The sequence below is a fragment of the Bufo bufo genome, chromosome 4 (assembly GCF_905171765.1).
Source record: "Bufo bufo chromosome 4, aBufBuf1.1, whole genome shotgun sequence".
NCBI classification, from domain to species: Eukaryota; Metazoa; Chordata; class Amphibia; order Anura; family Bufonidae; genus Bufo; species Bufo bufo.
This window is the reverse complement of record NC_053392.1, coordinates 37,382,079-37,454,167: the sequence shown is the minus strand read 5'-3', so window position 1 is coordinate 37,454,167 and position 72,089 is coordinate 37,382,079.

Here is a 72,089-nt window from a genome sequence, read left to right as displayed (position 1 = left end):
ACCCTAACATCCAATGGCTGAAAATCAACCCCATGATGGATATAGACACTCACACCCCTCGAATATGAAGAGAGATATGAGTGGTATTTTCAAATTTCGCCCGTCGCCTTTTTAATTGGGGGAGCTTATCAACCGTTGAATGCGTCTCCAATAAGGCCACAATTGCCGGGAGGTGCCGAGCCATAACATCAAACACCACTGTCCTTTTAACTCTATCCCCCAACCCTCGCACATTCCAACACAGAACGCTAAGCTTCATTCTAGGCTGTCCAAATACCAGTTCCACAAACCGTCAGGAGGGGGAGAGGAGGCCCCCTAGGCCCAGCGACAGCAGCTAACCCGCCCCTATAAATACAAACTGAAAAGAATGGCATGGCATTAAACAAGCAGGAAGTGCTCAAACCCACACGCAGTTGTGCATATATATAGGGGAGCAAATCCTGCACTTGTGGCCCGTTGCTAATGACGATCCCCAGCAAAAATGCATACAGTGGAGGATGCCCGCAGCGAACCACAAGTGCCACAATAGACATCCTAAACAAGATAGCAATTATGTGGATGTAATAATCAATATAGCAATATAACAAATTAATAGCAAAGACAGGTGCACTCTGCAGTTTTACTAAACCCTCAAACTGATGTTAAAATTGAGAGATTAGCCAACATATCCTACTGTGTAGGACATGTCTGAGCCCGAGCACCGCGCCAAGGTTTCTCAAGTAGCTCGGGGACCTAACACTCACCTACCTGTGCCGTATGGGCAATACCAGGAGCCAGTGGGTCCCCGAGCTACTTGAGAAACCTTGGCGCGGTGCTCGGGCTCAGACATGTCCTACACCGTAGGATATGTTGGCTAATCTCTCAATTTTAACATCAGTTTGAGGGTTTAGTAAGACCGCAGAGTGCACCTGTCTTTGCTATTATTTTGTTATATTGCTATATTGATTATCACATCCACATAATTGCTATCTTGTGTAGGATGTCTATTGTGGTACTTGTGGTTCGCTGCGGGCATCCTCCACTGTATGCATTTTTGCTGGGGATCGTCATTAGCAACGGGCCACAAGTGCAGGATTTGCTCCCCTATATATATGCACAACTGCATGTGGGTTTGAGCACTTCCTGCTTGTTTAATGCCACGCCATTCTTTTCAGTTTGTATTTATAGAGATGCCTGGAGGTGTATAAACTCCAATTTAAATGTGCCTGCTTTCCATCTACAGGCTACATTTAGGTGCACCTGTGAGGCCTGGGCCTTATCAGCCAGTCTTGAGTGGGACTCGCAGACTCCTCCCTCCTCCCATTGCTAGCATGGTTACATGCTGGAGGTAACTGGTGAGTTGTTTGTGAGTCGGCCTCATGCTCCTGTAATTTGCCCACTGGCTCCTGGTCTTGCCCATACGGCACAGGTAGGTGAGTGTTAGGTCCCCGAGCTACTTAAGAAACCTTGGCGCAGTGCTCGGGCTCAGACATGTCCTATGCCGTAGGATATGTTGGCTAATCTCTCAATTTTAACATCAGTTTGAGGGTTTAGTAAGACCGCAAAGTGCACCTGTCTTTGCTATTATTTTGTTATATTGCTAAAACCCGCCCCCCACCCATAACCACTACCCCAACCCACCATATGGCTCATAGAGAATATTATCCCCATCAACTCTTCCACTACGCCAACCCCGCTCCTAATCAAACCCCGCTCCTCACCCCACACCACCATATAGCCAACATATAGAAATGTAAACATCGTCAAAACATGAAAGATCCCCACAGGGGCTACAAGCCGGCCAAATCTAGCCACTGTGCAGCCTTTGTAGGTGTAGAGAAAAATTGCACAACCTCATTATGGACCACCCTATGTTTGGCCGGATACAACATCGCATACTTTATGTGTGCAGAAATTAACCTTTTTTTGACGTCAGAGAAGGACCGCCTTTTAATTTGTGTCTCACTGCAAAAATCCGGGTATATTTTAATGTCGTTCCCATCGAACCCAACATTAAGTAGTTCTCTTTTACGTCTGAGTACCCAATCACGATCCTTGGAGCAAACCAATCTAGCTAGTAAAGCTCTAGGGAGTGCACCTGGGGGGGCTTCCTCAGAGGGATTCTATGCGCACGCTCTACACAAAACGTAGAGAGATAATAATCCGCGCCCAATGTTTGCACCAGCCACTTTTGCACAAAGTCCGCTGGGTTATCTTGTTCCACCCCCTCAGGCAACCCCACCAATCTTATATTGTTCCTCCGAGATCTGTCCTCCAAGTCTATCAATTTATTTTTCAACCCAAGATAGTCTTGATCCACACCCTCAAGACGTTTTTTTGTTAAGCCAACTCCTTTTTCACAGCCCCTGTCTCCAACTCTAGCTCTTTCACTTTTTCTCTCAGTTTTGTGAATTCATCCCTAATTATGGTGATATCCCCCTGTAACGCTGCCATTGTGGTTGTTAATTGAGAAACTGTACTAATCGTCATGTTCACTGCCCCCAAAATTTCAGCTAATTTATTATTGACCCTATCCAGGCCTTCACTATCAACATCCTTAGCTTCCATAGAAACAACCGTTGTGGCGGTAGGCTTATTTCGACCTATTTCAAGATGTTCTCCTGCTTTTTGGGATCCCCCCTAGTTTTGGGCGGTGGGGACCTCAAAAATGTATCTAATCGTGCTTGGGGGGCATTATGGCTGAGTATAATGCTACCGTGTATCAAAAAGCCTAACACAAAACCTAGAAAAAGAGACGGGGATTTTAACTCATACAAGGTAGATCAAAGACAGAAAGATATAGCCATAGTTTCAAGCATAGTAAAGAAGCCACATATTACAGAAATAATGGCGGGTGCACTGTGTTAGGAATTACATGCTGTTATAACAAAGATATAGACACTCCACTCAGTCCGGGTTAATCCAAGTTAGTCTCTGTTAATGCCTATAGTGTATTTGAGAAAATAGCAGAGACAGCCACACGACTTCAGGCCGTGGACAGCGGACCAAACTTCCCCCCCAGTCTTTCAGCCGTCCCTCAAAAGAGTCTCGCGGGCAGCAGGTCTGGATGTAGCGGGATACCGGGACGTCACCTGATCATCGGCGAACTGCCAAAGCAGTCCGTGCAGGCCGCCTAGAAGAGCAGAGGGCGGTGCAGCAGCTTCCTCCTATCATCCGGTGTCCCGCATATGGCTTTCCAGAGAGGCTAGCGATGCAGGGAGCAAGGAGCGAGGTACGGGGGGCGGGGCGCAGCACGTCCTATGTCATGCCGCTACGCTTACCAGTTTCTTGTTTGATATAAGCCCGGTCCGCTAACGGGATTATATAGGGTAAGAAACCAACCCGCGGTAGCTTATTACTAGGCCGAAACACGGACGTGGGGATTCGTGATCGAGATACAAGACAGCACAAGATTAAATTATATATTTAATCGCCGTAAGGGTTCACTAGAAACACAGAAAATATATACAGTGGTCTGAGGTTACAAATACAGATGACAGCCACTCATCTGCTGCCGGCTACATATTCCTCAAACCTTTCAATCCGTGCCAATAAGTTTTTCCACTCCATGATATTGGAAGCTCTTTTTGAGCCCCACTCTCTCGCTATAATCACTCTTGCCACCACCATTGCCTGCAGTGGGGGGAGTGGCGGGGGCGGGAGAGAGAGATGAGAATAATTGCTATTAGTGATGTGTACCGAGATGACCACCAAGGGGAGGGGGGGATGGGGGGGATTTATTTAATATGGGTGACAAAGATTCCGGACTAAACGTGAGGTGAAACCGAATTGGGAGCCTTGAAAATCTCCCAAAACAAAGCAGATTATTTACTATTGCTGTAATGTTTCTGATTATTGTACTTCACTATATTGACTGCTTTGGCAGATTGTATATTACGGAATCCGTTTTTTTTTGTACTGTTTAATTGTTATAAAAAATAAATAAAAATACAGATGACAGGGTACAACAGGGTTAAGGGTTAAGCAGAACAATTAGGCCCCTTTCACACGGGCGAGTTTTCCCGCGCTGGTGCAATGCGTGAGTTGAACGCATTGCACCCGCACTGAATCAGGACCCATTCATTTCTATGGGGCTGTTCACATGAGCGGTGATTTTCACGCATCACTTGTGCGTTGCATGAAAATCGCAGCAAGCTCTATTTTGTGCGTTTTTCACGCAACGCAGGCCCCATAGAAGTGAATGGAGCTGCGTGAAAATCGCAAGCATCCGCAAGCAAGTGCGGATGCGGTGCGATTTTCACGCACGGTTGCTAGGAAACGATCGGGATGGAGACCCGATCATTATTATTTCCCCTTATAACATGGTTATAAGGGAAAATAATAGCATTCTGAATACAGAATGCAAATTAAAATAGTGATGGAGGGGTTAAAAAATAATAAAAAATAATTTAACTCACCTTAATCCACTTGCTCGCACAGCCCGGCATCTCCTCTGTTTTCATCTTAGCTGTGTGCAGGAAAAGAACCTGTGGTGACGTCACTCCGGTCATCACAAGATCCATCACCATGGTAAAAGATCATGTGACGGACCATGTGATGACCGGAGTGACGTACACACAGCAAAAAAGAAGACAGAAGGAGATGCCGGCTGCGCGAGCAAGTGGATTAAGGTGAGTTTAAATTTTTTTTATTTTTTTTTAACCCCTCCAGCCTTATTTTACTATGCATTCTGTATTCAGAATGCTATTATTTTCCCTTATAACCATGTTATAAGGGAAAATAATACAATCTACAGAACACCAATCCCAAGCCCGAACTTCTGTGAAGAAGTTCGGGTTTGGGTACCAAACATGCGCGATTTTTCTCCCACGAGTGCAAAACACATTACAATGTTTTGCACTCGCGCGGAAAAATCGCGCATGTTCCCGCAACGCACCTGGACCTTTTCCCGCAACGCCCGTGTGAAAGAGGCCTTAGGCTCCATTCACACGTCCGTGGTGTGTTGCGGACCCGCAAATTGCAGATCCGCAACACACCCGCCCGGCACCCCTATAGAAATGCCTATTCTTGTCCGCAAGCTGCGGACAAGAATAGGACATGTTCAATCTTTTGCGGAGCTGCGGACCTGAAGATCGGGGCCGCGCTCCACAAATGCTAATGCTGACAGCACACTGTGTGCTGTCTGCATCCATTCCGTCCCCGCAAAATTCCGGAACGGATGCGGACTCATTTGCGGACGTGTGAATGGAGCCTAAGTCAGTTTACCAGGTATATGAGTCCTGTGGGTTGTGATGAGTTCTTAGCTGGAGTCATGTGGGGGTCAGTGATTTCAGCAAGTTGCAGGTCCCTCTAAACACATGGCACGATGTGACCCCCTTTCAGAAAAAGACCCGCCCACTTGCTGGCACAAGCCTTTTAACCTGTAGCCGGCCCCTCTCCTCCCGGCCTCTGGGAGGGGTCAACTCCCCCTCTGCTGGGCTGGCAGCACATGAGCCACAAAACTGATAAGGACTCATGGCTCCAGACCAGAATGTTGCAGGGAGGTGGTTCTTGGACAAATGGATCCACCTGGGTTCCGGCTACCAGTGGATTCCAAGCATGGTACCGTTATTTGGTTTCTGTGGGGAGCCATAGGGAGTCTGCTTTGTTAGTAAAATAATACTGTGAGTCCGTATGACATGCAGATGACAGGAGTTGCTCTTAGAATCACTGCACACTTCACTTATTTGGGCAGTCACGGGGCCAAAACCAACCAAATAAGGCTGCGTTCACACGGGCGAGATTTCCGCGCGGGTGCAATGCGGTAGGTGAACGTATTGCACCCGCACTGAATCCTGCACCATTCATTTCAATGGGTCTGTGTACATGAGCGTTTTTTTTCACGCATCACTTCTGCAATGCTTTAAAATCGCAGCATGTTCTATATTCTGCGTTTGTAACGCAGGACAGGCCCCATAGAAGTGAATGGGGCTGCGTGAAAAACGCATTGCATCTGCAAGCAAGTGCGGGTGCGATGCGTTTTTCACTGATGGTTGCTAAGAGATGTTGTTTGTAAACCTTCAGTTTTTTATCACGCGCGTGAAAAACGCATCAAAACGCATTGCACCCGCGCGGAAAAAACTGAACAACTAAACGCAATCGCAGACAAAACTGACTGAACTTGCTTGCAAAATAGTGCGAGTTTAACTGAACGCACCCTGAACGCATCCTGAGCCAATCCGTCACGCCCGTGTGAACCCAGCCTAACTCAAGCATGAACACAGCCTTAGGGTAATATCGCACTTGCGGCAGAGGATTCCGGCAGGCAGTTCCGTCGCTGAAACTGCCTGCCGGATCCGGTAATCCGGATGCAAACGGATGCATTTGTCAGACGGATCCGGATGCGGATACGCCCGACAAATGCATTGCAATACCGGTTCCGTCTTTCCGGTTGTCATCCAGAAAAACGGATCCAGTATTTATTTTTTTTCCAGATTTAAAGGTCTGTGCATGCGCGGACCAGAAGAACAGATCCATCAATGCAGAAATTTTAATGCTGGTTCCGGCACTAATACATTTCAATGGAAATTAATGCCGGATCCGTCATTCCGGCAAGTGTTCAGGATTTTTGGCCAGAGAGAAAACTGCAGCATGCTGCGGTTTTTTCTTCAGCCAAAAAACTTAAGAGGGACTGAACTGATGCATCCTGATTCATACTGAATGGAATGCTCTCCATTCAGAATGCATTAGGATAAAACTGATCAGTTTTTTCCGGTATTGAGCCCCTGTGACGGAACTCAATGCCGGAAAAGAAAAACACTAGTCAATGTTAGCGCCTAGAAGAAGCACACTCCTTTTACAGCCTCGTCAGCTAATTCCATATAGATGTCTACAGAACCAGTTCTATTAAATGTTTAAACAAGTAGAGCCCCCCGACACAGTGGAGAGGGTGTCAGTAGGAAGTTTGTTTTGACATCACTGATTATTTTGCCCTTCCTCTGATCCGTCAGAACAATAACCCCCAAAAAACGGTTCTTGTCCGTTCCGCATCCGCCTTTACATGGTCAGCATTTGGTCAGTAATCCATCAGTATTGCTAATGCCCCAAAAAAACAGGAGTGGATCCAAAACAGAGATGACACGTGAATGGAATATTTGCATGTCTTCTGTGTTTTGTACCCACTCCTGCTTTTGGCTACCAAATCAAAAGAGAATTCTGATGGGACCATACAGGCCTTACAGCTGCTACACAGACAGGATCCGTTGTGCGTCTCATTTTTCCTTCCTTCTGACAAATTAGAAGAAAGGTCAAATAAATGATGATGTCAGCCATGCCGAAAGGTAAAATAGTGGCCCAGTCATGAATTGGGGAGGGTGGGAAGAGCATGAGGAGATCACAGAGCGGCACAATTGTTAAAGATGTGTGAATTTTATTCTATATTTTGTATCTCTAGGACTGTAATGAGTTAACTTTTTATTTTTCAAGTTCCTCCCACCCCCCTCTTTGTCTCAAGACTGGAGAAGAGAGGGGGGGCAAAGAGCTTTGCTGTGAGAAGTGTCTAATTTCTCATCCTTGTACAGGTGTCCCAGCAAGGGAGGTATATAGAGTGTGAAGGAGTGCATAAGCCAATTATATGGCTCGATGATATGTATATATTATTCACTGCCTATAGAGAAGCACCTCTTTGAAGTGTCACATATGACGTATGCAGTATTATTGTTAGAATAGAAGCCATTACAAAATGGCGATGGTAACCAGATGTTTACATTAGTTCACATTCCAGAGTAGGGCGCAGTGCGCAGATGCCAGGGTGTTATCTTCTCTCTCTTATCTCTTCTTCCTTTTTGACCAATGAAACAATGTTTAAGCCTCAGTGAGGACTGCCCTCTTCTGAAGATGTATATACGCTTACCCCATGTAATAAAAGTGAGAGATTGCATTGACCCTCTATGTGTCAGCGTCTAGTCTCTCAGCCACGCGTGGATATTAACCCCTGGGTGGGTACATTGATTTGGAGCACCAGAGTGCATCTCAAATCTTAGAGCTTCTTTATCAAATGGCGACCACGAAGGGACTCTGAGCGAAAGTAGCATCCAACAGCTGACAAGACGGGCCCCTGAGCTTGACGAACGGCAGAGGGGAGAGGACTGCAACCTCAAAGAAAGGTGAGAAAACTTTTTATCTCATCTGCCTTTCTGCTATTTACTTTGTCATGCTCAGATAGCTCAGTCTGCTGTGAGGTGGTACCGATGTAAGTATAGTAGTCGGCTGTAATGCTGAAAGCTTGGAGTCTATAGAACCAATAGTCTGAAATTATAGATCACTCTGGTGTGTATATGTTTTGTGTGTGTCTGTGATTTATGTGAGGAGTGAGTTGAGCACAGACGGTAAAACCACAGACAAAGGGAGGGGACAGTAACCTCCTGGTTTGGAAGGGGGCGCTGTAGCACCGAGGTGTGGGACAAAGTAAACTCCAGTGTACTGTGGGAATCCAGCTTTTAAAGGGCTTCTGTCACCCCACTAAAGTCATATTTTTTTTTTGGGCTAGTTAAATTACTTATCCTGCGATATATGAAAATATAATGGTGTTACTTACTTTGATTCAGCAGTTTCTTCTAAAAACGAACTTTTATAATATGTAAATTAGGTCTCTACCAGCAAGTAGGGCGGCTACTTGCTGGTAGCAGCTGCAGAAAACCGCCCCCTCGTCGCGTTGATTGACAGGGCCAGCCGGGATCTCCTCCTCCGGCCAGCCCTGTCGGCATTTTAAAAATCGCGCGCCTGTGTTCATTCTGCGCAGGCGCTCTGAGATGAGGAGGCTCGCCTCCTCAGAACTCCCTCAGTGCGCCTGCGCCGATGACATCACCGAAATAGAAGACGTCATCGGCGCAGGCGCACTGAGGGAGTGCTGGTAGAGACCTAATTTACATATTATAAAAGTTTGTTTTTAGAAGAAACTGCTGAATCAAAGTAAGTAACACCATTATATTTTCATATATCGCAGGATAAGTAATTTAACTAGCCCAAAAAAAAATAATGACTTTAGTGGGGTGACAGAAGCCCTTTAACAAAATGACTGTATGATTATAACATGTATATTGTCTTACAGCGACAGACCATCAGCAATTCTGGGTGTGGTGTGGCTATCTGTTGCCAGGAAAGCTGTGTTTGTCTGTGCTGCAAGTTTTGGGATGAAAACAGTGTGGCTGGGTTGGAAGACATAAATGATTCAGTGGAATGTGAATGGGTGTGGCTTTGAGTTGTAGTTGAGGCGAATATGTGTGAAGACTGATGGATGTTTTTAGCAGAGCTGTGAATGCAATTCATATTTTATGTATGAGAGCGTGGTTATGAGCTGTTTGTGAAAATGAGTACATGAAAATATGAATGCGTATGGAGTACGGTATTTGTTTTTTAAATAATATGCGCATTGAGAATTTTATTTTCCTTAGAAGATTTTTTTTTTTTTTATTTGTGCCAACAGTGTTGATTGAGCTGTACATTTTTTTTAATTGAAGTCAATGAAAAGTTTCTTATGGGCCCTTTGTGTGTTCATGTCTGTATTGTCAGATCTGTTTGTTTCAATGTTTGAAGTTACGTGTTACATGTTAAGTGTTGTGCTAAACATCAGAGCTCTGTTCTAATGGACAGCTGGCACATTACTGACGGACAGGAGGACCACAGCGTCCGACTGAAAGGGGTGGACTTAGATGACTCAGAGCAGAGGGAGGAGGATAGGGGTGGACGTTACAGACAACGACAGCCCTTGTGACCATCCCCTAGTTATAAGACACTCCCATGGAAGATGAGAAGTCCTGTTTTGTTTTCCAGTCTATTAATTCCGCGATAGGGAAAGTTGGATACTTCTGTAAGCCAAAATGCAGAGTAACATCAAGCAGCATTGGGTGGTTCAGTGGTGCCAACCATAGGTAGTGTTCCTTTGGCATTGCTTCAGCCCTGATGTCAAACGCCTCATTGAAGTGAGGAAAAAGTAAGTCTGCCACCCTATGATGGGCCTGCAGAGTCTGTGGGACCCAGATCCCAGAAGACAGAGTGTTGTGCTGTGTGTGGTACTCCTCGTCCACACCACACGAGAGGATTGTATTCTATGTTGACCATGCTCGGATCACTGTCCGTCCCCACAGACACCCATGTTTTTTTATCATAAGGAGAACACAAAGACAGGTAAGGGGGAGTTAGATCAAGATTAGGAAACAGAAAATCCAGTATCGGCTCTACTTTTAAACATTTTTAGCAGATTCAGTCTGGCCCAATGATATCCCTCACTCTGGGTGATAAAGAAGTAGTCCCGTTTTTGATTGATACTGGAGCAGCCAAGACAGTTGTGCACAGCAAACATGGCCTCCCCTGATTTACTCTCCAAGGACACCAGTCTTTGGGTAGAAGTGGATGGGAAAGTAGTACGCTTCCTTTTCAACAGAAACCATCCATATTAGATTTGCCCCTAACCAAGATGCGCTTGCCCGTTTGCTGGTCAGTGGTAACGCACCTTGTTGCCTCCTGGGTGCAGATTTGCTTGCAAAAGTACATGCTAGTATCTCATATCAGGAGGACGGCACTGTGAAGCTTACAGGTGCCCTCAATGACCAGGAACTTTGTTTGTTGGCCCTTAGTGATAAAATTCCCTGGTCCATGTTTGTATCAGTACTCCCAGAAGCTGAGAAAAGCAAAACCACTCACCATTGGATGGTACATGACCTACATGCAGTTAATGAAGCCACAGTTTCTAACACCCACATCGTGCCCAATACACACACCTCAGGTTCCCATTACCGCCACTCACTCCACTGTGATTGATTTGTCCTTTAGTCCCTACCGCCTCACAGATGAGGTGGTAGATGCTTTTTATGCCTAGAACTGGCAATTTTTTTGTTCCCCCACACTGGGCCTATAAGATTATTACATTTAGATTGTATTGTTATGAAGTGAGTGGCCATGACTCAGCTGTCCTCATCCAACTGCATGGCCAGCAATAACGCCCCGTAGCATATTATTCAGTTAGACTTGATCCTGTGGCCAGAGGTGCCCCTTTCTGCATCAGAGCTGTAGTAGTTGTACTAGCTATGCTTGATGAAAGCTCTGAGATAGTTCTAAACCACAAAGTGATGGTGATATTACATCTATCCTGATGAACGTACAATCCAAATTATTGTTTTGTTGCCCGTTATTTGAGAATGCAGTGTTCCATTTTGTTGCCTGACAATGTTGCTCTCCAAAGGTGTAATACTTTGGACCCAGCCACCCTGTTGCCTCTGGATTTTCCCACAGCAGCTTCAGATGCAACATGGTTGTCTGGCAGATTATGTGATCAGTTTTGTACAAGCATTTGACTAAAGTACATTTTCGAGTTTTTGCTTCACTTCCAGGTTTTGATAAAGTACCAGGAACCCACCCACTTGTGTCTGGAGATTGGGTGGTAGAAAAAGACATGCTAGAAAAGTCCTAAAACCCTGGTTTGATGGTCCATTCCGAGTGTTGTTGACCACAAGCACAGTGAAGCTCAAAGAAAAGCATAATTGGATTGATTTCAAGGAAGTGTTTTCCCTTGTGTGACTGTTGATCATGACTCAAAATAATATGGAAATATTGTATGAAAACATCGATCCAGAAAATCAGGAGCATTGATGACCTCCAGTCCCCCCATATAATGTCAACGCCAGTTAGGGAAAGATCATCTGACTTCCCCGTGCTCAAATCCAGTGTCACGGGAGGCTGTTCGCTAGGTATGGCTTGTCGTGGAAGCTGGTGAAGAGGATGTCGGAGCATTTGGACAGATGTTTAGGTTTAGGGAGAGAATGAAATTCAAGGGGGGACAGTTAAAGATGTTTGAATTTTATTCTATATTTTGTATCTCTAGGACTGTAATGAGTTAACTTTTTCTTTTTCAAGTTCCTTCCACCCCCCTCTTTGTCTCAAGACTGGAGCAAAGAGCTTTGCTGTGAGAAGTGTCTGATTTCTCATCCTTGTACAGGTGTCCAAACAAGGGGGGTATATAGAGTGTGAAGGAGTGCATAAGCCAATTATATGGCTCGATGATATGTATATATTATTTACTGCCTATAGAGAAGCACCTCTTTGAAGTGTCACATATGACGTATGCAGTATTATTGTTAGAATAGAAGCCATTACAAAATGGCGATGGTAACCAGATGTTTACATTAGTTCACATTCCAGAGTAGGGCCCAGTGCGCAGATGCCAGGGTGTTATCTCCTCTCTCTTATCTCTTCTTCCTTTTTGACCAATGAAACAATGTTTAAGCCTCAGTGAGGACTGCCCTCTTCTGAAGATGTATATACGCTTACCCCATGTAATAAAAGTGAGAGATTGCATTGACCATCTATGTGTCAGCGTCTAGTCTCTCAGCCTCGCGTGGATATTAACCCCTGGGGGGGGGTACATTGATTTGGAGCATTAGAGTGCATCTCAAATGCTCTAATTTAGGGCTGCTTTATCACAATGATAGAGTCTAGAGGGAGCGGCAGCATCAGGAGGCCGCAGAGCAGCACAATGACGGAGTGTGGATGTGGCAGCAGCATGAAGAGACCACAGAGCGGCATAATGACAGACTTTGGGGGTGTCAGCAGCATGAGGAGACCACAAAGCGGCATAATGACAGAGTTTGGAGGTGTCAGCAGCATGAGGAGACCACAGAGAGGTGCAATGACAGAGTCTGAAAGTGGGAGCAGCATGAGGAGACCACAGAGTGGCACAATGACATAGTCTGGAGGTGGCAGTAGGAGGAGAAGACCATAGAGTGGCACAATGACAGAGTCTGCAGGTGTCAGCAGCATGAGGAGACCACAGAGCGGCACAATGATAGAATCTGGAGGTGGCGGAAGCATCAGGAGGCCGCAGAGTGGCACAATGACAGAGTTTGGATGTGGAAGCAGCATGAGGAGACCATAGAGTGGCACAATTACAGAGTGTGAAGGTGACAGCAGCATGAGGAGACCACAGAGTGGCACAATTACAGCGTTTAGAGTCTCTGCTTTGGAACTTGGAGCCCTGGTGTCATCCTTTGGGGGACATAGAAGTCACATACACCATTACAAGGCGATCTCGGCGGGGGAGGTACAAGTATAGGTGTTATATGCTTATCCTATACTTCCCTCCCCGGTAAAGTAAGTCCTTTACCAGTGCTTATTTTATGCTCATAAAGGTGATACACTGAGATTTGTTGATATACACCAAGTTGAGTATATTTAAATACAATCCATCTATCCTATAATGGATTTTTATATATGATTTTATACTACAATTACTAATTTATACTGTCTATTTGTTTGTCACTTAGAGACTTTTTATTTACTTCCTGGTACACTTTTACCTCACTACTCTATTAAGAGTTAATTATGTTCACCACTCTGGCATTGGACGATAATTGAATACTGCAGACTGGTGTCTGGCTCTCTGGCCCACTGGCACCCCTACTGTGCTCCCAGGATATACCTGGAACAGCACTGTATAACCGCCTTTCTTTCTTATCTCTTATCATTCCAGCAGTTGACTGATGTGCACTGATTTTCATAGTTTGGGGAGCTGCCTTATTCCCTTTGAGTCATCACATCTAGACCTTTCATTACCATTCATTGCAAATATCCATTGGCGCCTCATATCCTATTCCCTCCTTTGACATCCTACATCCCTGTTCACCCGACTCCTTTTTGTTTGTTTATTATATCTTTCATCTATCGGCCAGCTTATGTTTTGCAGATGCTCCCAAATTCCATAGCAGAACATGGTCACCAGGGCTCAGTTCTTGGTATCTTACCCGAAGATCAAATCTCCTTTTATTTCCTTCATTCACTTTGGCTGCATTCTCCTTAGCCAGCTGATAAGCACTCTTAAGAATTTCTTTCAAACGTGCCACATATTGGTAATGATTATGATGACTGGTACCATCGGTGGGGACCCCCAACAAGATGTCAATACGTAGCCTAGGCTCTCTTCCAAACATCAGAAAATATGGTGAATATCCTGTGCTCTCATGCCTTGTACTATTACAGGAATGCACCATAGCTTCCACTTTTCGACTCCAGGAATGCTTATCGTCAATTCGTAAAGTACCAAGCATATCAAGCAAAGTTCTGTTAAATCTTTTAGGAAGGGCATCTCCCTCTGGATGGTAAGGCGTCGTCCGTCTTTTGCGGATGTTCAACAACTGCAGCAACTCTTTGATCAGGTTACTCTCAAAATCCCGGCTTGATCAGAAAGCAACCGATGTGGTAGGCCAAAATGGATGAAATACTTTTCCCAAAGCACTCTTGCAACGGTAACTGCTTTTTGATCCTTAGTCGGGAAGGCTTCAGCATATCGTGTAAAGTGGTCAGTCACCACCAATACATTTACAAATCCTCTGGAATCGTTGTCAATACAGAGGAAGTCTATGCAGACAAGATCCATAGGTCCCGAACTCTTCAGGTGTCCCATAAAGGCTGCTCGAACAGGGATAGTCTTTCTCTGCAAACATCTGCAACAGCACTTACACAGGCGAGTCACAGAATCTCTAATTTTGGGCCAGTAGAATCGGTCTTGTATTAGGCCATAAGTCTTCTCAGGTCCCAGATGACCATGATAATCATGCAGACTTCGGAAAATAATTTTCTGAATGCAACTGTCACGGATGTAGTAGGGGAGAACACCAAAAGACAACAAGAAGGAAGGGAAAAGACACTAGACCTCACCGCTAGGAAAGGAAAAGGGTCACCACCTATAAAACCCTGTTCCTGGCCCTAACTCCTATCCGTATGGGCACCTCTCGATGGTAGATATGCCAATACACAGGAATCTAGAAAACCCTGGTGGCCCTCGAATGCCCTAATGGTAATGACAGGGCAGAGACTACCCGCTCCTTCCCTGGTGAAGGAACCAGCGTCTCGCTGAGGCCTAGTAAACAACAAAGGTGGGGGGAATACAAAACACAACAAACGGAACACTTAACTTCTGAGGCTGATGGATGATGAATGAACAGAACTTCAACTAGAACCACACTTCAGCTCTTCCAAAAACCAAATGAAGCTCTCCAGAGCAAGGAGTGATGGGTAAAGTCAGACTAAATAGGGGGAGGTAAAGGTCACATGATCCACTCCTGAACAGGAGGTGTGGACATACAAGCAACACACAGACCAAGTGAAACCAAAACCAAAAGAGGCTGTCAGATCACTAATGTGCAGATAATCTGTCAGACCTTCTAAAACCTGTCACCGGTGTGACAGTACCCCCCCCCCCCTTCTACGGGTGACCTCCGGGCACCCAGGACCGACCTTATCAGGATGAGCTTTGTGGAATGCTTTCACCAGAGAACTAGCATTAACATCGGTCGCTGGAACCCACATCCTCCCCTCTGGTCCGTACTCTCTCCAATTAATGAGATACTGGAGGGATCTCCGGAGAACTCGGGAGTCCACAATCCTACTGATCTGAAATTATAAATTGCCGTCCACCATTACAGGAGCGGGAGGCAAGGAGGACGGCTCAACAGGTTCAACACATTTCTTTAACAACGATTTATGAAAAACGTTATGGATTTTTAATGCCTGAGGAAGTTCAAGACGGAAGGCTACAGGGTTAACAATGGCAGTGATCTTATATGGACCAATAAATCTTGGTCCCAACTTCCAAGAAGGTACATTAAGTTTAATGTTTCTTGTAGACAGCCACACAGAATCACCCACTCTCAGGTCCGGACCACTCATACGTTTCCTGTCAGCCGCTTGCTTATACCTGTTGCCCATCTTTTCCAGGTTATTTTGGATTTTCCGCCAAATAGAAGACAAAGAAGAAGAAGATCGTTCCTCCTCAGGAATGCCAGAATAAGGCCTCATGCACACGACCATATTTTGTTTCCGTGTCCGTTCCATTTTTTTTGCGGATAGGATGCGGACCCATTCATTTCAATGGGTCCGCAAAATACGCGGACAGCACACCGTGTGCTGTCCGCATCAGTATGTCCGTTCCGTTGCTACGCAAAAAAAATTGTGCATGTCCTATTTTTTTCTAGTTTGCGGACAAGGATAGGCATTTTTACAATGGATCCGCCAAAAAAACGGATCCGCCCAAAAAACGGATACCTTACGGAAAGTCATCAGTTTTTTTTGCGGATCCGCAATTTGCGGACCACAAAACACATACGGTCGTGTGCATGTAGCCTTATGAGCACCAGAAAATGTACCAAACTGTGGATGGAACCCATATGCCCCAAAAAATGGCAACTTATCAGTGGATTCCTGTCTATGGTTATTTATAGCAAACTCAGCTAACGACAAAAATGAAGACCACTCTCCCTGATTATCTGAAACAAAACATCTCAAGTAAGTTTCCAGATTCTGATTAGTGCGCTCCGTCTGTCCGTTCGACTGAGTATGAAAAGCCGAAGAGAAGGACAATTGTACACCCAGACGAGTACAGAACGCTCTCCAGAATCTGGAAACAAACGGAGTCACTCTATCGGACAACACATCAGAGGGAATGCCATGTAGTTTCACGATGTTGTTGACAAATACTTGTGCAAGAGTTTTAGCATTCGGTAGACTAGGTCAGTGGTGGGCAAACTTTTTTGTCAACTGAGCCAAATATCGCCAAAACCACAATTGAAATTTCTTTTGAGAGCCACATTTTTAAAACCTAAAATATTGCGTCAACAGTACCAGTGAGGACTATTTGGGCTTATGCACATGACCGTGTGCCCGCCGTTGCCATATTGCAGGCCGCATACGGCGGGTCAGCAATACACGTGCACTGGCCGTGTGCAGCCCGCATCAAGGACCCATTCACTTCAGCATGCGCTACTTTTTTGCGGTGCGGGCAGTCGGATGCGGATCGCGAACCCCATTCAAGTGAATGGGTCCGCGATCTTCATGCAGCTGCCCCATGGTCTGTGTCCGTGCATTGCGGACCGCTATTTGCGGTCCGCAGCACAGGCACGGCGCCCTTACATTCGTGGTTATGAGCCCAGAGTGTGTTTTTGAATACTTTTATATGTACTTTCTTTTATTTGGATCTTGATTATTATTTCATTTTATCTTTATCATTTTTTACTTTTATTAAACTTTTCTGCAGATGTGGATGTAATGTGGATGACGCACTTATGGGGGATATCTGTGGATGACGCACTTATGGGGGATATCTGTGGATGACGCACTTATGGGGGATATCTGTGGATGACGTACTTATGGGGGATATCTGTGGATGACGCACTTATGGGGGATATCTGTGGATGACGCACTTATAGGGGATATCTGTGGATGACGCACTTATGGGGGATATCTGTGGATGACGTACTTATGGGGGATATCTGTGGATGACGCACTTATGGGGGATATCTGTGGATGACGCACTTATAGGGGATATCTGTGGATGACACATATATAGCATAAGATGCTATATCTGTGCCCTCCACAGATATCCCCCATAAGTGCCCTCCACAGATATCCCCCATAAGTGCCCTCCACAGATATCCCCCATAAGTGCCCTCCACAGATATCCCCCATAAGTTCCCTCCAGTAAGTAAAGTAATGTATTAGTGGGGGGAAGGGAGGAGGCAGGGACACTTGCGGCGGGGCCGGTGCAGTGCCCGGCGCTGTGCACACACCGGGAGCAGCTCCTACCTTTCTGCTGCAGGACATTTCGCTCCTCCTGAGCGGCGGCCTCTTCACCACTCCTCACATGGCCGGTGTTCTGCCGAAAGTCCGCCGCTGCCCGCCCTTCTGCTGCTGTGCGCAGCGTGACATCTCACCCTCCGTCATGCGCCTCCTGACCCGCATGCCTGCTTCATTCATAAAGTGGAAGGAGCAGACAGACGGGGCAGGAGGCGCATGACGGATATTTTGCAAGCAGCTTGAGCGGCGCGATATGGCTGCGCGGCCGCCCACCCGCCAGCCTGAACCAAAGAGCCGCATTCAAGGATCAAAAGAGCCGCTTGTGGCTCGCAAGCCGCACTTTGCCGACCACTGGACTAGGTAATGCAATAAAGTGTGCCATTTTACTAAAACGATCGACAACCACCAGAATCACAGTCTTTCCCAAAGAATTCAGAAAATCCGTGATAAAATCCATGGAAAAATGGGTCCAAGGTCTGGGCGGGATGGGCAATGGATCAACAACCACCAGAATCACAGTCTTTCCCAAAGAATTCAGAAAATCTGTGATAAAATCCATGGAAAAATGGGTCCAAGGTCTGGGCGGGATGGGTAATGGAAGCAGAGATCCGGAAGGCTGAGTATGTGTCACCTTAGCACGTGCACAGGTACCACAGGCTGACACATAGTCCTCAATACACTTACGCAACCCCGGCCACCAGAATCTGCGAGAGATGAGATCGACAGTCGATCTACTCCCAGGGTGCCCAGCAAGCACCGTACAGTGATGTTCCTTGAACACCTTGTGACGTAATTCGGAGGGAACAAACAACTTCCCCTGAGGACAAGAGTCCAGAGCATACTCCTGTGCCTCCAACATCCTGGCCTCAAGATCAGGATAAAGAGCGGATATAACCACCCCTTCAGATAAAATGGGACTAGGGTCATTAGACTCACCCCCCCAGGAAAGCTACGTGACAAAGCATTCACCTTGACGTTCTTAACCCCAGGGCGGTAAGTGACGATGAAGTTAAATCTGATTAAAAACAATGACTATCTGGCCTGCCTTGGGTTCAGTCGCTTAGCAGACTCCAAGTAGGCCAGATTCTTGTGATCCGTAATTACTGCAATAGGATGAATTGCTCCTTCCAACCAATGCCGCCATTCCTCGAACGCCAACTTAATGGCCAGCAATTCCCTATTCCCCACATCATAATTCTTTTCAGCAGTTGAAAGTTTTTTTGAGAAAAATGCACATGGGCGCCATTTACTGGGTGAAGGACCCTGCGACAATATTGCTCCTACCCCTACCTCAGACTCGTCAACCTCAACAATAAATACTGAGACACGTCCGGTTGCACCAGAATAGGGGCAGAAGCAAAACATTCTTTCACAGCAGAAAAGGCCTGTAATGCCGCATCAGACCAGATAGAAATATCAGCACCCTTCCTAGTCATGTCTGTTAAAGGTTTAACCACCGATGAATAGTTCAAGATAAATTTACGGTAGTAGTTGGTAAACCCCAAAAACCGCATAAGCGCTTTCAGATTTTTGGGTCGATCCCAGTCCAACACGGCACAGACCTTCTCGGGATCCATCCGAAAACCTGAGGATGAGAGCAGGTAACCCAGAAATTGCACTTCCTGTACAGCAAATACACACTTTTCCATCTTAGCATACAACTTATTCTCTTTTAGGATCTGTAACACCTGTCTCACATGATCCTGATGAGTCTCAATATTAGGCGAATAAATTAGTATGTCATCAAGGTATACAACGACAAACCTTCCCACCAGATGATGAAAGATGTCATTGACAAAGTGTTGAAAAACCGCAGAAGCATTGGTTAACCCAAAGGGCATGACCAGGTTTTCAAAATGACCCTCAGCGGTATTCAATGCGGTCTTCCACTCATCCCCCTCCTTGATCCTTACCAGATTATATGCCCCCCTCAGATCCAATTTAGAGAACACCTTGGCACCGACAATCTGACTAAACAAATCCGGAATCAAAGGAAGGGGGTAAGGATCACGGACGGTAATACGATTGAGCTTACGGACATCCAGACATGGTCTCAGGGTACCATCCATTTTCTTTACAAAGAAAAATCCAGAAGCCACTGGGGACTCTGATGGTCTAATATGTCCCTTTGCCAAACTCTCAGTGATATACTCTCGCATAGCCTTTCTTTCGGGTTCCGAAAGATTATACTACCGAGATTTGGGCAATTTAGCTCCGGGAATAAGATTGACAGGACAGTCATACACCCGGTGCGGAGGCAACTCCTGATTACGTCTTTTAGAAAACACATCAGAAAATTCAGAAATGAACGATGGTACAGTTTTAGTGGTAACCATAGAGAACGATGCATTAAGACAGTTGTCCATGCAAAAATCACTCCAATCGAGAATCTGTCTCGTTTGCCAATCGATGTTAGGCTAGTTTCACACTTGCGGCAGGACGGATCCGACATGCTGTTCACCATGTCGGATCCGTCCTGCGGCTGTTTCGCCGTGCCCCCGCTCCGTCCCCATTGACTATAATGGGGACGGGGGCGGAGCTCCGGCGCAGCACGGCGGTGCACGGAGAAAGCCGCCGGACTAAAAAACCTGACATGCAGTAATTTTAGTCCGGCGGCCTTAAGCCGTGCACCGCCGTGCTGCGCCGGAGCTCCGCCCCGTCCCCATTATAGTCAATGGGGACGGAGCGGCGGCCCGGGGGCACGGCGAAACAGCCGCAGGACGGATCCGACATGGTGAACAGCATGTCGGATCCGTCCTGCCGCAAGTGTGAAAGTACCCTTAGGGTTTTGTTTGCTTAACCATGGTAAGCCCAACACCAACGGAGCAGGAAGACCCTCCAACACATAACAGGAGATAGATTCCTGATGCAAATCACCCACTCTTAAATGTATGTCATTCACTACCTGCGACAGGCATTTTTGGGCGAGAGGTGCTGAGTCAATTGCAAAGACAGAAATACTATTCTCTAATGCATTAGTAGTCAACCCGTGAATGCGTACAAACTGTCCATCAATCAAGTTAACTCCTGCCCCACTGTCGATAAATGCTTCGATTTTCACAGTTTTGGGCTCTAGCGCCACCTCGGCAGACAGGAGAAAACAGGTACTACCAGTAAAAGACAAAAGTACGTTTTCTTGTTCCCCACCCACACTACCAATAGTAATTTGGGGATTAAACTTTTTTTTCTTTTTGTTTACACCTTGATGCTGTAAGTACGGACAAATATTCACAAAATGTCCCTTCTTGCCACAATAAAAGCAGACTTCTTCTTTAACATGACCCAAGCTTTTGCCAGGAGTAGCTCCTCCTAACTGCATAGGCTCATCACAAGGCGCAACCACCAGTGTCTCTCCACTATAAGTGTCAAAGGAAACAGTACCCTTATTGGACAGTACGTCCTGAAGGTGAGGACCCCTAGATCTCTCCCTCAGGCGTCTATCATGACGTACAGCAAGGGACATAGCTGCTTCCAATGACTCAGGATTTTCATGAAAAGCCAATGCGTCCTGCAGTCTCTCAGAGAGACCCTGGCAGAATTGGCTACAGAGAGCAGAATCGTTCCACTCTGTATCCGTAGCCCATCTCCTAAATTCAGAGCAATAGTTCTCCGCAGAACGTTCTCCCTGCCGCAAACCCCGGAACTTGGTCTCGGCCTGAGAGATCCGATCCGGGTCATCATAGATAAGACCCAAGGCTCTAAAGAATTAATCTACTGACCGGAGGGACGGTGATCCGGTCGGCAGAGAAAAAGCCCAAGATTGGGCGTCCTCTTTAAGCAATAAAATAATCATACCCACACGTTGACACTCATCACCAGAAGAGTATGGACGCAGCCTAAAGTATAATTTACATGACTCCCTGAACTGGATGAAATTGTCACTACCCCCGGAAAACCTGTCCGGGAGAGCTACCTTCGGTTCAGGGCAGGCCTGGAACCCACCACTGGAACCAGTAGCCTGTGGACTCTGAATCTGCAAAACCATCGCACGGAGGTCTGCTACCTGTTCGACCAGTGCAGTCATAGCATCCATAGCTGCACAGATCAGAACAAAAAATGGCGGTATTAGCTCTGGATAATGTCACGGATGTAGTAGGGAAGAACACCAAAAGACAACAAGAAGGAAGGGAAAAGACACTAGGGAAGGAAATGGGTCACCACCTATAAAACCCTGTTCCTGGCCCTAACTCCTATCCGTATGGGCACCTCTCGATGGTAGAGATGCCCATATACAGGAACCTAGAAAACCCTGGTGGCCCTCGGATGCCCTAATGCCACACTCTAGCTCTTCCAAAAACCAAATGAAGCTCTCCAGAGCAAGGAGTGATGGGTAAAGTCAGACTAAATAGTGGAAGGTAAAGGTCACATGATCCATACCTGAACAGGAGGTGTGGACATACAAGCAACACACAGACAAAGTGAAACCAAAACCAAAAGAGGCTGTCAGATCACTAATGTGCAGATAATCTTTCAGACCTTCTAAAACCTGTCACCGGTGTGACAGCAACTCGGGATAAATAACTGGCGCCTTCCAGGATGATCATGATACAACACCACATGATAAAGTAGGTCTATTTCAAACTTCTCCTAATCTAGTAGAAATTCACTGCACTCAGATGGTAGAGATGTCTTTAACATTTCTCTATCTTGAGAACTCACTGCTTGATAAAGAGGTTCAATTAAATGATCAGTCTTTTGACTCCAGATCATTCGCTTTAAAGATATAGAGCAACTCTCAAAGGATCCTAAAGCAGGGTATGCAAACATGTCTGGTACAGCTTCGGGACCTCCTCCAAAAGAGTCAATAAGTCGAGTTTCAGAAAAGGCTACTCGGTCTTCAACTACAGCAGCCATGGCACACAAAGCTCCTACTCCCGGACTTGGTACTTCTTCCCATTCATCTACTGCTCCTGGACTAGGCAAGCCAGGCTTGATAGAGCATCTGCTCCAATGCTCTTAGGCCCTGGTTTATACTTGAGTGTGAATTGGTAGTTGGTTAAAGCTGCCAACCAGTGATGTCCTGTAGCATCAAGTTGTCAAGACGTAGGTCAGTAGATTGTTATCTGTTCTTACTTCAAACAAGTAGTCCTGTAATTTATCAACAATAGCCCACTTGAGCGCCAAAAACTTTAATTTATGCACTGGATAATTTTTCTCGCTGGGGGAAAGACTTCGACTTATGAAAGCTATGGGATGTAACCCAGCTGGGTATTCTTAGTGCAGCACGCCACCTAATCCTTCAAGACTGGCATCTACATGTAGTACATATGGCTTCTGTGCATCAGCATAGGCCAGAACAGAAGCTTCTATCAATTTCTTCTTCAACAACTTAAAGGCTATTTCAAAAGCCAAAGTTCGCCTATTTCCAAAAAGGCTTTTAGAGGAACCTTTCTTCTTTCCCAGATCTCCTACATCACTTTCCAACAGGTCGAGGAGGGCTCGAGCAATTTTTGAATATCCTTCCACAAATCGTCGATAGAATCCGCAGAACCCCAAGAAGGATTGCAATTCCGTAATATTTTGTGGTCGGGGCCAATTCATCACAGCTTCAATCTTATCAGGATCAGTAGCAACTCCTTCAGCAGAAACAATATGACCTACATAGGTGACCGAGGATCTACAAAACTTGCTTTTGTCAACCGAAAACTTCAGCCCATCTTCTTTTAAGCGTTGAAGTACTCATGAGTCGTTCTTCATGTTCTTCCAACGTCTTTCCAAACACAATAATGTTGTCAAGATATATAAGACATTCCCGAGGCACTAAATCACCTAACACTCTTTCCATCAACCTATGGATTGTTGCTGGCACGCCTCTTATACCTTGCGGCATGCGAGTGAACTGATAGAAACCCAAGTGAGATACTGTATGAAGTCTGTCTTTTCCTGACCCTCAGATGCCATTGGAACTTGATAGTATCCAGATCTTAGGTCCAACACTGTGATTCAACAGTTCCCATTTAGAGCTGACAAAGCTTCTTCAATTCTCGGCAGTGTAAACAAATCAGGTAGGGTTCTTGGGTTTAGAGTTCTGTAATTCACACATAGGCGAATTGCTCCAGATTTTTTTCTTACCACCACAATAGATGTGGCATAGGGACTTTCACTATCCACGATGATCCCTTGATCTTTAATTTGCTGTAGAGTTTGTCTTAACTAATCAACATCCTTTGGAGCAACTCTCCGTGGTTGCTGCCGAAAGGGAGTTGAATCAGTCAATCGGAAAGTGTGTTGAGCACTCTTAGCACAACCTACATCTGCATCATCCATGGAGAATACTTCTGATAATTCTGACAACTTCTGTGTCAATCGCTGATTCCACGCCTCTGATAAATGTGGATTACTCAAATCAAGATTGAGATTAGGGATTGCATCTCTGATTTGAATCCTGCACACTTCAGTGTATGGATTTACTCCAAGCACAGGGTAGCAGCGGTCCACATTCTGGTATGGTCCAATCACAATCGGGTGCGGTGAACAATTCCTCACTGTCACTCACGTGGATAACTCCGCTTTATTCTTCCAGTCCTTTCTCTCTGGGATCACCATACAGCCATTCTGGTTAATCATTTCTTCAGGGGTTTCCATAAGGACATAACTCCCCCCTTCAAACAAGTCGAGAGCAATGCTGGAGGCAACTCTCAGAACTCTCTCTCCGCCGGCAGGAACTTCTACGTTTCTCTCACCAATATGATATACTGTTCCATGTCGATAGCCAGCAGACAGAGTGTCAAAGAGTTCTCCGAGATCAGAGGATATATTTAACCGGCTGAACTGCAGGGTTCCAATCTCCTCCAAGAAACTTCTGAAAAGCATGATGCACTGCGGAACATTTAGTGCCAAGTATCACAGGAGCTGCACTGGAATGCCCTGTGTCCGGACAGACAAGGGCTGTAATCTTCATAGGAGCGACACTCTGATCTTCTAGTTCAGGAATAGCTAAAACTACTTGTAAGCTCTCATCCACAAGATATGTTTCTGAATTAAGACCCCATAATTCCATTCGTCCCGTAGATTGAAGAGGTATATCCCCCAGATACTTTTGATAGAACGAACGGTAGATCAGGGTCACTTGAGATCTTGTATCAAACAGGGTAGAAGTGGCATGACCATGGACGGTGACTTTGACAACGGACTTGGAGCCCACGATAGCGACTCTGGCCTTTGACTATGCCTCTTTTCCTCAATGTCCTCCTGACACTGTTTGGCAGAATGGCCCGTCTGACCACACCTATAACATGCTCTAGCATCCTTCCTCCACCGAGTGGCAGTAGGTGAAGCCGCAGATTGGCTGGGTTCAGGACGCTCCACTGGTTTGTTCTTGTTTGAACTAGAAGGAACATATTCTTTAGGGAGGCTTTTCGCTTTCTTAGGGGTGCAAAAATTAATGTCAGCTTCTTGTTTCTTCACTAACGGGAGAACTTTGTCAGATAGTCGGACCTTGAGCACTTGGGCAAGAGGATGATGAGGTTGTAACCCTCTCACCAACTGACTGGTTCTCATGGTATCTACCTCTGAAATAGATATGGCTGTGTGGTACACCAGACGTGAAAGGAGTAGCTATAAACAGTTAATAAAAGTAGAGACATTTTCTCCTTCCTTTTGACGAGTCATCCGATAATCAGCAACCATCTGTGCAATGTCATAGTATGGCTCAAAGTGATCATGCAGGACCTGTATATAATCCAATATAGACAGATCAATTCTGCAGCAGGAGACCGCATACTTTCACTCATACGCTGCCTCTTGCCTTCGTCAGAGCAAGACCATTCCTTCAGGCATTGGAGAGTATGATCTTTCCATATTTTAAAGTTTTCCGCCCCTTGTGGCACCGGAACATTACCAGAGAATACCTTTAGTTTCTTGTAGTGAGTGGCCCGCAGGCCCTGAGCTAACATTTCAGTCAACTTGGCTAAAGTGTTAATTGCACTGTCACTAGGTGAGCTGCCAGCACTAGCCATACTGGGGGGAAATGTCTGACCGGGGTTCTTCCTTTACTTGAACCAGTGGGGGAACAGGAGGTGAGTAATCCCATGTAGCAGCTAATGGAAGGTGCCCCTCTAAACCATATTGCTTCTCCATATCAATGACTATTCCCACTTCTTTATCTCAGAAATGCCTCCAAATGTAGCCCTATTTGGGGGGGTATGAGTAATATCCCTCCCACCACAGACTCAGGCGCTGACCTGTGTGTATAATGGGACCTAGAGCCTTCACTGAATGGAAGAGTGGGAACATAAGTAAAGTATATCAGTGCCTCCACCCAGGTTAGAGCCTCTGTATTACAGTATTACAGGGAGGATCTCTTACTGGGACTTACATATGAAGTATAATTAACAACCTTAACAAAGATTACTGTACTAATCTCACAGTCTGAAGAATATATATAGATACCACATAAGGTTATAACAGTAACTTTATAAGGGTAAGAATGACAATAGTACATACATGCAGTATCTGAGAACACAGCAGTATTGCAATAACCAGAGATCCTGCAACAATCTTAAGTTATATACCTCGGTATATCTATATAGAAAGAATCCTGTGCACGATACCTACAGACAACAGAAGAGATAGTCCAGGTGCAGGGGCCCCTGTGGAAGACTAGAGATCAAGGACTCTTTCAGATGACAGACAGCCGATCAAAATAAGACGATGACGATGATGAAAGTATTTCTTCCAGGCAGCAACCAGGGCAGCAGCAACAGTAGTAGATGTAGGCCTGACTACCCTAACACTGAGTCCTTAATCTGCCAACTAATCTACCAGTGCAACTGGGCCTCTAACTATCTAGTTGGCCGTCAGAAGCCTAACCTATCACTACCCTGAATTATATACTGATCCCTAACTACAATTACTAGCTAGATTCTGTGAATATATATAGGTAACACAGAGCAGAACTACTGGCTCTGTGTCAGGGAGACAGAAAGAAGCAGGTGGCAATCTATTCTTACACATTCCAGCCTCACTTGCTGATCTTAAGGATATAGATACTCAAAGCCCTGCTTATCTATTCCTCCTAGTTATAAAGATTACACATGCTACTGGCCTTAGACTTCTGGAGACATAAGATGTCTCCTTCCTGCAGCTCTGTCCCTTATGGCTCTGACTCACTGTGTTTACAAATCCAACCTTGCACTGAATCTCTGGGGTTTCTGAAGCAAAGCAGCAGGGGCAAAGAGGCCAAACACACTACTGTACATCTCATCAGAAATAGCAGTTCCCTACACATTGGTGGGTGGAAATCCTGGCTGATCCTTGCCTGATTCATCTTGACATAGGTCAGTCTCTCTACATTTTTGGTGGACAGGCGAGTTCTCCTTGGGGTTAGTATGGCCCCCGCCACACTAAACACCCGCTCTGATGCCACACTACTGGCCGGGCAGGACAGCTTTTCCAGGGCAATCTCTGCTATTTGTGGCCACAAATCCAGTTTGGCTGCCTAGTAGTCCAGCGCATCTTCAATGTGGGTTGGCAGGGTGCTGTCCAAGTATGCCACCACCTGCTGGTTCAGGTCCTGCTTCAGGTCTACCTGCTCCTGCTGGTGAGTAGTTTCTTCACTATGCGGGTGAAGAAAGCTGCTCATCAGCGATTGTAGACTCAGGCTTCTGCTGATGGAGCTGGTACTGCATATGCCACACCACCCCTCCCCAGCAGCCATGGCAGTGGAACATGAGCGCAGAGGGCCCCCCCCAGTCAGACCTGCAAGAGCATGGACGATGGCGCAGATAGGCAGCGGCCAACCCAACTGACTACATAGGAAGTCTCTATAGTAGTTCAGTTTGTCCTCCCTCTCAGCGGGTGTAAAAAAAACCCCCCATTTTGGACCGGTAGCGAGGGTCCAACAAGTTGGAGAGCCAGAAGTCATCCCTCTGCCGAATGGTGACAATTCGGCTGTCACTATGCAAGCAAGTGAGCATGAAGCGGGCCATTTGTGCAAGTGACCCAGAGGGACTCCCTGCTTCTATCTCCACTGCATACTGCCACGGTGTGTCTGGGTCCTCTGTCTCATCTTCCTCATCACCCTGTAGCTGCTCCTCTGGCTGCTCCTGCTCCTCCTCTCCTGTCACCTGAGTAGAAAACCACCCATTTTGCTACACATTGCCTGTGCTCCAATGTCCTCCTCCCCCTCCTCCTCCACTTCCAGTTCAGCCCCCACAGGGCTCATGTGGCCATGAGATCTAGGCAGCACGTCTCCAATCCCCTGACCAGCCAGATTTACCAGCATCTGTTCCAGGACAAGAAGCAGTGGAATGATATCATTCACTTCAATACATTTTTCATTTTCTATAGAAATATATCACTAAAGATTTTACCACAAATATTACTGCTGCGCTGAACGCTGAATAAATTGCTTTTGTACCGAAATACGTCAGTAAAGATTTCACCACAAATATTACTGCAGCGCTGAATGCTGAATTAATTTAGTTTTTCTACCGAAATATGTCACTAAAGATTTTACCACAAATATTACTGCAGCGCTGAACGCTGAATATATTTTGTTTTTCTACTGAAATTCAACAGTAAACGCTTTCAGCGCAAATAACTGCAAAAGAGAACTGCGTATATATTTCCCTTTTTGTACTGAAATTGCTCAATAAACGCTATCACCACATATACCTGCAGAAGTGAAATGTGTATATATTTCTCTTTTTGTACGGAAATAGGTCAGTAAATGCTTTTAGTGACAATTAACGGAAAAAGTGAACTGCGTATATATTTCTCTGGTAGTACTGAAATACGCCAATAAACGCTATCACCACATATAACTGAAGAAGAGAACTATGTATATATTTATCTTGTATTACTGAAATACGACACTAAATGCTTTCAGCGCAATTAACAGCAAAGGTGAAATGCGTATATATTTCTCTTGTAGTACTGAAATACGACACTAAGCGCTTTCAGCGCAAATAACTGCAAAAGTGACTGCACATATATTTCTCTTTTTGTACTGAAATTGCTCAATAAACACTATCACCACATATACCTGCAGAAGTGAAATGCGTATATATTTCTCATTTTGTACTGAAATAGGCCAGTAAACGCTTTGAGTGCAAATAACGGAAAAAGTGAACTGCGTATATATTTCTCTGGTAGTGCTGAAATACGCCAATAAACGCTATCACCACATATAACTGCAGAACTGAACTGTGTATATATTTCTCTTTTTGCACAGAAATAGGTCAGTAAACGCTTTTAGTTCAAATAACGGAAAAAGTGAACTGCGTATATATTTCTCTTGTAGTACTGAAATACGACACTAAACGCTTTCAGCGCAAATAACTGCAAAAGTGAACTGCACATATATTTCTCTTTTTATACTAAAATAGGGCACTAAAGGCTTTTCAACATAGCACTTGCACTTCAATACCAAGAACAAATTGCTGGAATGACAAAGCTGTATAATGGCTATTTGAATCCACAAATAATCTTTTCGATGCACTTGTAAATCGCTTTTCTAGCACTGTCCCTTCTGACGTCTCTCCCTGCACTAAGATGCTGTGAAGTGATTCCTCCCATTCATTGCAAATCGAATTTTTCCTGAAATTCGGATCGAATTGCACTTTGTCAGTTTCGATTCGCTCATCTCTAACAGTGATCCCTCAAGATACAATGGCCTCAGGATACAATATTTTCAACATACAATGGTCTTTTCTGACCCATCGTAAGTTGAAACTAGACTTAACATACAATGCCCCAGACAGTGGCGTAGCTATCAGGGAAGCAGCTGCTTCGGGGCCCAAGCTCAGAAGGGGCCCAGGAGCAGTCACTGTACTTCATCACCCCGGGCCCCTGTCAGAGAATCTGACTTCTCCTGCACCAGATCCAGAGTCCTGCACTTGCACCTCGGTCACAGACCTGACATCAGTGACATTGCTTCACCTCTCCCCTCCTCAGTTCTGTGTGCACATGTGACCTGCTGTGCAGTAGGAAAGCTGGGTGAATTATATCATGAGATGCCATCCAGCTTCCCTTCTATCCTGCTAGGTGTCTATATACAGCCGGGTCCATAAATATTGGGACATCAACACAATTGTAACATTTCTGGCTCTATACACCACCACAATGGATTTGAAATGAAACTAACAAGATGTGCTTTACCTGCAGACTGTCAGCTTTAATTTGAGGGTATTTACATCCAAATCCGGTGAACGGTGTATAAATTACAACAGTTTGCATATGTGCCTCCCACTTGTTAAGGGACCAAAAGTAATGGGACAATTGGCTTCTCAGCTGTTCCATGGCCAGGTGTGTGTTATTCCCTCATTATCCCAATTACAATGAGCATATAAAAGGTCCAGAGGTCATTTCCAGTCTGCTATTTGCATTTGGAATCTGTTGCTGTCAACTCTCAAGATGAGATCCAAAGAGCTGTCACTATCAGTGAAGCAAGCCATCATTAGGCTGAAAAAACACAACAAACCCATCAGAGAGATAGCAAAAACATTAGGCTTGGCCAAAACAACTGTTTGGAACATTCTTAAAAAGAAGGAACGCATCGGTGAGCTCAGCAACACCAAAAGACGTTCTGCTAGGGCACCTTCTGCCTGCTACAGCACTGATTGGCTCATCCAAGCTGTCTGTCAGCCTGGGAGCCAATTAGGGCAAGCCCTCCCCACTCTCAGGTTCATCTGAGCAACATTTTCTTCCTTCCTAGTGCTTTTTCCCACCGACATGTGCAGTAAAATTCATCTGTCGGCCAAAATTTTGCAAAGTTCATAATGAACCTGTTCATTACAAACTGGCTCGCTCATCTCTAGAGTGCATAAAAAATGCAGGAAGGAAGAAATACACACGTCAATTTAGATGAAATACTGATTCAATATTGATGCCGTGTATTCTGGAGCTGGAATACACACAGGTTTCCATATTGTGTAAATAATGAAATTCAATGCATCAACATGCATCAATGTTCAACATTACCACAAGTCTGGACTCCATTTGTTCCACATTCTACATCATCCAAATTCAACTACCCTTTTTGCAATGCTTCGGACTACACCACATCTGGGATCCACCGATATCCAGGTAGGAACACCGTGACACGTGCATACAACATCCACAGAGACATTGGAGGCCACTCTGGCAATCCTACCCTGGGTACCACCAATACCATCTACAAAGGGAACTCCATGTTCACGTTGCTTAACTGCAACTGGCGTCACGTTTACTTGCTTTATAAGAGGGACATATTTCGTAGAAACCTCCTAGGGGGCAAGGGATACCCCAGCCGCCGGCGGTAGGCCAGTTGCATGTGCTTTTCTTTTGGTTTAGCTAGGGGTTAGCTAGGACTGTTGGTGGCCTGCACAATAATGTGCACGGCCATACACATGACCTGTCTGTCATTCTGATGCACATTGTTTCACTACCAGAAAGAACTAGTTATGCATGTTGCTGCAATTCACACTGATGTTCACCAAGATATACTCTCCCTAAAGTTTAACTGCAGGCCGGGATGGCCTGCACTTACAGATACTTTTGTTTTGTTAATCTGATCACCTACAGTTGCAATAAAAAGTATGTGAACCCTTTGGAATTATATGGATTTCTGCTCAAATTGGTCATAAAATGTGATCTGATCTTCATCTGAGTGTCAACAATAGACAATCACAGTCTGCTTAAACTAATAACACACAAAGAATTAAATGTTACCATGTTTTTATTGAACACACCATGTAAACATTCACAGTGCAGGTGGAAAAAGTATGTGAACCCTTGGATTTAATAACTGGTTGAACCTCCTTTGGCAGCAATAACTTCAACCAAACGTTTCCTGTAGTTGCAGATCAGACGTGCACAACGGTCAGGAGTAATTCTTGATCATTCCTTTTTACAGAACTGTTTCAGTTCAGCAATATTCTTGGGATGTCTGGTGTGAATCGCTTTCTTGAGGTCATGCCACAGCATCTCAATCAGGTTGAGGTCAGGATTCTGACTGGGCCACTCCAGAAGGCGCATTTTCTTCTGTTTAAGCCATTCTGTTGTTATTTACTTCTATGCTTTGGGTCGTTGTCCTGTTGCAACAAGGTTTGAGCGAACCCGAAATGTAAAGTTCGGGTTCGTACCGAACGTTAGGATTTTTGGACCCCGGACCCGAACCCGAACATTTCCGTAAAAGTTCGGGTTCGGTGTTCGGCGCTTTCTTGGCGCTTTTTGAAAGGCTGCACGGCAGCCAATCAACCAACGTCATACTACTTGCCCCATCACAGCCATGGCTGTGTTTGGCCAGAGCAGCATGTGACCCAGGCTCTATATAAGCTGGAGTCACGTAGCGCTGCACGTCACTCTGCTGTTACAAGTGTAGGGAGAGGATGCTGCTGGACTTGTGATTTCAGGGAGAGAATAGGAGAGAATCTAACTCAGCGATCTACTTAGAAATAGTTGTGTGGGTGCAGAACACAATCGTTTTTCCCTGCCCTGAGGCAATTGACCAAAAAAAAATATAACTTTTATAATTCTGTTAGTTAGGTGGGTGGCAATGGCGGCGGCCATTTTATGCATGCTCAGTGCACCAGCACTGCATCTGAGCTTTTGGGACATTGCAAATCACAATTTTTTTGGGGCAAACTACAACACCTGGATTAGTCAGTGTGCAATTTAAGGTAGAAATACACCCATCATTTTCTGGGGTTTAAAAAACACACTTTTTCTTTCAAAAAACTGTATTTTCCAGATCTGCAAGTGTTAAATTCAAGTTTAATATATACAGCTTTCATATTCTGTTAGCAAAAAAAGACTTTTTTGGCAATCTACAACATCTTGATTAGTCAGTGTGCAATTTAAGCTAGAAATACACCCATCATTTTCTAGGGTTTTAAAAACACACTTTTTCATTAAACAGTATTTTCCTGTTCTGCAAGTGTTAAATTCAAGTTTAATATATACATCTTTCATAATTTATGTTATAAAAAAATATATATATTTACTTCAGGCCTACACTGATTCAGGGCGTGTGTGATCCCCCCTATACATAAAGAGGTTTGAATCAGGCATTTGAAATACAGGCATTTGAAATACAGCCATTTTGTGCAAAGATATATTTACATTAGGCCTACACTGGTTCAGACCGTGTGAGATACCCCCCTATATACACGGGTTTTAATCAGGCATTTGAAATACAGCCATTTGAAAAACAGCCATTTTGTGCAAAGATATATTTACTTCAGGCCTACACTGGTTCAGACCGTGTGAGATACCCCCCTACATACAGGGGTTTGAATCAGGCATTTGAAATACAGCAATTTGAAATTCAGCAATTTTGTGCAAAGATATATTTACTTCAGGCCTACACTGATTCAGGGCGTGTGATCCCCCCTATACATACAGGGGTTTGAATCAGGCATTTAAAATACAGCCATTTGAAATACAGTCATTTTGTGCAAAGATATATTTATTTCAGGCCTACACTGATTCAGGGCGTGTGTGATCCCCCCTATATATACAGGGGTTTGAATCAGGCATTTGAAATACAGCCATTTGAAATACAGCCATTTTGTGCAAAGATATATTTACTTCAGGCATACACTGGTTCAGACCGTGTGAGATACTGCCTATACATTCAGGGGTTTGAATCAGGAATTTGAAATACAGCCATTTGAAATACAGCCATTTTGTGCAAAGGTATATTTACTTCAGGCCTCTACTGACTCAGGGCGTGTGTGATCCCCCCTATACATACAGGGGTTTGATTCAGCCATTTGAAATACAGCCATTTGAAATACAGCCATTTTGTGCAAAGATATATTTACTTCAGGCCTACACTGGTTCAGGCTCTGTGAGATACCCCCCTACATACACGGATTTGAATCAGGCATTTGAAATACAGCCATTTGAAATACAGCCATTTTGTGCAAAGATATAATTACTTCAGGCCTACACTGGTTCAGACTGTGTGAGATACCCCCCTACATACAGGTGTTTGATTCAGCCATTTGAAATACAGCCATTTGAAATACAGCCATTTTGTGCAAAGATATATTTACTTCAGGCCTACACTGATGCAGGGCGTGTGTGATCCCCCTTATACATACAGGGGTTTGAATCAGGCATTTGAAATACAGGCATTTGAAATACAGCCATTTTGTGCAAAGATATATTTACATTAGGCCTACACTGGTTTAGGCCCTGTGAGATACCCCCCTACATACACGGATTTGAATCAGGCATTTGAAATACAGCCATTTGAAATTCAGCAATTTTGTGCAAAGATATATTTACTTCAGGCCTACACTGATTCAGGGTGTGTGAGATCCCCCCTATACATACAGGGGTTTGAATCAGGAATTTAAAATACAGCCATTTGAAATACAGTCATTTTGTGCAAAGATATATTTATTTCAGGCCTACACTGATTCAGGGCGTGTGTGATCCCCCCTATATATACAGGGGTTTGAATCAGGCATTTGAAATACAGCCATATAGAATACAGCCATTTTGTGCAAAGATATATTTACTTCAGGCCTACACTGGTTCAGACCGTTTGAGATACTGCCTCTACATACAGGGGTTTGACTCAGCCATTTGAAATACAGCCATTTTAAATACAGCCATTTTGTGCAAAGAAATCTTTACTTCAGGCCTACACTGGTACAGGCACTGTGAGATACCCCCCTACATACAGGGGTATGAATCAGGCATTTGAAATACAGCCATTTTGTGCAAAGATATATTTACTTCAGGATTACACTGGTTCAGACCGTGTGAGAGTCCTCCTTACATACAGGGGTTTGAATCAGGCATTTGAAATACAGCCATTTGAAATACAGCCATTTTGTGCAAAGATATATTTATTTCAGGCCTACACTGGTTCAGACCGTGTGAGATACCCCCCTACATACAGGGGTTTGAATCAGGCATTTGAAATATAGCCATTTGAAATACAGCCATTTTGTGCAAAGATATATTTACTTCAGGCCTACACTGGTTCAGACCGTGTGAGATACTGCCTCTACATACAGGGGTTTGAATCAGGCATTTGAAATACAGCCATTTGAAATACACCCATTTTGTGCAAAGATATATTTACTTCAGGCCTCCACTGACTCAGGGCGTGTGTGATTCCCCCTATACATACAGGGGTTTGATTCAGCCATTTGAAATACAGCCATTTGAAATACAGCCATTTGAAATACAGCCATTTTGTGCAAAGATATATTTACTTCAGGCCTACACTGGTTCAGACCGTGTGAGATACCCCCCTACATACAGGGGTTTGAATCAGGCATTTGAAATACAGGCATTTGAAATACAGCCATTTTGTGCAAAGATATATTTACTTCAGGCCTACACTGGTTCAGACCGTGTGAGATACCCCTCTACATACAGGGGTTTGAATCAGGCATTTGAAATACAGCCATTTGAAATACAGCCATTTTGTGCAAAGATATATTTACTTCAGGCCTCCACTGACTCAGGGCGTGTGTGATCCCCCCTATACACACAGGGGTTTGATTCAGCCATTTGAAATACAGCCATTTGAAATACAGCCATTTGAAATACAGCCATTTTGTGCAAAGATATATTTACTTCAGGCCTACACTGGTTCAGACCGTGTGAGATACCCCCCTACATACATGGGTTTGAATCAGGCATTTTAAATGCAGCCATTTGAAATACAGCCATTTTGTGCAAAGATATATTAACTTCAGGCCTACACTGGTTCAGACCGCGTGAGATACTGCCTCTACATACAGGGGTTTGAATCAGGCATTTGAAATACAGCCATTTGAAATACAGCCATTTTGTGCAAAGGTATATTTACTTCAGGCCTCCAGTGACTCAGGGCGTGTGTGATCCCCCCTATACATACAGGGGTTTGATTCAGCCATTTGAAATACAGCCATTTGAAATACAGCCATTTTGTGCAAAGATATATTTACTTCAGGCCTACACTGGCTCAGACCGTGTGAGATACCCCCCTACATACAGGGGTTTGATTCAGCCATTTGAAATACAGCCATTTAAAATGCAGCCATTTTGTGCAAAGAAATATTTACTTCAGGCCTACACTGGTTCAGGCTCTGTGAGATACCCCCCTACATACACGGATTTGAATCAGGCATTTGTAATACAGCCATTTGAAATACAGCCATTTTGTGCAAAGATATATTTACTTCAGGCCTACACTGGTTCAGACTGTGTGAGATACCCCCCTACATACAGGTGTTTGATTCAGCCATTTGAAATACAGCCATTTGAAATACAGCCATTTTGTGCAAAGATATATTTACTTCAGGCATACACTGATGCAGGGCGTGTGTGATCCCCCCTATACATACAGGGGTTTGAATCAGGCATTTGAAATACAGGCATTTGAAATACAGCCATTTTGTGCAAAGATATATTTACATTAGGCCTACACTGGTTTAGGCCCTGTGAGATACCCCCCTATATACAGGGGTTTGAATCAGGCATTTGAAATACAGCCATTTGAAATTCAGCAATTTTGTGCAAAGATATATTTACTTCAGGCCTACACTGGTTCAGACCGTGTGAGATACCCCCCTACATACCGGGGTTTGAATCAGGCATTTGAAATACAGCCATTTGAAATTCAGCAATTTTGTGCAAAGATATATTTACTTCAGGCCTACACTGATTCAGGGCGTGTGAGATCCCCCTATACATATAGGGGTTTGAATCAGGCATTTAAAATACAGCCATTTGAAATACAGTCATTTTGTGCAAAGATATATTTATTTCAGGCCTACACTGATTCAGGGCGTGTGTGATCCCCCCTATATATACAGGGGTTTGAATCAGGCATTTGAAATACAGCCATTTGAAATACAGCCATTTTGTGCAAAGATATATTTACTTCAGGCCTACACTGGTTCAGACCGTTTGAGATACTGCCTCTACATACAGGGGTTTGATTCAGCCATTTGAAATACAGCCATTTTAAATACAGCCATTTTGTGCAAAGAAATCTTTACTTCAGGCCTACACTGGTTCAGGCCCTGTGAGATACCCCCCTACATACAGGGGTTTGAATCAGGCATTTGAAATACAGCCATTTTGTGCAAAGATATATTTACTTCAGGATTACACTGGTTCAGACCGTGTGAGATTCCCCCCTACATACAGGGGTTTGAATCAGGCATTTGAAATACAACCATTTGAAATACAGCCATTTTGTGCAAAGATATATTTACTTCAGGCCTCCACTGACTCAGGGCGTGTGTGATCCCCCCTATACATACAGGTGTTTGATTCAGCCATTTGAAATACAGCCATTTGAAATACAGCCATTTGAAATACAGCCATTTTGTGCAAAGATATATTTACTTCAGGCCTACACTGGTTCAGACCGTGTGAGAAACCCCCCTTCATACAGGTGTTTGAATCAGGCATTTGAAATACAGCCATTTTGTGCAAAGATAGATTTACTTCAGGCCTACACTGGTTCAGACTGTGTGAGATACCCCCCTACATACAGGTGTTTGATTCAGCCATTTAAAATACAGCCATTTGAAATACAGCCATTTGAAATACAGCCATTTTGTGCAAATATATATTTACTTCAGGCCTACACTGGTTCAGACCGTGTGAGATACTGCCTATACATACAGGGGTTTAAATCAGCCATTTGAAATACAGCCATTTGAAATACAGCCATTTTGTGCAAAGATATATTTACTTCAGGCCTACACTGATTCAGGGCGTGTGTGATCCCCCCTATACATAACAGGGGTTTGATTCAGCCATTTGAAATATAGCCATTTGTAAATACAGCCATTTGAAATACAGCCATTTTGTGCAAAGATATATTTACTTCAGGCCTACACTGGTTCAGACCATGTGAGATACCCCCCTACATACAGGGGTTTGATTCAGCCATTTGAAATACAGCCATTTAAAATGCAGCCATTTTGTGCAAAGATATATTTACTTCAGGCCTACACTGGTTCAGGCTCTGTGAGATACCCCCCTACATACAGGGGTTTGAATCAGGCATTTGAAACACAGCCATTTTGTGCAAGGATATATATACTTCATGTCTACACTGGTTCAGACCGTGTGAGATACTGCCTCTACATACAGGGGTTTGATTCAGCCTTTTGAAATACAGCCATTTTGTGCAAAGAAATCTTTACTTCAGGCCTACACTAATTCAGGGCGTGTCAGATCCCCCCTATACATACAGGGGTTTGATTCAGCCATTTGAAATACAGCCATTTGAAATATAGCCATTTTGTGCAAAGAAATCTTTAATTGAGGCCTAGTCTGGTTCAGGCCGTGTGAGATACACCCTTTACATACTGTCGTTCTTTTCTACTATTAATTAAACACCCATTTAGGGCAAGATCCTAAATTCAAAAAATATGAGGAGAGCGTCAAATAAGGGAGGTGGCCCAGGTTGTGGTGCTTCTGGTGGAGCTCCTGTTTCAGGGAGAAGACGTGGTCGATCTGTGCCAGCTACACGCATAAGTGAAACCCCTTCCACAGGTGCGAGTTGGCCGACAAAACCTCAAGCGGTATTTGGTCGGGCCTAATGCTGCTCTACGAATGGTGAGGCCTGAACAAGTACAGGCGATAGTAGATTGGGTTGCTGACAGTGGATCCAGTTCCTTCACATTGTCTCCCACCCAGTCTCCTGCTGAAAGACCACAGTTGGCACCTGCAGCCGATGTCCATCAGTCTTTCACCTCACCCCCTTGCAAATCAGCCAAGCAGTCTGAGCCCCAAGTCATGCAGCAGTCTCTTCTGCTTTTTGATGACTCCGTTAGCATTGTTTCCCAGGGCCATCCACATAGCCCTGCCCAAGAAGTGGAAGAGATTGAGTGCACTGATGCCCAACCACTTATTTTTCAAGTTGAGTACATGGGAGGACCATCGCAGCACGTCTCGGATGATGACGTAACACAGGTGCCAACTGCTGGGGCTTTCGAAAGTGTGCAGACCGACAAGGAAGTCAGGGGTGAAGACTGGGTGGAAGATGATGTGGAGGACGATGAGGTCCTCAACCTCACATGGAATCAAGGTCATGCGAGTGACCGATGTAGTTCGGAGGAAGAGGCGGTGGTCGCACAGAGCCACCAGCACAGCAGAAGATGGAGCAGGGTGCAAAAGCGGAGCGGCCGTCCTCTAGACAGTACGCCTCCTACTCCCCCCCCCCACGCAGCAAGGGACCGAGCACACCAAAGCCAGCTCCAAGGAGTACCCTGGCGTGGCAGTTCTTCAGACAATGTGCTGACGACAAGACACGAGTGGTTTGCACGCTGTGCAATCAGAGCCTGAAGCGAGGCAAAACGTTCTCAACCTGAGCACACAACCTGCATGACCAGGCATTTAAGTGCAAAGCACGAGCTGCAGTGGCGTAGACACCTCAAAAAACAAGAAAGGTCTCTGGCTCCTCCTGCTTCCTCTTCTGCTGCAGTCGCGGCCTCTTCATCCACCTCTGGAGTGACAGTGCCACCTGGCACCCCGCAAACAGAGGATCTGCCAGCAACACTAACACCTGGGTCACCAAGCATCGCCACAATTATCCCACGCAAGCGTTCAGATCTCCATATCCCAAACGCTGGAGAAGAAGAGGAAGTACCCCCCTACCCACCCGCGATCCCTAGCTCTGAATGCCAGCATTTCTAAATTACTTGCCTTTGAAATGCTGTCATTCCGTCTGGTGGAGACGGATAGATTTAAAGGCCGCCACTACTTTTCAAGGCGAGCCATCCCTTCCCAAGCAGGGGACAAAATCAGGTGTGCACTGCGCAACGCCATCTGTGGTAAGGTGCACCTGACTACGGTTACATGGACCAGTAAGCACGGTCAGGGCCGTTATATCTCCATAGCAGCACACTGGGTAAATGCAGTGGAGGCTGGGCCTGAGGCGGATAGCAGTTTGGCGCATGTCCTTCCACCACCGAGGATTGCAGGGAGCTTCAGTTTGCCTCCTGTTGCTTCCTCCTCCTACTCTGCTTTCTTCATCCTCTACCAGCTCCTCATCCGGTCAGCGTAACACCTTCACCACCAACTTCAGCACAGCCAGGGGTAAATGACAGCAGGCAGTTTTAAAACTTATCTGTTTGGGGGACAAACCCCACAATGCGCAGGAACTGTGAACGAGCCTTTGAACAACAGACCAATGAGTGGTTTGTGCCAGTCAGCCTCAAGCACGGCCTGGTGGTGTGCGATAATGGGCGAAATCTCGTAGCAGCTCTGGGACTAGCCTGGCGCATGTGCTGAATTTGGTGGTGCAGAGATTCCTTAAAAATTACCCCGATATGTCAGAGCTGCTGCATAAAGTGCGGGCCGTCTGTGCACACTTTTGGCATTCTCACCCTGCTGCTGCTCGCCTGTCAGTGCTGCAGCGTAACTTCGGACTTCCCACTCACCGCCTCATATGCGACGTGCCCACAAGCTGGAACTCCACCTTGCACATGCTGGCCAGACTGTGCGAGCAGCAGCATGCAATAGTGGAGTTTCAGCTGCAGCACGCACGGGTGAGTTGCTCGGCGGAACAGCACTACTTCACCACCAATGACTGGGCCTCCATGCGAGACCTGTGTTCCTTGTTGCGCTGTTTCGAGTACTCCACCAACATGGCCAGTGCCGATAACGCCGTTCTCAGTGTTACTATCCCGCTTCTATGCCTCCTTGAAAAAACGCTCCTGGCGATGATGGAAGAGGATGTGGCACAGAAGGAGGAGGAAGAGGGATCATTTCATAGGGTTTCCGGCCAGTCATTCCCAAGTGGCTCCGAGGGTGGGTTCCTGCACCCACAACCCCAAGGTACACAATTGTCCAGCCAGGCCACAGTTCTGGAGGATGAGGAGGAGGAGATGCAGGAGGAGAAACCATGTTCACAGCAGGGTGGTACCCAGACCAGCTCATGGCCATCACTGGTGCGTGGATGGGGGGATACAGAGGACACAGACGATACACCTCCCACAGAGGACAGCTTTTCGTTGCCTCTGGGCAGCCTGGCACAGATGAGCGATTACATGCTGCCGTGTCTCCGCAATGACCGCCGAGTTCCCCACATTCTAACTTGTGCTGATTACTGGATGGCCACACTGCTGGATCCCCATTACAAGGACAATGTACCGTCCTTAATTCCGTCACTGGAGCGTGATCATAAGATGCGCGACTACAAGCGCACGCTGGTAGATGCGCTGCTGGTGGCATTCCTACCTGACAGCGGGGGCACAGTGGAAGCACAAGGCGAAGGCAGAGGACGAGGAAGAGGTCGCCAACGCAGCTGGGGCACCGCCAGTACCTCAGAAGGCAGGGTTAGCATGGTTGAAATATGGAAAAGCTTTGTCAGCACGCCACAACAACCAGCACCACCAGCTGATATGGAACGTCTTAGCAGGAGGCAGCATTTCACCAACATGGTGGTGCAGTATGTGTGCACACGCCTACACGTACTGAATGACGGGTCTGCCCCCTTCAACTTCTGGGTCTCCAAATTGGGCACATCGCCTGAGCTTGCGCTTTACGCCTTGGAGGTGCTAGCCTGCCCTGCAGCCAGTGTATTATATGAACATGTGTTTAGCATGGCAGTGGGCGTCATCACAGACAAGCGCAGCCGCCTGTCGACAGCCAATGTGGACAAGCTCACGTTCATTAAAATTAACCATGCATGGATCCCACAGGACTTGTCCGTACCTTGTGCAGAATAGACATGTATACCGGCCTTAACCAGCCATTGTTATACTACACCGCAATTGCTCATTCTTGTATTTTATATACAGGGAGTGCAGAATTATTAGGCAAGTTGTATTTTTGAGGATTAATTTTATTATTGAACAACAACCATGTTCTCAATGAACCCAAAAAACTCATTAATATCAAAGCTGAATATTTTTGGAAGTAGTTTTTAGTTTGTTTTTAGTTTTAGCTATTTTAGGGGGATATCTGTGTGTGCAGGTGACTATTACTGTGCATAATTATTAGGCAACTTAACAAAAAACAAATATATACCCATTTAAATTATTTATTTTTACCAGTGAAACCAATATAACATCTCAACATTCACAAATATACATTTCTGACATTCAAACAAACAAATCAGTGACCAATATAGCCACCTTTCTTTGCAAGGACACTCAAAAGCCTGCCATCCATGGATTCTGTCAGTGTTTTGATCTGTTCACCATCAACATTGCGTGCAGCAGCAACCACAGCCTCCCAGACACTGTTCAGAGAGGTGTACTGTTTTCCCTACTTGTAAATCTCACATTTGATGATGGACCACAGGTTCTCAATGGGGTTCAGATCAGGTGAACAAGGAGGCCATGTCATTAGATTTTCTTCTTTTATACCCTTTCTTGCCAGCCACGCTGTGGAGTACTTGGACGTGTGTGATGGAGCATTGTCCTGCATGAAAATCATGTTTTTCTTGAAGGATGCAGACTTCTTCCTGTACCACTGCTTGAAGAAGGTGTCTTCCAGAAACTGGCAGTAGGACTGGGAGTTGAGCTTGACTCCATCCTCAACCCGAAAAGGTCCCACAAGCTCATCTTTGATGATACCAGCCCAAACCAGTACTCCACCTCCACCTTGCTGGCGTCTGAGTCGGACTGGAGCTCTCTGCCCTTTACCAATCCAGCCACGGGCCCATCCATCTGGCCCATCAAGACTCACTCTCATTTCATCAGTCCATAAAACTTTAGAAAAATCAGTCTTGAGATATTTCTTGGCCCAGTCTTGACGTTTCAGCTTGTGTGTCTTGTTCAGTGGTGGTCGTCTTTCAGCCTTTCTTACCTTGGCCATGTCTCTGAGTATTGCACACCTTGTGCTTTTGGGCACTCCAGTGATGTTGCAGCTCTGAAATATGGCCAAACTGGTGGCAAGTGGCATCTTGGCAGCTGCACGCTTGACTTTTCTCAGTTCATGGGCAGTTATTTTGCGCCTTGGTTTTTCCACACGCTTCTTGCGACCCTGTTGACTATTTTGAATGAAACGCTTGATTGTTTGATGATCACGCTTCAGAAGCTTTGCAATTTTAAGAGTGCTGCATCCCTCTGCAAGATATCTCACTATTTTTGACTTTTCTGAGCCTGTCAAGTCATTCTTTTGACCCATTTTGCCAAAGGAAAGGAAGTTGCCTAATAATTATGCACACCTAATATAGGGTGTTGATGTAATTAGACCACACCCCTTCTCATTGCAGAGATGCACATCACCTAATATGCTTAATTGGTAGTAGGCTTTCGAGCCTATACAGCTTGGAGTAAGACAACATGCATGAAGAAGATGATGTGGTCAAAATACTCATTTGCCTAATAATTCTGCACTCCTTGTATTTCACACTCTTTTGGAGTGTACCCTAATTTAAAAAAAATAACAAAATCAAAAGCCAGTGTTGGCTACCTCGTCCTCCTCCAAAGCTGCTTCCACCTACAACGCTATGTCCACCGCCTCCTCAAACTCCTACTCCATATGTACCTCCACCTCATAAATAAGGCATGGATCCCTCAGGACTTGTCCGTATCTTGTGCAGAATAGACATGTATACCGGCACTAAGCAGCCATTGTTATACTGCAGCGCAATTGCTCATGTTTGTAGTGTACCTTAATTGGAGTGTACCTTAATTTTACAAATTTAAATTAAAACCAAAAACCTGTGTTAGCTATCTCATCCTCCTCCACCGCTGCTTCCACCTACTCCGCTACGTCCACCGCCTCCTCAAACTCCTTCTCCAAATGGAACTCCACCTCATAAATCCATTTTATTTTTTTTGTACGTGTTTTATTTTATATAATATAATTTCACTACTTTGTCATTTACATTTTTCGGGTGGAATTCTCCAATTTTTGGGTGTATAGTACCACTGCTATACCTAGTAGATCGGTAAAAAAATAAAAATAAAATTGTCAGTTACATTTTCTGGCAAAATTAACAAATTTTTTGGTGTATAGTACCAGTGCTATACCTAGTAGACAGGTTAAAGAAAAAAAAATTCTCAATAACATTTTCGGGTGAAATTTACACATTTTTGGGTGTATAGTACCACTGCTATACCTAGTAGACCGGTAAAAAATAAAAATAATATGTCAGTTACATTTTCTGGTGAAATGAACACATTTTTGGGTGTATAGTACCACTTCTATACCTAGTAGACAGTTTAAACAAAAAAATAAAATTGTCATTTACATTTTCAGGTGAAATTCACAAATTTTTAGGTGTATAGTATTACTGCTATACCTAGTAGGCCGGATAAAAAAAATAAATTGTCATTTACATTTTAGGGTGAAATTCACCAATTTTGGTATGTATAGTACCACTGCTATATCTAGTGGACCGGTAAAAAAAAAAATATAAAATTGTCAGTTACATTTTATGGTGAAATTAACAAATTTTTGGGTGTATAGTACCACTGCTATACCTAGTAGGCCGGTTAAAAAAAAAATTGTCATTTACATTTTAGGGTGAAATTAACCAATTTTGGTGTGTATAGTACCACTGCTATACCTAGTGGACCAGTAAAAAAATTTAAATAAACTGTCAGTTACATTTTATGGTGAAATTAACAAATTTTTGGGTGTATAGTACCACTGCTATACCTAGTAGACAGATTAAACAAAAAAAAAATTCTCATTAACATTTTTGGGTGAAATAAACAAATTTTTGGGTGTATAGTACCACTGCTATACCTAGTAGGCCGGATAAAAAAAAAATATAAAATTGTCAGTTACATTTTATGGTGAAATTAACAAATTTTTGGGTGTATAGTACCACTGCTATACCTAGTAGACAGGTTAAAAAAAAATTGTCATTTACATTTTAGGGTGAAATTAATCAATTTTGGTGTGTATAGTACCACTGTTATACCTAGTGGAGCGGTAAAAAAAATTGTCAGTTACATTTTAGGGTGAAATTAATCAATTTTGATGTGTATAGTACCACTGTTATACCTAGTGGACCGGTAAAAAAAATTGCAAGTTACATTTTTTGGTGAAATTCACCAATTTTTGGGTGTAATATACCCTCCTCTACCTAGTTGACAGCTTAATAAATTTCAATAATTTTTCTGTTACATTCTTGGGTTGACATTATACAATTTTAAACATGAATAAACACCTGCTATGCATAGGTGACAGGGAATAAAATTTTATAAATTCTTCAGTAATTAATGCGCACCACATCCTTACATTCAATGCTTAAACTTTGAAAAGTTGTCACACTTTAATGCTTTAATAATTTCTCCCATATTTCAACTCTATAATTTAAAATTTGAAAAAATGGATCCTCCCTTAAATTTGGTCTTTTTTTCTCACGCTCCCTCTCCGGCCTGAAACCCTGATTCTCCGCCACCCGAAATCACCATGGTTGGCGCATAAAAGAACATCGAAAGTTGATAGAGCAGATATCAAATTGGATTGTGAACATCACGGGGACATGCTACATGGTGGGGCAGTAAGTGTGCACATACCTACACAAACTGACTGACAGGGGTCAGCCCCTGCAACTTCTGGGTCTCCAAATTGGGCACATGGCCTGAGCTTGCCCTTTACCCCTTGGAGGTGCTGGCCTGCTCTGCAGCCAGTGTATTGTCTGAACGTGTGTTTAGCATGACTGGAGGGGGTTATCACAGGTTATATTTCCCAATGTTTTGGGGTGTACCCTAATGTTAAAAATAAAATTTAAAACCAAAAACCAGTGTAGGCTACCTCCTCCTCCACCGCCGCTTCCACCGACACCGCCACATCCACCGCCTCCTCAACCTCCTACTCCATATAGACCTGGTCCTCCTAGATCAAGATCATTATTTTTTATTTTTACGTATTTTATGTTATTTAAAGTCATTTCCCTATCCACATTTATTTGCAGAGCACTTGCCATGCTCTTAACCACATTGTTACGCCATTTGCAGCCCTTTAGGCCTTTCCATGACATTTTTACAGCCATTTTAGTGCTCAAAAGTTCGGGTCCCCATTTACTTCAATGGGGTTCGGGGTCAAGTTCGGGTCAAGTTCGGATCCCGAACTCGAACTTTTTTCCGAAGTTCGGCCGAACCCGTCGAACCCGAACATCCAGGTGTCCGCTCAAATCTAGTTGCAACACCCATTTTCTGTTGAGCTTCAGCTGGTGGACAGATGGCCTTAAGTTCTCCTGCAAAATGTCTTGATAAACTTGGGAATTCATTTTTCCTTTGATGAAAGCAATTCGTCCAGGCCCTGATGCAGAAAAGCAGCCCCAAACCATAATGCCCCCACCACCATACTTCACAGTTGGGATGAGGTTTTGATGTTGGTGTGCTGTGCCTCTTTTTCTCCACACATAGTGTTCTGTGTTTCTTCCAAACAACTCAACTTTGGTTTCATCTGTCCACAGAATATTTTGCCAGTACTGCTGTGGAACATCCAGGTGCTCTTGTGCAAACTGTATACGAGCAGCAATGTTTTTTTTGGACAGCAGTGGCTTCCTCTGTGGTATTCTCCCATGAAATCCATTCTTGTTTAGTGTTTTACGTATCGTAGATTCGCTAACAGGGATGTTAGCATATGCCAGAGACTTTTGTAAGTCTTTAGCTGACACTCTAGGATTCTTCTTCACCTCATTGAGCAGTCTGCGCTGTGCTCTTGCAGTCATCTTTACAGGACGGCCACTCCTAGGGAGAGTAGCAGCAGTGCTGAACTTTCTCCATTTATAGACAATTTGTCTTATCGTGAACTGATGAACGTAGGTCTTCTGAGAGCTCTTTTGTGCGAGGCATTATTCACATCAGGCAATGCTTCTTGTGAAAAGCAAACCCAGAACTGGTGTGCGTTTTTTATAAGGCAGGGCAGCTGTAACCAACACCTCCAATCTCATCTCATTGATTGGACTCCAGTTGGACTCCAGTTGGCTGACACCTCACTCAAATTAGCTCTTGGAGATGTCATTAGTCTAGGGGTTCACATACTTTTTCCACCTGCACTGTGAATGTTTACATGGTGTGTTCAATAAAAACATGGTAAAATTTAATTATTTGTGTGTTATTAGTTTAAGCAGACTGTGATTGTCTATTGTTGTGACTTAGATGAAGATCAGATCACATTTTATGACCAATTTGTGCAGAAATCCATATCATTCCATAGGGTTCACATACTTTTTTTTGCAACTGTATATGCTGGTTTAATTTTAAAAAATTAATAATTCCAACAGTGTGGAGAAATAAATGAATGGAAATGGGTGATTCAGGGCCTGACACTTAGTATCATGTTATCACTCACAGGTAAATTGTTGCCCTACCCTGTGGATTGTTGTACTGATCACCTATATGCTGGTTTAATTAAATTGAACAATCCTAAAAAAATTAAATAAAAAATAAAAAATTCCAATCATGTGGATATTAAATAAATGAAAACGGATGATTGAGGGCCAGGCTTGACCCTTAATATCAAGTTAACACTCACAGTCAAATTGTTGCCATACCCAGTGTATTGATTGGTGTACTGATCACCCATATGCTAGTTTAATTAAATTGAACCCAACAATTCCAACCGTGTTGAAATAAAATAAACAGAAATTGACAATTGAGGCCTAACCCTAAATATTATGTTATAACTCACAGGTCATTTATTGCCCTATCCTGTGTATTGGTGTACTGATCACCTATATGCTGGATTAATTACATTTAATGACTTGCACTGCCGAAAAATTGAGACCTGACCCTTAATATCACATTAACACTCACCGGTAAATTGTTACTAGTGTTGGGCGCGAATATTAGAATAGCGAATATTAATCGTGAATATCGGCACTTCTAGAATTCACTAATTTTTAGAATGTAGTGATATATATTCGTAATTTCGAATATTCTAGATTTTTTTTCATCAGTAACCTCCCTTCTTGCTTGTGGGCCAATCAGAAGGCTGCAATGTCTTTGTCTGAGCTTAGCAACATCCCTAGCAACAAATAAGAAAGTTACCTACACCTTACTATATAAGAACCTCCCCAGCAGCCCTTGTATGCAGTATTTTGCAGATCTGACAGAGGCAGCAGTGTTATTGCTGTGCTCTCTGCTTTCCTGTGTCATTACATTAGATAGTTAGTTAGTTAGTTAGTTAGCTTATATATATATATAATACAGATAGTTAGTGGGAGATAGTCAGTGTAGGTTAGATAGTGATATAGTGTAGATGATAGGTTCTGCTGTCTATACATACATACATACAGACATAGTGCTATGATGTCACAAGTTCACAACAATACTTAGTGTACCAATCACTAATAAGTAGTCAGACCTGTTAAAATGTGAAGTTGCACGTATTGCACCAAAATATTCGCATCATTAGTGCTGATTTCGCAATCGTGAATATATTGGAGCACTCTATCTGCATATAAACCTATTGTAATGTTCTGCCGTGCCAACCATTTTCTCCAGTTTTAGGAAACTTCTAGCAGCTTGGAAAACGTAGCTATAGTGACCCACGCCCGTATTTCGCGCACATTACGCAAATATTACATTGCTAAAGAAAATAATCTCGAATTTGCGAATATATGACGAATATTCTATCAAATATTTGCGAAATATCGCGAATTTGAATATTGCCCCTGCCGCTCATCACTAATTGTTACCCTAGTGTGTATTGTTGTACTGATCACGTACATGTTGGTTTCATTAAATACAATACCCCATCCCCCGAAAAAATGGAACTGAACTCTGGGATGTATAAGTAGATAATAAATGCTATAATATTTCATTCTTAATCACTGAAGTATATGGTTTTTCAAACTAAGGCAAAAAAAAAAAGTTTTCGAGTTTTATTCTACACCGCACACCCCTCCAAAAATTAAAGGATTTCTGCTAAAATTAGAAAAAAAATAAACGGATGTCCTTGTAGTTAGCTATGTTTGAGGCTTGCAGAAGCTGCAGTTCTGCAAGGTGGCACAGTCAGCCACTCCTCCTTCCCTGCTTTTTTCTATTCTACACAAAAAATTCTTCTTCTTCTTTGGAATCTTAGCAGTGGCGCAGGGATCGCCATAGCAACCATAGCAGTGGCTATGGGGCCCTACGCCACTGGGGGCCCGTCCGGATCGCATTCATTTTTTTTTTTTTTTTTTTTTAATTTATTAACACACACAGGCACTGGCAGCCAGGCCCGACCGCCCGCCCAGTGTAGTGGGTGGGGCGTGGGCGGTCCGCGGCTCAGGCCTGGCTGGGGGGAAGCCGCGTCAAGTCAGGACTCAGGACTGGAGCAGGCGGGCCCGGGGCAGAAGATGAGGTAGGTGGTGGAGGGGGCCGGAACAGGGGCATACCCGTAGGCGTGCGCACGAGGTGTGCCTGGGCATGGGCACACCCTAATCACACCCCTGTGCTCCGCCTCCTGCACTGCCAGCCATGCACGTGCGGCGTGACGGAGTGAGTGACGTCACGTTACGCTGCCGCCGGCTGCCTATTTTGAATGTGAAGAGCGGGAGCCTGCCTGCCCGCCCCCCCGCGCCCAGTGTGCCTAATTGATCTTCAGGATGTGTCATCAATACAGAAGTGAATGGATTCTGATCTTTTGTGCACTGCCAGCAGTCTGCCACAGTAAAAAGAAAAAGTCTGGCGTGGAGAGGAGTCCTGACTGTCCCCAGTAAGTTAGTGAAGTGTCAAGTGATAGATAAGGATTATTAGATAGTAGTATACATACTAGTACATACTTTGCACAAGTTTATTATTTACAACTTAAAGGGAACCTGTCACCAAAAAATACTATTAACAGCTTAATAAGCGATTTTTTTTTGGTGACAGGTTCCCTTTAAGTTGTAAATAATAAACTTGTGCAAAGTATGTACTAGTATGTAGTACCTTATAGTGCTGCATAGTAGTTTCCTAATGCACTTTTTCTTCATTTAGCCTCCTTGAGAAATCAATGTTTTATTCAGCCGCTGCCTCCTGCTTCAAGTCAGGTTTGAAGTCAAGGGGGCAGCGGCCTAGGCGTCTCCAATGCTGCTCTCCCCGCCGCCTTTATTGACATGCCGGATCTCAGTGCCGGGACCGCGCTCCCAGCCCGCATGCGCAGTAAAGGGCTGCTGTAGCGCGATCCCGGCTCCGGCTCGTACACTCAGCCGGCTTCAGTTTCGCTACTGCGCATGCGCCCAGCATCTTCTGTAACTGCGCTAGTATGTAAGGCTGGCGGGCGCATGCGCAGTAGCGAAACTGAAGCCGGCTGAGTGTACGAGCCGGAGCCGGGAACGTGCTACAGGATACAGCAGCCCTTTACTGCGCATGCGGGCTGGGAGCGCGGTCCCGGCACTGAGATGCGGCGTGTCAATAAAGGCGGCGGGGAGAGCAGGATTGGAGACGCCTAGGCCGCTGCCCCATTGACTTCAAACCTGACTTGAAGCAGGGGGCAGCGGCTGAATAAAACATTGATTTCTCAAGGAGGCTAAATGAAGAAAAAGTGCATTAGGAAACTACTATGCAGCACTATAAGGTACTATTAAGAGCTTAATAAGTGATTTTTTTTGGTGACAGGTTCCCTTTAAGCTCACTTACATAAGGAACGCGGGGTCCGTCTTACAATAGTTGTCGGCCTCCACCCCCTGTTGGGGGTCAGTCACTGTCAGGGACACTGTTATGGGGGGGGGGGCCATAATTTTTTTTTGCTATGGGGTCCATGCATTTCTAGTTACGCCCCTGAATCTTAGCCTTTCCCTTCACTGTCCCTGGCAGTAGAATACAAGCTTGATTGATTTCTAACTCTCTCCGATTGATTTTTCAATGTCCCTGACTCCCTAAGATGTTTTTTTTCTGGCAGACTTTGTAAGACACAACCACCCTCATTCACAGCCCAACACAGAATGACATTGTGCTCGTTCTGCTAGGCATCTCCCTGCCTGCTGCAGCAATGATTGGCTCATCCAGGCTGTCTGTTGGACTGTGAGTCAATCAGGGCAAGTCTCCCACTTCCTCTCAGGGTCATGTGAGACCCCTTCTTCCTCCTCCCTAGTGTGTTTTCCTGCCATGTGCACTAAACTGGCACTATGCACTGTTTTAGTGGCTTTGTCTGAAATAAACCTGAAAAAAATAAAATTTGGGTTTGTATTCTCAGAAAAATAACAAAGTTCGGACCAAACCTGGTGCGCTTATCCTTACTATGGAGTATAATGTAGGATATAACTTAGGATCTGTACAGTATAAGTAATGTAATGTATGTACACAGTGACTCCAACAAAAGACTACTGAGTGCAGCTGGAGTATAATACAAGATGTAACTAAGGATCAGTATAGCAGGGGCATGGTGCCCAGTACAGGCAGGCGACATTCTACCGGCAGTTCGTTTGAATAGTTCTGGCACTGTTCTGCCGGTCTCAGAGAAGCAGGTAAGTATATTTTTTCTTTGATGTAGCTGGAGAGGGCATTGGGGGCCACAAGGAGGAAATAATTCTGTGATCGGGCACAAAAGTGGGCATAACTACAGTGAGGAGGTACAATTTGGGCATACCTACTGTGAGGGGCATAAAGATGTGTATAGCTATTGTAAGGGGCACAAAGGTGGGCATACTACTGTAAGGGGGCACAAAGGAGGACATAACTACTGTGAAGGGGCACAAAAGTGGGCATAACTAATGTGACGGTCACAAAGGTGGGCATAACTAATGTAAGCTGACACAAAGATGGGCATAACTACTCTGAAGGGGCACAAAGGTGGGCATAACTACAGTGAGGGGCCACAAGCAGGATATAACTACTGTGAAGGGGCACAAAGATAAGCATAACTACTGTGATGGATACAAAGGTGGGCATAACTACTGTCAAGAAGCACAAAAGTAGGCATAACTACTGTAAAGGGGCACAAAGGTGGGCATAACTACAGGGAGGGGCCACAAGGAGTATATAACTACTGTGAAGGGGCACAAAGATGGGCATAACTGCTGTGAGGGGGCACAAAAGTGGGCATAACTACAGTGAGGGGCCACAAGGATGATACAGTATAGGTACTGTGAAGGGGCCACAATGTGGGCATAATTACTGTGAGGGGAGGGGGCACAGTGTGGGTATTAGTACTGTGTGGTAGCTCAAAGGGGAAATACCCTAGATCAGTGTTGGCGAACCTATGGCATGGGTGCCAGAGGCGGCACTCGGAGCCCTCTCTGTGGGCACCCGTACCCTGGAAAAAGTCTATGGCACACTAATATGACTTAGATTTTTCCTGCCCTTCATTAGCGCAGGGCTCGCTATGAACAGCACAGGCAGCGCACTGAGTGTAGCAGGCTATTATAGCTAAATGATAGAGTACATGGAAGATATACTATGTTTGACTGTAGAATTCAGGTTAAATTACTGTGTTGGCACTTTGTGATAAATAAGTAGGCTTTGGGTTGAAGTTTGGGCACTCAGTCTCTAAAAGGTTCACCATCACTGCCCTAGATGAACCTGGTATACATTGGGATGGCTCAGTCTTACAGTGCCAGCACAGCACCCCCTTGTAGGTATTTACCAGGTACAGTCACCATCCCTTGCTTATATGATTATTCTTTTTTCTCTATCCCCACAGTGACCTTGTTCCGGATCCTGCAGACATCCTGCCGACACCAGCGACACCCTGAATGAAGTAGGACCAGTTGGGACTTTTGTTTATTGCAAGGAGTATAGGTACCACCATGTACTCTATGTAGGAAGGCGCAACGTCATTGACGGAAGGTATGTGTCACCGAGGTACCTGGCCTCGGTGAGGTAAGAGCTGGTAGTTCCAAGTGTCAGTGGCAGCTAGTGCTGATTGACATTGTTTGCTGTTTAGTATGGCTGCAAAGCCGATCCGGGACGTCTCTTACTGGGAGTAGCCAAAGTGCTGGGTGGGTGGCTTCTCCCCACGCTCCAAGCTGGGTCTTGGTTTGGGATTCAAAAGCACAGGCAGCACTGTCGGGTGTAGTGGATTATCCTTCATCTGACAGGGAACCTGTGGAATCTCTGTGTTTTGAGATTTAAGGATTTGTGGCGTGCTAAAGTGCTAAGAGCCGCATTGCTGGGAAGCAGGCCCCTAAAGCTTGTTGTGGACTGCTGCTGACAAAACCGCTGACAAGGTGAATGTTTTTTGTTCTGTTGACTTTCCATGGTATAAATAAACACTAGGGTTGAGCGAACCCGAACTGTAAAGTTCGGGTTCGTACCGAACTTGAGAATTTTTGGACCCCGGACCCGAACCCGAACATTTCAGTAAAAGTTCGGGTTCGTTGTTCGGCGATTTCTTGGCGCTTTTTGAAAGGCTGCAGAGCAGCCAATCTACAAGCGTTTAACGGTGTGACCTTAGAAGCCATCACAGCCATGCCTACTAATGGCATGGCTGTGATTGGCCAGTGCAGCATGTGACCCAGCCTCTATATAAGCTGGAGTGCCGTAGTGCTGCACGTCACTCTGCTGTGCTTAGTGTAGGGAGAGGATGCTGCTGCTGTGAGGGAGAGAATAGGACAGAATCTGTTATCAGAACTGCAATTGAACTCAGCGATCTACCTAGATTTAGTTGTGTGGGTGCAGTGCACAATCTTTTTACCCTGCCCTTAGCCCAGTGACAGAGAAAAATAACCTTTATTCGTCTGTTAGTTAGGTGGGCGGCGGTGGCCATTTTATGCAAGCTCAGTGCACCAGCACTTCATCTGAGCTTTTGTGACATTCAAATCCAAGCTTGAAATACTGCAATAATAATCTGGTTGTAAAAAAACACCCTTTTTGGCAATATACAACATCTGGTGCCTTTGCAGCATTAGTCAGTGTACAATTTAAGCTAGAAAAACAGCTATAATTTTCTGGGTTTTTAAAAACACCTTTTTTGGGCAAAATACACTATTTTACAGCCCTTGCTGCATCTGCACGTGTGAAATTCAAGCGTTATATACTGCTGTCATATTCTGTTAGTAAAAAAACACCCTTTTTTTTGAAAAATACTTAATATTGCAGCCCTTGCTGCATATGTCATTTTGAGATACACCCTTTACATACTGTGGTTCTATTCTGTTATTTCAAAAACAGCCATTTTGGGCAAAAAACTTAAATTGCGGCCTAGTCTGGATCTGTACATGTGAAATACACACTTTAGATACTGTGGTTATATTCTGCTACTAATAAAACACCCTTTTTGGGCAAAATACACAATTTTACAGCCCTTGCTGCATCTGCACGTGTGAAATTCAAGGGTTATATACTGCTGTCATATTCTGTTATTAAACAAACACCCATTTTGGGCAAAAAACTTAATTTTGCAGCCTTTACTGCATATGTCATTGTGAGATACACACACTTTAGATACTGTGGTTCTATTCTGTTATTTGAAAAACAACAATTTTGGGCAAAAAAATTAAATTGCGGCCTAGTCTGGATCTGTACGTGTGAGATACACACTTTAGATACTGTGGTTCTATTCTGTTATTTCAAAAACAGCCATTTTGGGCAAAAAACTTAAAGGGATTCTGTCACCAGGATTAACGATATAGCGATATTTATATGTGCCCATTTGTCTCCATGCAGCGTTTAAAATGATCCCACTGTTTATGCTCTGTGTGTGTTAGATTCTTATAAAAACCGATCTTATTGATATGTAAATCACCTCTGTCAGGAGCCAAAGGGGTTGTCCCACGATATGTTGGAGCCCAGCCGCGCCCATCGATCCGAAGCCCAGCACCGCCTACCACTTAATATATTCACTCCACTAACCCTGACGTCAGTTCTATTCAGTGTTGTAATCTCGCACAGAGGGAGCCGGCGCATGCGCAGTTGACTCGTTGAAGCCAGTGCCAGTAGTCCGCACGGGCGCAGACTACAGTGTCCACTGCGCCTGCCCCAGAAGTGGAAGAGATTGAGTGCACGATGCCCAACCACTTATTCGAAAGTGTGCAGACCGACAAGGAGGGCAGGGGTGAAGACTGGGTGGAAGATGATGTGGAAGACGATGAGGTCCTCGACCCCACATAGAATCAAGGTCATGCGAGTGACCTGTGTAGTTCGGAGGAAGAGGCGGTGGTCGCACAGAGCCACCAGCACAGCACAGAGAGAGCAGGGTGCAAAAGCGGAGTGGCCATCCCCTAGACAGCGAGGCATAAACGTTCTCAACCTGAGCACAACCTTCATGACCAGGCATTTAAGTGCAAAGCACGAGCTGCAGTGGAGTAGACACCTCAAAAAGAAAGGTCTTTGGCTCTTCCTGCTTCCTCTTCTGCTGCAGTCGCAGCCTCTTCATCTACCTCTGGCGTGACAGTGCCACCTGCCACCCCGCAAACAGAGGATCTGCCAGCAACACCACCATCTGGGTCACCAAGCATCTTCACAATGTCCCACGGAAGCGTACAGCTCTACATCTCCAAAACACTGGAGCGTAAAAGGAAGTACCCCCCTTCCCACCCGCGATCCCTGGCCCAGAATGCCAGCCTTTCTAAATTACTGGCCTTTGAAATGCTGTCATTCCGTCTGGTGGAGACGGAGAGTTTTAAAGTCCTTATGGCGGTGGCTGTCCCACAGTATGTCGTGCCCAGCCACCACTACTTTTCCAGGCGAGCCATCCCTTCCCTGCACAACCAAGTGGGGAATAAAATCAGGTTTGTGGCATGGTGCACCTCACTATGGATACGTGGACCAGTAAGCATGGTCAGGGATGTTATATCTCCATAACAGCAGACCGGGTAAATGCAGTGGCGGCTGAGCCTGAGGGGGATAGCAGTTTGTCGCATGACCTTCCACCACCGAGGATTGCAGGGCGCTTCAGTTTGCCTCCTGTTGCTTCCTCCTCCTACTCTGCTTCCTCATCCTCTACCGGCTCCTCATCCGGTCAGCGTAACACCTTCACCACCAACTTCAGCACAGCCAAGGGTGAACGACAGCAGGCAGTTTTAAAACGTATCTGTTTGGGGGACAAACCCCACACCGCGCAGGAGCTATGAACTGGCTTTGAACAACAGACCGATGAGTGGTTGGTGCCAGTGAGCCTCAAGCCCGGCCTGGTAGTGTGCGATAATGGGCGAAATCCAGGGCCGGATTAAGAGCATCATGGGCCTGGTGCTGAGGATTTTGCTGGGCCTTTTTATGGAACTGCACTCAGTGTCTTAATTACATATATATTTTATCGATACCATTAAAGTATTTTGTTCCTGCAACTACCCCTTCATTTGGCGTCTATCTTGGCAACATGGAGGGGGACCACGGGAGGGGGACTCTGAGGGTGGGGCACCCTCAGGGCACTATAGTGTCAGGAAAACTGCTTTGTTTTCCTGGCACTATAGTGATCATTTAACATGACTATGAAGATTACTGTTTTCTAGCTGCTGTGGACTGTGGACAACAGCAGCTAGAAACAGTAATTTTCATAGAGCTGTGTTATGATTTATGGACACAGCACTCAGCATGCTTAGCCAGTCAGATAGAAGGCTGGCTAAGCATGCTGAAAGCTGTGTCTAAATAACATAACACATTAAAGGGATTCTGTCACCAGGTTTCACCCCTGTCAGCTAAAAATATGCTGATGTTCAGGGCGTCTTCACGATTCCTAATGTGGGCTTCTAAATGTCATCTGCGGGCTTATTTAGCTAAAAAACAGCTTTTACTAACCTGTCAGTCAAACAAATAAGGTGCCCAAGGGGATGTTAATGAATGCAAGGTGTCCGCCGCACCCGCCGCCGTTCGTGCCCAGCGCCGCCTTTCCGGACTTCTGCGCCTCCTCCTAATCCTCTGTGCCGCCTCTCGCTCTCCCTCCCTCCCCCCTCTACCTGCTGTAAGATCTCGCGCATACAGGGGTTGAGCGAAGTGCCGGCGCATGCGCACTTCGCTATAAGAAGCCAAATGGAGAAGTCTGCACGGGCGCATCAGGCAGAGCCCTGTGCGCAAGCGCGAGATCTTACAGCAGAAGAAGGGGGAGGGAGAGCGAGAGGTGGCACAGAGGATTAGGAGGCGGTGCAGAAGTCCGGAAAGGCGGCGCTGGGCACGAACGGCGGTGGGTGCGGCGGGCATCTTGCACCCATTAACATCCCCTTGGGCACCTTATTTGTTTGACTGACAGGTTAAGGAAAGGAAGTTGCCTAATAAATATGCACACCTAACATAGGGTGTTGATGTCATTAGACCACACTTCTTCTCATTACAGAGATGCACATCACCTAATATGCTTAATTGGTAGTAGGCTTTCGAGCCTATACAGCTTAGAGTAAGACAACATGCATAAAGAAGATGATGTGGTCAAAATACTCATTTGCCTAATAATTCTGCACTCCCTGTAGTATATACAGCAGTGTATTGATATGTGAGGTATAAATTACAGCTCGTACCTCACATATCAATCCAATACTGTATATACAATATACCTGTACACACCATCTATTATACCTCGTACCTAACATATCAGTACACTGCTGTATATACAATATATCTATACACACTGCATATATTATACCTTGTACCTCACATATCAGTACACTGCAATATATATTATATATCTGTACATATTGCATCTATAATACTGTTTAATATATGCAGTGTGTGTGTGTGTGTGTATATATATATATAGATGTGAGGCATACAAGGTATAATACTGTAGATGCAGTGTTTATAGAAATATGTGGTCAGTTATGCATTATAGTCACTGTGTGTGTGAAGTACATGAGGTTGTGGTCACTGTAACTGTCTGAAGTATTATACATGAGTGAGCAATGAGTAAAAACAGGGCATGGAGGGGAGGTAAATGATGAAAAGTGGAGGACCTCCTCTTACCACTCCATTCCAGTCTGTATGGATCAATGCAGAGCTGATTGTGAACTTCTAATACTTGCTGTTAGGGGTTGAAGGACCTGTGTTGATGTCATCACAGGTCCTGGCAGATGTACCTTTCAAACCTAGGAACTACACCATTTTTGGTGCAGTTCCTTTCCTAGATTCTGCAGGACCTGTGATGCTGAAGATGATGTCATCACAGGTCAAGGCAGATGCACTGTTCTAACCTGGGAACTACACTTTACACTGTGCAGTTCCCTTACAGGACCTGTGAAGACTCCCTGTACTACTCAGACGGCTCAGAGCTGCTAGTGCTTGCCTTGCCTCAGCTCTGATTGGTTGGTGGGCGGGGAGGGGAGGGGCTGGCAGAAGCAGCTTCCACTCTAGGATCATATTACGCTCCTCCCGAGTCCCTCCCTCAGGCTCCCTGCTGCCAGCGTGAGATGAGCGTCTCTGCATTGTCTGTGTGCTATGTGACGCTGCGCTGTGTACAGCAGAGGACTTTTAACCCTCCCGACGGCCTTTTGGCTGGCGGATGGGCCTATTTTATGGTAGGGGCCTGGAGCTGCAGCTCCATCAGCCCCTATGTTAATCTGGCCCTGGCGAAATCTCGTAGCAGCTCTGGGACTAGCCGGTTTGACGCATATCCCTTGCCTGGTGCATGTGCTGAATTTGGTGGTGCAGAGACTCCTTAAAAATTACCCCGATATGTCAGAGCTGCTGCATAAAGTGCAGGCCGTCTGTGCGCGCTTTCGGCGTTCTCACCCTGCTGCTTGCCTGTCAGCGCTGCAGCATAACTTCGGCCTTCCCGCTCAAAGCCTCATATGCGACGTGCCCACAAGGTGGAACTCCACCTTGCACATACTGGCTAGACTGTGCGAGCAGCAGCAGGCGATAGTGGAGTTTTATCTGCAGCACGCACGGGTGAGTCGCTCTGCGGAACAGCACCACTTCACCACCAATGACTGGGCCTCCATGCGAGACCTGTGTTCCTTGTTGCGCTGTTTCGAGTACTCCACCAACATGACCAGTGCCGATAACGGTGTTCTCATCGTAACTATCCCACTTCTATGCCTCATGAAAAAACGCTGCTGGCGATGATGATGAAGAGGATGTGGCACAGGAGGAGGAGGAAGAAGGAGGAAGAAGAGGGATTATTTTGTAGGGATTCCGGCCAGTCATTCACAAGTGGCTCGGCGGGTGGGTTCCTGCACCCACAAACGCCAGGTACACAATTGTCCAGCCAGGGCACAGTTCTGGAGGATGACGAGGTGGAGGATGAGGAGATGCAGGAGGAGGAACCTTGTTCACTGCAGGGTGGCACCCAGATAAGCTCATGGCCATCACTGGTGCGTGGCTGGGGGGATACAGAGAACACAGACGATACACCTCCCACAGAGGACAGCTTTTCGTTGCCTCTGGGCAGCCTGGCACACATGAGCGATTACATGCTGCAGTGTCTCCACAACGACCAACGACTTGCCCACATTCTAACTTGTGCTGATTACTGGGTGGCCACGCTGCTGGATCCCCGTTACAAGGACAACGTACCATTCTTAATTCCCTCACTGGAGCATGATCGTAAGATGCGCGAGTACAAGCGCACGCTGGTAGACGCGCTGCTGGTGGCATTCCCACCTGACAGTGGAAGCACAAGGCGAAAGCAGAGGAGGAAGAAGAGGTCGCCAACGCAGCTGGGGCACCACCAGCACCTCAGAATGCAGGGTTAGCATGGCCGAAATGTGGGAAAGCTTTGTCAGCACGCCACAACAACCAGCACCTCCAGCTGATATGGAACGTCTTAGCAGGAGGCAGCATTTCACCAACATGGTGGAGCAGTATGTGTGCACACTCCTACACATACTGAATGACGGGTCTGCCCCCTTCAACTTCTGGGTCCCCAAATTGGGCACATGGTATGAGCTTGCCCTTTACGCCTTGAAGGTGCTGGCCTGCCCTGCAGCCAGTGTATTATCTGAACGTGTGTTTAGCACGGCAGGGGGCGTTATCACAGACAAGCGCAGCCGCCTGTCCACAGCCAATGTGGACAAGCTCACGTTTATTAAAATTAACCATGCATGTATCCCACAGGACATGTCCGTACCTTGTGCAGAATAGACATGTATACCGGCCTTAACCAGCCATTGTTATACTACAGCGCAATTGCTCATTCTTGTATTTTGGATATTTCACACTCTTTTGGAGTGTACCCTAATTAAAAAAATAATAATTAAAACCAATAACCAGTGTTGGCTACCTTGTCCTCCTCCACCGCTGCTTCCACCTACACCGCTACGTCCACCGCCTCCTCAAACTCCTACTCCATATGGACCTCCATCTAATAAATCAAGTTGTTTTTTTTTTCGATTTGTACGTATTTCCAACGTTTCCAATTCCAAAATACCCCAGTGACATTCCCTATAATTTTTTATTAATCATTCCAATAACAGTGCATCTCCTCTGTATTGTTATTCATCGTCACTACCTCCCCGAGTCGGGAGTGGGTAATTGCCATGCTCCCCCTACTTTCATCAAAATTCTTCCGTTTCAATAGCTTCTCCCACATTTCCGCTCGATCACAATTAAATTTCAGCCATTCATCTCCCTTGGATGTGATCTCTCTTTCTCACGCTCCCTCTCCGGCGTGGAACCCTGATTCGCCGTTAACCGTGATCAACATGGTAGGCTGAGAAAAGAACTTCGAAAGTATCCAAATGGATGGTGGACGTCACGGGGGCACCTCTGCACAGGTGACAGGAACATAAATTTAAAAAAATCGTCTGTTACATTGTCAGGTGAAATTTTACTAATTTTGCTGGATAAAAACCCCTGCTCTGCATAGGTGACAGGGAATTAAATTTAAAAAAAAATCTTCTTTAATTGATGCTTGTCAGTATGGGATCTGCATCTCCACTGCAGGGTGGCAGATCGCTGTCTACACATTGCAGCACTATGGGTCCCAGTACTGGCTTACCTTGTAGGAGACGCAGGTGCCCGCCAGCATACCGCCGCATCCGTCCTCTTTGCCAGGTGTCATCTGATGCACTATAGCACGCGCGCGCGCACCTCTCCCTTTCTTATAGGAGTAGGCAGCTGGTTCCTGATTACCATCCCCACCCGGAGGCGGGACTATTTGTATTTAAGGCAGCTTCACTCATCATGAAGTGCCCAAGAGTGGTTGTTGTACCTCTTGACTCCCGCTGAAGCATTCCTCTGTGTCTGTTTATTGGATTTCCTGGATTCTGACCTCTGCCTCGTTTGACTACGCATCTGCCTGCTGTCTGTTTATTGGATCACCTGGATTATAGACCTCTGCACTGCCTGACTACACGTATGCCCATCTCCTCCTGTAAGTCTGCCTGGATCCAGACCCTGCGCTGCCTATGAGACTGCTTATATCTGCATGCTATATTGCTCTGAACTTTGTGTTGCCTGTATCTGTCAAGTGACTTTTGAATACTGTCTGCCAGTAAAGACCATCTGTTCCTTTATTCTGCCTTTGTTGGACTCTGTTCACACTACTGCAGGTAGCTGCATTCAAGGTAACAAGTGCAGACACCAGGGTCCTGTCTCTGAGAGTCAGCAGTCAGCAATATTGGACTAATTCCCAGTCCTCTAACAGCTGACACAGAGGATCCACATCCTCTGGTCGTAACAATGCTTTCATTGAATGCTTAAACTTTAACAAGTTGTCCCAACTTTTGCGCCTCAATAGTTTGTCCCACATTTAAAATCTATCATATTTAATTTGAAACGATTAACCTCCCTTGGATGTGGTCTCTCTTTCTCACGCTCCCTCTCCGGCGGGGAACCCTGATTCGCCGATAACCGTGATTAACATGGTAGGCTCAGACAAGAACATCGAAAGTTGATAGAGAAGATATCGAAATGGATGGTTGACGTCACAGGGACGTGCGATCCGGCAGAAGTTATCTAGAGTCAACAAAGCGGCAGCAGGGCCTCTCCTGTCTAATGTTTCCTAATTCAAAATACTGCAGTGACATTCCCTATAATTTTTTATTAATCATCCAAATAACAGGGCATATTAAGAGTCCTGTATTGTTATTTATCGTCACTACCTCCCCGAGTCGGGAGTGGGTAATTGCCGCGCACCCCCTACTTTCCTCAAAATTCTTCTGTTTTAATAGCTTCTCCCACATTTCCGCTCGATCACAATTAAATTTCATCCATCGATCTCCCTTGGATATGGTCTCTTTCTCACGCTCCCTCTCCGGCGTGGAACCCTGATTCGCCGATAACCGTGATCAACATGATAGGCGCAGAAAAGAACATTTTGATGCCATTTGCAGCCCTCTAGCCCTTTCCATGACATTTTTACATCCATTTTAGTGCTCAAAAGTTCGGGTCCCCATTGACTTCAATGGGGTTCGGGGTCAAGTTCGGGTCAAGTTCAGGTCCTAAACTCGAACTTTTTTCTGAAGTTCGGTCGAAGCCGAACATCCAGGTGTCTGCTCAACTCTAATGAACACCAAGACGGCGAACTGTCATTTTGTTTGTGTGAATAAACACTGAACTGTTTAAGTTAAAGACTTTGTTTTTGCCTCTGTACAGTGTCTGCTAATCTGCCTACCAGAGCGAATCCCCACAATTGGTGTTGCATGCGGGCAAATGCAGTGAGGCTTGCCTGAAGGCCAAAAAGTTTTTGTTTTTCTCGGGCACGAGTGTATGTCCTATATTAAGCCGGCATGGTTACAACCCGTGTCCCATGACAAAATGGAGGCGGTCGTGAAAGCCCTTGTGGAGGCTAACTTGCAGCAGCGGGAGGCTAACAAGTAGCAGCAGGAAACTAACCAGCTGCTATTACAACATGTGATGGCTTTGCAAGCGGCAGGAGAGTCTCAGAACGTCCATGATGCCCGAAAAGCTGTTCGTGCGGCGATCCCTAAGATGACCCCCTCGGATGACTGTAGCAGTTACCCCCGGAGCACAGAGGGGTTTCCACCGTTGGAGGGTGACTTTTTCCCAATTGTTGAGGAGTCTGCTCAGCATCCAGTAGTGATCCAAGGAAAGAAGCTCTTCCAAGCGCTAGCTGTATATTTGTTACCCACAATAAGAGACAAGACTCTAGATTGAGGGTGAAGAAGAACTCTCTTTATTGATGGCCACAGCTCAGCCTTTTATGCAGGAACACAAACTACAGCAACCAATCAATATACAGTAACAGATAATGCACTCACAAACAGGGGCTTGGTCACATAGCTTACAAGTAGACACTGTGTCTTTACCCAGACAATAGAAACATAGAATGTGTCTGCAGATAAGAACCATTTGGCCCATCTAGTCTGCCCAATATACTGAGTACTATGGATAGCCCCTGGCCCTATCTTATATGAAGGATGGCCTTATGCCTATCCCATGCATGCTTAAACTCCTCCACTGTATTTGCAGCTGCCACTTCTGCAGGAAGGCTATTCCATGCATCCACTACTCTCTCAGTAAAGTAATACTTCCTGATATTACTTTTAAACCTTTGCCCCTCTAATTTAAAACTATGTCCTCTTGTAGCAGTTTTTCTTCTTTTAAATATTCTTTCCTCTTTTCCTCTTTTACAATAGACCAGAGTGTTATCTTGTGTATTGTAAATAAGTAGGTCAGTCTTGTGGTTAGCGCAGACTGAATGTCAGGAAGTGTGTCTACACCTATGTACCTGATACACATAGATGTCTGCTCCATTGTTAAAAGTAGGTATCCAAGGTCTTGGCTAAAAACCATTCTTAACTTTAAACATGGGGATCTTTTACATTGCTCCCTCTTGGTGGAACACTCCATCAGACCTGGTTTGATAATTTTCGGGTCAACTGGAGGCTGCCTGGATGACAGATCAAGGACTGAGTTCAGTCTGGCAGGACAGCCTATCAGCGTTACCGTTCTGTTTCCTGGGGCGGTACTGGATGTTAAAGTTATATGGCTGTAGTGCTAGGCTCCATCTCAATAATCGTCCATTGTCTCCAGCCACCCTGTTTAACCAAACCAAGGGGTTGTGGTCTGTGACTAATGTGAATTCTCGCCCATACAGGTAGGGAGTGAGTTTCTTTAGTGCCCACACTAAAGCCAAACACTCCTTTTGAACTGCCGCATAGCTCACTTCCCGGGGCAATAGTTTGCGGCTGATGTAGGCGACCGGGAGCTCTCCTCCGTCCTCTCCCACTTGGCTTAGAACTGCCCCCAGTCCAAACATGGAAGCGTCTGTGTGGACGGTAAAACGTTTGTTAGGGACTGGAGCAGCCAACACAGGAGCAAGCACAAGAGCGTCTTTCAAGGCTTGGAAACTAGCGGGAGACCACAGGACCTGTCGGGGAAGGTTCTTTTTCGTGAGGTCAGTCAGGGGCTTAGCTAGGGTGCTGTAGTCTGGTACAAACTGTCTGTAATACCCTGCTGTCCCCAGGAAGGCCAGGACCTGGGTCTTGGTCCAGGGTGTGGGCCAGTTAGCGACAGCTTCTATCTTGGCGGGCTCTGGCCGCTGCCGCCCACACCCGACCCGGTGGCCCAAATACTGGACCTCTGCCATGCCTATATGACATTTGTCTGGTTTCAGAGTCAGGCCAGATGCTCGAATCTGATCCAGCACTGCCCCCACATGCCTCAAGTGCTCCTCCCAGGACTCGCTATAGATCGCAATGTCATCCAGGTACGCACAAGCGGAATCCTGGAAGCAATCAAGGAATCTATCCACCAAGCGTTGGAACGTGGCTGGGGCGTTTTTCCTCCCGAATGGCATGACCCTAAATTGGTACAAGCCAAACGGGGTGACAAAAGCCGACTTGGCCAGGGGAATCTGCCAGTACCCCTTACAGAGGTCAATGGTGGTCAGATATCGTCCACTGGCAATGCGATCCAATAACTCATCCATTCGGGGCATGGGGTAGGCATCTGTCACGGTCTTGTCATTTAGCCGCCGATAGTCCACGCAGAACCGGGTAGTCCCATCCTTCTTTGGTACCAGGACTACTGGGGATGCCCAGGGACTATCAGAGGGTTCAATGACTCTTAGCCTCAACAATTCCTGTATCTCCTCTCTCATGCCGGCTCTGATGGCCTCAGGTATTCGGTATGGGGGTTGCCTAATCGGAGCCTGGTCTGGGGTTTCTACCCTATGAGTAGCTAGTGTGGTGAACCCTGGTTCTTGGGAGAACGTGTATCTTACTGGCTATTAAGCAGTTTATCTGCTCCCTCTCGGTGGCCGTCAGTCGGTCCCCTAGTTTTATCTTACTAAGGGGATTGGTCTGGGGCTGTCTACTCAAGAGGTCAGGTAACGGTAAGCTGTGTGGATCGTCAGTGGCTGGGGCGCAGACGGAAGCTATGTCCTCGGGTCTTTCTTGATGTGGAAGACTTTATGTACCCTCTCATCTTTGTCGCTGGCGATTACATATGTGGTATTGCAGAGTTGGTCTACCACCGTGTAAGCGTGCTGCCAGGCTGCTTGCAATTTATCATGTTTGGTCGGTTTCAACAATAGGACTTTCTGTCCTAATTGGAACGTCCGTTGGCGAGCACCCCAATCGTACCATACCCTCTGCTGCTCCTGGGCCGCCTGGAGGTTTTCCTTAACCATCCGTGCCAGCTGTTCAATGTGGTCCCGAAGCTGCACCAAATAGGACACGATAGGGGCTACCTCTTGTTCGGTGGTTCCCTCCCAGTGCTCCCTGATGAGGTCCAGGTGGCCTCGCACCCTTCGCCCATACAGTAGCTCAAAAGGAGAGAACCCAGTGGATTCCTGCGGCACCTCTCTGTATTCAAACAGGAGGTCAGGTATTCCCAGTCACGGTATTCGTCTGTGAACGTTTTCAACATTTGTTTGAGGGTACCGTTGAAGCGTTCACATAGGCCGTTGGTCCAGGGGTGGTACGGGGAGCTAAGTAGGGACTTAATCAACCCATCAGTCGGGGAGCAAATGTTCGAGCAGGAACAGCTGCAAAACTCCTTCTCCTGCGGTGGCTTGGCATCCCTGTACCCAATGGGATGCGGCCCTGTGTAGCGTACAGGCCCACTCTGAGTAGGTATCTCCTCCTTTCCATTTGGAATCCCTAAACCGTCGCCGGTATCCTTCGGGGGTTACAGCATACCAGAACAGTAGCGCTTCCTTTACTGTGGCATAATTTGTAACATCCTCGGTTGGGATGGCACAAAAAGCTTCATTGGCTTTTCCCGACAGTTTGTCTGACAAAATTGTAACCCATTCCTCGGGTGGCACCTGATGTAGCGCAGATTGCCTTTCAAAGTCGGCCAAATATCCATCTATCTCCCCATATGTCTCTTGGTATGCTTTAAATGCTGCAAATGGTACCTTTTTCCGCTCACTGGGGGTCACAATGGGTAGTACTGTTGAGCTCTCTAGTCTTTGGGCGATCTGTACCTGTAGGTGATAGGCTCTTTTCTCTCTTGCCTCCTCTATCGCTACGTTGAGAGGTTGGGTTACTAGTTCCACAGGTGGATTCGGCCCATAGAGGGTCAGCCTCCTTTGTACGATTCTCTGGATCTCGTCCTCTTCTCTGTTCGGTGGGTTGGAGCTAGCCATGGTGTTGTTTTGGTCCAATTCGACCAATTCAGCTATCAGTTCCTGTCGTGCTCGGTTGCTAGCCGAACGCCCACGGCTCTCAACGTTAGCTGTTTCAGTTTCTCATACCGATTCTCCATGGATGTAGTAACTCCTCTGGGAAGATAGGACCAATCCCACTGCTGCCACCAATGTAGCGGTTACCCCCGGATCGTAGAGGGGTTTCCACCGTTGGAGGGTGTCCTTTTCCCAATCGTTGAGGAGTCTGCTCAGCATCCATCTGGAGGTGTGTCTACACCTATGTACCTGATACACATAGATGTCTGCTCCATTGTTAAAAGGTCCTGGCTAAAAAACATCTATAACTTTAAACATAAGGATCTGTTAAAATGACGTCGAGACCTATCTGACGGTGTTCAAAAAGGTGGTCGTGAGGGGAAGGTTACCCCGAGTTCAGTGGGCTGAGGTCGTCGCTCCATTCCTGGCGTCTGGACCCCAGCAAGTGTTTTTCGATCTACCCGATGATCAAGCGGCCGACTAACCGACCATAAAAGGTAAGATCCTGGCAGGACTGGGGGTGATTGTATTGGTCCGGACCCAGCGGGTGCATCAGTGGAAATTTAACCAGGCTGAACCCGCCAGACCATAATATTATGACCTGCTACATAGGTTGCAAAAATGGCTGCAGCCTGACGTATTGACTCCCACTGCTATGCTGGACAGTCTGTTGGCGGATATGTTCCGGAGGGCTTTGCTGTACCCTCTTCAGCACTGGATCGGCCAGGTGACTCCTGGTAATGCCTTAGAGATGGTCGACCAGGTGGAGCGCTACGAGGCCACCAAAAAAATACAGGGGGGTTCTTTTGGGAGGGAGCCCATCAAACTCCAGAAATCTCCAACCCAGACCCGGCGGCTGGTGCCAGCAAATCCGGCCCGGGAAGTACTCCCTGCAGACCAAGCCCCGGTGGTCTGCTGGAGATGTCAGGTGCCTGGACACATAAGGGCCGACTGTCCCCATCAGGGTGAACCCATGGATACCAGATATGGCTACCGCCACTTATCGTATGCCAGGAAGCTGTGTGGCACAGGTACCTCCGAGACTATAGACAATAGCCACCTGTGCCAAGTGGAAGAGGGAGATACCCTGGGGGGGGCACTTCTGGATTCAGGGAGCCTGGTGTCCCTTGTAAGAGCTGCCCTGGTGCGGCCCGCCGAGTATACTGGCTGAAAAGTCGGCGTTGTGTGCATTCATGGAGACTTAAAGAACTATCCCACCACCCTGGTCTCTCTATCGACGGTGGCCAGCAGGTGGACTCATGAGGTGGCTGTTGCCACAAAATTACAGTATGAACTAATAATTGGGAGAGACTTCCCCGGTTTCCCATCACTGTGGTCTGAGGCGAGATTCACCAATACACATGAGACAGGGATAACCCTAGCAGAGTGGCAAGGGCTCAGGGGGGAGACCAAAAGCCTGGGAACCTGAGACCGAAGGGGCAGCGGTAGGTGTGACCGCCACTTTAGTGGAAGAGGGGGAGACAACCCTGCTAAGTGTGATGGTGGGAGACGTGAAGGACTTGCCGCGGGGTCTGGAGTTGGCAGACCTCAATGTCTCTGGAGATAATTTTGGTACAGCACAGCACCAGGACCCGACTCTATCTCGAGCCTGGAAAAATGTAGTAGTAGTTGAGGGTGAGCCACAACCGGGGGCCGAGTCTATGTTCCCCAGTTTTGTGGTTCAACAGGAGGTGCTGTACTGGGTAAATAAACTACAGGGTGGGCATATTAAATAGGTGGTGGTGCCCAAGGTGTATCACAAGCTCGTGTTGGAGTTAGCCCACCAACATGTTCTTGGGGGACACCTGGGCCAGCAGAAAACGCAGGACCGGATTCTACAGCAGTTCTACTGGCCCAGTGTGTTCAGAGAGGTGGAAGAGTATTGCAAGTCTTGCCCAACCTGCCAGATAACCAGCCCCCAGCCACATTTTGTCGGGATTCGAACCCGTGACCAGCCACATCCCAGGCGGTAGCCCTGCTTACTAGGCTACCGTCCTCTCTGGACATTCCTCCCTGAAGCCTATTAGTTAACCTCAGTCTTGCCAAGCCTTGCTCATTACCCTTGATTCCCCACACCTGGTACTTCCCTATATAAGTCCAGCCCCTTGCACTCCAGTTTGCTGATTATTGAGCTCCTGAGCCTTGATCAAGCTTCTCCTCATCTGTTGCTCTTGCTACTGCTGGAAGTCCACTGCTGACCAGGAATTGCCTACCGACTACTCTTCTGCCTTATCCCTACCTACTGAACTGCTACCACCGTTGCCATCCGGATTGTCTGACCACGCTTACTGCCGCCTGCCCTGACCCACCGCCTGCCTACCGACTACGCCTCTGCCAGACTTCCTGCACCTACCTGCCTGCGGTCCTTGCCACTGGGCTCCACTCTTACCCCCAGCAAGCGGTCCTCTGACTCAGGTGAGCCTGTAGGACTGTTACACATTTCCATAGTCCCCTGCTCCCTCTACCAATTATTGAGGTTCCATTTGTGCGGATCGCTATAATCTCATAGGCCCAGTACCGAAGTCTGTTAGAGGGCACCAACACATCTTGGTCGTCCTCGACTACGCCACTCGGTCCCCGGAGGCAGTGCCACTGCATCATACATTAGCCAAACTCATAGCTAAGGAGTTAATGGAGATCTTTTCTCGAGTGGGTCTGCCTAAGGAGGTTCTGACTGACCCAGGGACCCCGTTTATGTCCAAGGTCATGAGGGAACTCTGTAAGTTGCTCCACATAAAACAGCTACGGACATTTGTGTATCATCCGCAAACAGATGTTAAAAAATATGTTAAAAAAAAGTGGTGTCTAAGGATGGGAGGGACTGGGACCTTCTTCTACCCTATCTACCAAAGCTACTAAACTAGTACATGGATTGCAGGATAAAACTTACCAGGAAAGATTAAAGGACCTTAACATGTATAGCTTGGAAGAAAGACGAGACAGAGGGGATATGATAGAAACTTTTAAATACATAAAGGAATCAACAAGGTAAAAGAGGAGAGAATATTTAAAAGAAGAAACACTGCTACAAGAGGACATTGCTTTAAATTAGAGGGGCAAAGGTTTAAAAGTAATATCAGGAAGTATTACTTTTCTGAGAGAGTAGTGGATGCATGGAATAGCCTTCCTGCAGAAGTGGTAGCTGCAAATACAGTGAAGGAGTTTAAGCATGCATGGGATAGGCATCAGGCCATCCTTCATATAAGATAGGGCCAAGGGCTATTCATAGTATTCAGTATATTGGGCAGAATAGATGGGCCAAATGGTTCTTATCTGCAGACACATTCTATGTTTCTATCTCATGTTCGCAGTGCAAGAGGTGCCCCAGGCCTCTACTGGGTTCTCGCCCTTCGAACTACTATACGGCAGACATGCTCGCGGTCTGTTGGACTTGGCAAAAAGGCGTGGGAACAACAACCCACACCGCACAAAAGTGGTGTTGAGTACGTCACCAGATGCAAGGATGGATGGAAAAAGTGTTACCTCTGGTTAGGGAGCATATGGAGGCAGCGCAGAAAGCCCAGAGTAGGGTCTATAACCATCAGGCTCGGGTCCGGAACTTTAACCCGGGTGATCGGGTATTGGTTCTGGAACCAACTGTACAGTCGTGGCCAAAAGTTTTGAGAATAACACAAATATTAGTTTTCACAAATTTTGCTGCTAAACTGCTTTTAGATCTTTGTTTCAGTTGTTTCTGTGATGTAGTGAAATATAATTACACGCACTTCATACATTTCAAAGGCTTTTATCGACAATTACATGATATTTATGCAAAGAGTCAGTATTTGCAGTGTTGGCCCTTCTTTTTCAGGACCTCTGCAATTCGACTGGGCATGCTCTCAATCAACTTCTGGGCCAATTCCTGACTGATAGCAACCTATTCTTTCATAATCACTTCTTGGAGTTTGTCAGAATTAGTGGGTTTTTGTTTGTCCACCCGCCTCTTGAGGATTGACCACAAGTTCTCAATGGGATTAAGATCTGGGGAGTTTCCAGGCCATGGACCCAAAATGTCAACGTTTTGGTCCCCGAGCCACTTAGTTGTCACTTTTGCCTTATGGCACGGTGCTCCATCGTGCTGGAAAATGCATTGTTCTTCACCAAACTGTTGTTGGATTGTTGGAAGAAGTTGCTGTTGGAGGGTGTTTTGGTACCATTCTTTATTCATGGCTGTGTTTTTGGGCAAAATTGTGAGTGAGCCCACTCCCTTGGATGAGAAGCAACCCCACACATGAATGGTCTCAGGATGCTTTACTGTTGGCATGACACAGGACTGATGGTAGCGCTCACCTTTTCTTCTCCGGACAAGCCTTTTTCCAGATGCCCCAAACAATCGGAAAGAGGCTTTATCGGAGAATATGACTTTGCCCCAGTCCTCAGCAGTCCATTCACCATACTTTCTGCAGAAGATCAATCTGTCCCTGATGTTTTTTTTTGGAGAGAAGTGGCTTCTTTGCTGGCCTTCTTGACGCCAGGCCATCTTCCAAATGTCTTCGCCTCACTGTTCGTGCAGATGCGCTCACACTTGCCTGCTGCCATTCCTGAGCAAGCTCTGCACTGGTGGCACTCCGATCCCGCAGCTGAATCCTCTTTAGGAGATGATCCTGGCGCTTGCTGGACTTTCTTGGACGCCCTGAAGCCTTATTAACAAGCATTGAACCTCTTTCCTTGAAGTTCTTGATGATCCTATAAATTGTTGATGGAGGTGCAATCTTAGTAGCCACAATATCCTTGCCTGTGAAGCCATTTTTATGCAACGCAATGATGGCTGCACGAGTTTCTTTGCAGGTCACCATGGTTAACAATGGAAGAACAATGATTTCCAGCATCACCCTCCTTTTAACATGTCAAGTCTGCCATTTTAACCCAATCAGCCTGACATAATGATCTCCAGTCTTGCGCTCGTCAACATTCTCACCTGAGTTAACAAGACGATTACTGAAATGATCTCAGCAGGTCCTTTAATGACAGCAATGAAATGCAGTGGAAAGGTTTTTTTGGGATTAAGTTAATTTTCATGGCAAAGAAGGACTATGCAATTCATCTGATCTCTCTTCATAACATTCTGGAGTATATGCAAATTGCTATTATAAAAACTTAAGCAGCAACTTTTCCAATTTCCAATATTTATCTAATTCTCAAAACTTTTGGCCACGACTGTAGACAGTAAGTTCCTAGCTAGGTGGCAAAGGCCCTACGAAGTACTTGAAAAAATTGGAAAGGTATATTACAAGGTACACCAGCCAGGGAGGCGAAATACGGAGCAGGTGTACCATGTGAATCTGCTCAAACCATGGAAAGATAGGGAAACCTGTGCTGAAGACAGCCCGCGACCAGGGTTTCTAGGGGAAGCGGTTTCAGCCCCTCTGTCTGAAGCAACCGAAGGGGCTGCCACAGTGAAAATTGCTGACAGTCTCTCCTCTAAACAGACTCAGGAAGCCAGGGAGTTCATTAGTCAGAACACGGATGTGTTCTCGGACCTCCCTGGACGCACTTCCATAATCCGGCATGACATTATCACTGAGCCTCAGGCAAAAGTCCGGTTAAAACCATATCAGGTACCCGAGGCTTGGCGACAAGCCATCGCGGAGGACGTGCAGCTAATGCTGCAGCTAGACGTCATTGAGGAGTCCAAAAGTGAATGGGCCAGTCCGATACTCTTAATATCCAAGCCGGATGGGACATTACGGTTCTGTAGCGATTTTCGCAAACTAAATGTCTAAGTTTGATGCATATTCCATGCCTCTGGTGGATGAGCTTATTGAGAGGTTAGGCCAAGCTCGGTATTTTTCTGTTTTGGACCTCACCAAAGGGTACTGGCAGGTACCCTTGATGGAGGCTGCCAAAGAGAAAACTGCCTTCATCACACCAGAAGGGCTATACCAATATAAGGTGTTACCCTTTGGTCTGCATGGCGCCCTTGCCACTTTTCAATGGACGTTGTACTTCGTCCACATCGTCGATACGCTTCGGATTACTTGGACGATATTGTCATTCATAGTACCGACTGGGAAAGTCATCTATCAAAAGTGCAGGCTGTAGTGGACTCCCTTAGTAATGCTGGACTGACCGCTAACCCAAAATAGGGTTAGAAGAGACCAAGTACCTGGGGTATGTAATTGGAGTCGGCCCTGTGTGGGTGCCCGGTTTTGGTGACGCCCTACTTCAAAAGGGAGTTTGTGGTACAGACCGATGCCTCTGAAGTAGGCCTCTGAAGTAGGCCTCGAAGCTGTACTCTCTCAGGAAATCAATGGGGATGGACATTCCGTTGTTTTCCTGAGCCACAAACTTACCCCAGCCGAGACTAGGTACATTATTGTGGAGGGAGAGTGCCTGGCCATTAAGTGGGCAATCGAGTCTCTTCGCTA